General features: G+C 36.4%; 3 protein-coding genes across 10 annotated transcripts; all 3 read left to right on the top strand.

The window, feature by feature from the left end:
• Window positions 1-41,856: 41,856 nt before the first annotated feature.
• LOC115989249 lies at window positions 41,857-64,333 on the top strand. 8 transcript variants are annotated; one of them, XR_004091868.1, is made up of 4 exons: window positions 41,857-42,034; window positions 42,133-42,263; window positions 52,873-53,101; window positions 53,254-53,616. XR_004091868.1 is itself a non-coding variant. In XM_031112927.1 (4 exons), the coding sequence occupies exons 1-4, from the start codon at window positions 41,949-41,951 to the stop codon at window positions 53,565-53,567; spliced, it is 390 nt and encodes a 129-aa protein (XP_030968787.1). In that variant the 5' UTR covers window positions 41,861-41,948; the 3' UTR covers window positions 53,568-53,616. The 8 variants fall into 8 exon arrangements, 6 of the variants coding, with proteins under 6 accessions (XP_030968778.1, XP_030968787.1, XP_030968795.1 ...); XM_031112927.1 differs by lacking the exon at window positions 52,873-53,101 and having other exon boundaries at window positions 41,861-42,034; window positions 53,254-53,349; window positions 53,491-53,616; XR_004091856.1 differs by having other exon boundaries at window positions 41,864-42,034; window positions 42,133-42,268.
• Window positions 59,982-61,931, top strand: LOC115989238 (pentatricopeptide repeat-containing protein At2g27800, mitochondrial). The gene has a single exon (XM_031112909.1). The coding sequence runs from the start codon at window positions 60,351-60,353 to the stop codon at window positions 61,665-61,667; it is 1,317 nt and encodes a 438-aa protein (XP_030968769.1). The 5' UTR covers window positions 59,982-60,350; the 3' UTR covers window positions 61,668-61,931.
• Window positions 64,334-68,984: 4,651 nt separating the features above from the next.
• On the top strand, window positions 68,985-71,753 carry LOC115989227 (elongation factor 1-alpha-like). Its single transcript, XM_031112899.1, has 3 exons — window positions 68,985-69,100; window positions 69,933-70,395; window positions 70,498-71,753. Exons 2-3 carry the CDS (start codon window positions 69,934-69,936, stop codon window positions 71,377-71,379), a joined length of 1,344 nt encoding a protein of 447 aa, XP_030968759.1. The 5' UTR covers window positions 68,985-69,100; window position 69,933; the 3' UTR covers window positions 71,380-71,753.
• The last annotated feature ends 336 nt before the right edge of the window (window positions 71,754-72,089 follow it).

The raw sequence follows: 72,089 nt of genomic DNA, 5'->3' as shown, positions 1-72,089 counted from the left end.
TATCCATCTCACTTTTGGCATTCAAAATTCAAGAGCTAGTCTGAGGAAAGTTTCTTCCCTCTCGTAAGTTGTTCCTAGTCACTTCTTCCCTCTTTCTTCACTTCAATCCTTCCCGTCTTTCTTTTTATTCAGTGTCTGTTCTCTCCTCAGCCCACTTAATTTTATTTCATCTACCTATGCCCTTCCTCACCCCTCTCAAATGGGTAGATTTGACTACTTAGTAGACTCCCCCAAGGGTATAGAGAGCTTTAAAGCTCAATACCAAATCCCACCAGAAGTGTTCATTAGGTACTGCAAATAGGGAGAGTGGCACACCGATAGGCAGGAGGGAGAAGTTGTGATCCCCATGATTGCCTTCATAGAGGGAGGGATGAGAATCCCTATGGGTAGAGTTACTAGGGACTACCTTATAGCTCATAGGCTTTCCCCTACTCAGTGTGCCCCCAATATATTTAGGATCTTAGGGAGCATAGATGCCCTTAATGAAAAGATGGGCTTGAACTTCACCCACCACGATGTTAATTGGATTTACAACCGTCACCACTTATCGAGGTAGGGGTATTATCTAAAAACTAGGTACATTGAGGTTAGGCTTATATCGTGCCTCCCCGATTCCACCAAAGGCATGAACAAGGATTACTTGGTTGTCTTCGAGGAGTGGCGATGGCATCCACTGCCCGACAAGAAAAGGGACACCAGGTGGGGCTCCTAAGTCTAGGTCTTTTTGTTCTAATGATAATACCCCTGTTTATCACCAATGTCTCCCGTGCTCCCTCTTTTCTTTATTTTTTACTTGTAATTTAATTTTCTTTGGCTTGCATTGCTTGAACTAACAAGGCTCTTCTGTTTTTGATATTTTTGCAAACAAGTATTCTGCCATCCCAAACTTGAATCTCATCAATCAGCCAGATTTGAATAGAATACTCAAGTCTGAGATATTCGTTCATCACGACGAACAACTAAGGGTGGCGTACTTAATCCTAGGCTACATTCTAATCTCGTCCAGCTTCTAGGCACCTAAATGTTTGATCAAGGCAAGGGACCCACACTTGCACCGAATTAACGTCGCGGTCTCCGGCTTCCTTGTCATCGATCCCATCCTAGAGGGCATGCAACATGTAGAGCTGCCACTCCTATGCACTGCCGAGGAAGTAGCCACACCGTCCTCTAGCCATCAAAGAGGAGGAAGAAATAGTTGACATTTCTAAATCCGAAGACGATTTTGAAATCTTCAGCCATCGCTAGTCCTCAGAAGCCCCAGTCGAGGACTTTAGTCATCTTCCCTCCGCCCAAGTGAACCATACCCCAGAAGCTCCACATATTCTAGACACGATGGTGCTACAACGTAGGTTGAGTACGAGCCTCCAAGAGCTGATGGAATCCCAAGCCAAAGGCAACACACCCGAGGAGGCTCAACCAAAAACCTTTGCCCTTCCCCCTGCCCAAACTTCCCAACTTGACCTCGTTGACAAAAAGAGGAAGTGAGACCAAAAGGGAAAAGTGGTGATGGATGAGAGAAGAAAATCTCCATCCAAGAAAGCCGAGGCTTAAAGGGGGAGCAAACAGCCCAGGGTCACGCAAACCAGATCTTCCAGTGAGGGAGCCATTACAACAAGGAGGGGTGACCAATAAATGGAAGTTCCAGCCTGGACCCCCTCCATAGTGCTAGATGGAGTTTCTCTTCCGAGTGATGCGTCCATAAGAGACTTCCAGTAAGGCAAGGCTGGGTACATAGCCAATGCTGTGGAGAAGGCCCTACTGCTTCCCTCTGACATGGACTACCTCAAGCTAATAAGGAAGCATGAAGTGTTCCTTAGCCTAAAGAGAGACCTCGCAATGGTAAGTCCTTCACCCAACCCTTTTATATATATATATATATATTCAAACTTTACAACCCTCTTCCCTTTTCTTCCTTTTTTTTTTTATTATGTTTCTTTTTTGGCAGGCTATTCAAGCCATATATAGGGCCAAGGAGATGGTAAACTTCTCCCACCGGCAAATGAAGGAAGAGGAATTATGTTTCTTTCCCATAGACGGTGCCAATTGTAAGGACCCAATTTGAATCACAAGCCCAAAAGTCAAAAGGATCATGGCCCAAAGAGCTTAATACAATAAATTTGTAGAGAGTGGGTCAGAAAACTAGACTCTAATGAATTGGACAACAATTATGGTGGGTTTAGATGACTTGAAAGCAAAGATAAACAAGTTTTATCTAAAGAAAATCATCCTCGACACAATCCGAGGAGATGCCTTCTTATATATATATTTCTTTTGAATTTGGTTACAAGTCTAGTTCCTATTGTTACAATATTTTTCCTTTCTTTTTCTCCGATCCTCTTCCCTTAGGGTCTCCTTTCGATTTTATACTATCTTCTTTCTTTCATCTCCACACTCCACGTGTAGATTAGATCGCTGGTGTTGATCATTGTCCCATCAGCACCTTCCTAAAGTCTTTGGGAGTAGCTGTAAGGCTGAAAATTACTGTTCAGGTATCACTTCCACATTAATGCGGTCAGAAAGTTAGCTGCAAAACATTTAATACAGTAGTGACAGCTTTCTCTTAAATATTTCATAGCTTCCCTTTGTCCTGTGCTTTCATGATGTGTATTCTTATCAATAGGGTATCCCAAAATGTTACTCTGGATGGCAGATCACACCTTTTGACCTCTGCTTTGCTTAGTCGAGGTGGCATTCCTCCTCGGCCCACCTTCCCTAACTTTCTCAATCATAACTTGCTCGTGGAGTTCTGATTCTTACGTCTTTACAATTGTTTATCTATCTTTGGACTACTAAGCGTCCACAGACAAAACTCACGGCCCAATATATACTCTTGGCCCCTTTATCCCTACAAATCCCATTCCCACCCCCATAAGAGCCGTTTGGTACATGTATTTAAACACATGTTTTCAGTTTTTAAACAATATTATACGTATTTTCATATACTTTTTCACCCATATATATTTTCAAAAAATACAAACAATGTTACTAGAATAACGTTACCAAACGGCCTTATCTTTTAAATCCACTTTTCTACCCTCCAATGATTTCATAGTGCCCTTTGGCCTCTTGTGGTGATGAAAGGTGGGTGATTAAGACAGGTGGACCATCTCACAATTATTTAGGTTGTAAAATTGACAAGGAATTGAAGCCCTCGCTGGTCAGACCAAGTCCAGAAAAGACGTGTTTTTTTACCATTAGCCTTTCGAAACAAGTATATGTAGCTTGACGTTCCAAAAATTGCCTTTTATTTATTTTTTTTATTTATCAAAATGGCAGTGTGAGTGTGGCACTCTTAAGTCTTAAGTCTCGGAATTCTACTCAATTGAATTCATTTGCTTCAATTAGACATTGGATAGATAAATTTCACAAATATATACTCTCTCTATCTATGGTAGTTTCGACCTATCTTGAGTCTTGACCAGGCCAATTTATCTAAATTTCACTAAGTTTTGATTGCAGCTTTAACTTTTCATGTGTAAATGTATCTATCATCTTAAAATACAATGAAATTTATTCGACTTGACTGTGCATGAACCAAAATTGGGTTTAAAATGAATAAGATATCACAAAATCAAGAAAACAACTCAAAACAAATAAGATGTGGTTGGAAAGTAAATCAAACAATATATATACATATATATATATATATTTTTTTTAAGGTCTTTCAAGAGATTCCAAAAGACTAATCCAAACTCAAGGAAATTTGAGAGAGACAGAGAGAGTATTGTCCAAAAAATGTATAGGTAATTACCATCTAACTCTAGTAATTCCCAAAATGAGATTTACCAATTTTGTGCTCAATATACTTTATAATCAATAAAACACACAAATCATCTCTTGCAATGGCATGAACATGGCTCATTGATCAAGCTTGACCTTGAGTAGGGATGGAACTAGCACTAGGAGTTAAGGGTGAGAAATTTTTTTAAAAAAAAATCATTATAAAATTTAAAATAAGTATCTATTTAGTATTAACAAACCACCAACAAAGATAAAGACACAAAATCATTGTTTCTTAATATATTACAATGCAATTATTTATGAAAAGGGAACTTGGCGTACGCATTTGATGCTTGCATCTACTACTAGGTAAGGGCAAAATTATTTTGTTAAAAAAGTTTTAAGGTCCAAGTAAAATTGGTTGATTAATTTTTTTGGGCTTGTTAATTTTGTTTTAAATTTTAGATCAATGATTTTTTATGGCCTTTAAAAGGATCAATGATATTGTTAAGGGAGGCAATTGTAATTTTATTATATGAAATTGCTAAAATTAATACTTATATATATATACTAGTATTTTTTTTATAATAAAAAAAATGGGGGACGGGTGCATTGCCCCCTGAGTTCATGAATAGCTACGTCTCTAAGCTTGAGGGAAATCTCCAAATAAATAATATGAACGAAGATAACATGAAAGAAAAAATAGACACAATCACAAAAACACTAAGAATTTTTGTGGTTCAACAATAGCATACGTCCACAGGTATTAGTGGATACATTCACTATATCAAAGAGTGATTACGTTGTGTTGTGTTTATACACACACACACACCAAAAAAAAAAAAAAAAACTCACAAATGATAGAGGTGATGTAGAGGCATCCTCACAAAACCCAAAACTCTAATACACACAAATAGTTTTGTTCTGCAAATACATATAACAAAGAACAAATTCTCTTTAGGGCTCTCACAAAGTAATTCTAAGTCTCTTCCCATGTGTGATAACCCTTGGAAAAAGGCACACTTATATATTTATGGGTGAGTTTGGTTCAGTTTTTTGAAAAAGTGTTTTTTGATAAAAGTGGAGTTTTCAAAAAGTGCATAATGAAAAAGTGTTTTTTCAAAAAGCTGAGTGTTTAGTAAAAGCTGTTAAAAAGTGCTTTTTGAAAAAGCTGAGTGTTTGGCTAGAACTTATAAAAGTGGTAGTTTGGGGGATAAATTACCAAAAAGGACAATGTCTATATAAGGGAGTTTATTTCATACTTAAATCAACTACTTCATATACTTACTAAAAAATAATAATAATAATATATTATTGGTATTATTTTAATAATGTTTGGGCAATTTTTCCTTTTTAGTGTCATAATTATTTGTTATTACCATTAATGATTTCTTATCAATATTAATTAAATCTAAATAATTTTCATCATTATGAAGCACAAAATGAAAATGTAAAAAGATGATAAAATACACACCAATAATCCAATTTTAAATTGTACTACATAAAAATGTAAAAAGATATAAAATACATACCAATAACCCAAGTTTAAATTGTACAACATAAAAATGTAAAAAGATAATAAAATACATACCAATAACCAAAGTTTAAATTGTACTACATAATATTATAAAAAAAAGACAACTACTAATTATTATCCCCCCAAATCGAATTAGCAATGGAATCACGAAGAACCACCATCACAGGGTCTGTTAAAGAACCTGAGTTCTGCTCATAACTACTACCTGCTTCACTATTAGTGTTCTCTTCTAGAAATTAAATCTCGATTCTGTCAGCTATTCCAGTTGCTGCAACATCCCTAAACATTCTATCAAGTTGTTCTAGATTCTGTGGACCTTTCTGTCGAAATTTTGTAGTTTTGGGTATTTCCTACAAAATGTAATCGTCATTTCACTCATATTACAATAATATGAAAAAAAAATATCTCCAACTAACTACATATTAATAAAATACTCAACTCACCTTCAACTTTCGATCCCACCAATCATCACTAGCATTAACTTTGCCTTCACTGCATCCCAACCTAAACCTATGTCATGACTCTTCAATTGTTCCCACACTCCGCAATCAATTTTTAATACATCCCACCTACTTTTTATTTGGTCCTTATCATAGTTTAGACCGGTCTAATCACAAAATTTGGTCACCAAAATGGTCCAAACTTTGGGACTAAAGGCAGCACCTTTTGTTCTATTCCCGGCTTCAATCTATTCCACACAAAGGTTACAAAGAGTAGTTGTCCAACTTGGATCTCCCCATAATGCTCTACCCTTTTTTGCCCCATCAAAAGCAGACGCACCCCACATCAGCAGCCCACGCACACCCTGCAGCACCTTACCACGCAGCAATACACGCATGCCTCATCAGCACCACACGCACTCCCCATCAGCACCCCACACACATATACACCTACACACTCCTAACATTAAGATGTGACACACTAACATGTATTTGTATCCTTAGTATAAAAACATATAGGCTCCATGGCACATCTTTGACACATATTCAAATTGCAGAATTTCACAATGCTACTCACACCACCAGTAAATACAGATTCCATTATATGTTAAGGGTCACATAAAAAACATTTTATAGACATATTTGATTGGAGGATACATATATGGGAAACTGATTGTATACAATATGTTAAGAGGACTAGAATAAACATTCCATTGTATTATTGTATACAATCAGTTTCGCATAATGCTTCTCTGTTTTCTACAAAGTATGGAGGATGCATAGCTAGAAACTATGTAAAAAAGTAAAGTTGGACCCTCTGGAATTCCAAAGGAAAATTAAGGCTGCTATGGCATGTTTTGTCCAAAGAAAAGAAAAGAAAGATTAACAAAGAAAGCTTGAAAGTATATCAGATAAAAGTGCTTACCAACTGTGAATTTAGTTAGCTGCTTAGGATTTTGTCTATGGTAACTTATTAGACAATTCAATCAACATCTTTGCCCCTAGTTAAACCCAACTTAAATACCCAACATCTGTACTGCCCCACAGGAACTAAAACACCCAATTCCAATTCCAAAGAATTCAAACCTGAAACGAAAACTAAAATATCCAATTCCAAAGAAGACCCAAATCATGCTAAACTTAAAAAATCAAATCTCAATCCAAAGTGACTTGAACAAAGAAAGGGGGGTTGGAACTAAAATACCCAATTCCGATTTTTTGTCAGATATCACATAACTTAGAAAGACAGAGCATCCACAAAAGAAAAAAAATTACAAAGCATGTACCCACAAATTTTTTCAATACCCGGCAAGAGAACAAATAGATTATTAGCAAGAACAAAGCATGCAAGTTCTAATTTTTTTTTTTTTTTTTGTTAGGTAAAAGAAAAAAATTAATTAATTAATTAATTAAATTTCATATTAGTGTTGGTACCAGGTGGTTTTTGGTAGCAGATCAGTGTTGCTTGGTGTTTTGTTGATCAAAACTCTACCTTCAAAATGTATTTCTCAGATCAAATTAGACATAAATAAAATTTAAAAAGAAAATACAGAAAAATGCGCGTTGCAGAAGACGAAGAAAGAAGAAGAAGAAGAAGAAGATGAGAGGCGTGACAAGGCAAGAGAGACTTTTACCACAGAGAGGTTGTAGCAGCACGGAGATGGCAGAGCAAAGAGAAGAGATGAGAGGTGTGAGTGAGCTTTAGGGCAAAGGGCAGAGCAAAGTGAAGAGATGAGAGGTGTGAGTGAGCATTAACATGATTTATTGAAGGGTAATTTGGTAATTGCTCGAAGAGTCCAACGGATAGCTGAGAACGCGCATGGACTTTTTCTAAAATGGACCTCCAAAGCTCCATAATGGCTTGCATGTTCTCAGCCTTGGCCCAAAACGCAATTTTTTCCAAAAAGTTGCGTTTTATGCTGAACCAAATGGGCTTTCCACTCCAGCTTTCTTCAAAACAGGCTTTTTGGGTTGAAAACGTTGAAACAAACAGGCACTATGTCAAGGTCATCTAGGTCAAAAACAAAGTTCCAATGCAATTCAAACTGAGCAAATAAAGCGTAACCGGATTATAATGGGAATTAATCCCATGTGATGCATGTATGGTCATAATAAACACCGAATTCAAGCCACTTGAATTTGATCAAGCCTTACAAACGAAATTTTCAAACCATCAAATACAAATTCTTAACATATCTCCACCCCAAAGAGACTTCTCTCAACTCTCAAGCCACAAATTCATTTAGTTCCAAAACCCCAGTAAATTAATGTCTTTTAATTTGTGTGGTGTGGCTTGGTGACGGCTTCATATTCTTGGGTATGAAGCTTTGCCCTAATATGTATGTATGTATGTAATTTTTTTTTTTTTGGATTGGTTTCCTTTGTTCCTTTTTTTTTTTTTTTGAAAATTTTTCTCAAAGTCCTAAGTATTCACAATCAAACTAAGTATCTTGAGCTTCCACTATTTACAACACATATGTGATAATAAAATATTTTTAAATTGGATTTTCTTTTCTAAGGGTTTGTTTAACAACTCCATTAGGAATGAACTTCACGGATTTTTATAAATTCAAAATGAATTTTGTAATTTTATGAGCATGTTTTTCGTTTTTTTTTTTTTTCTTCTATATACAATATATATATATATATATATATATATATTTGTGAAATGCCATCTGCATTTCTCATTATCTGAAGCCAAAATGAGATCTCAAAACTGAGAATTCTCATTTTGTATTCTTGTTCTAAATTTTGCTACAAATTGTCGGACATGCTTCTTACACCAATCACAAGGCCAATGACTTCTTTTCTAGCCCTTTTTTTTTCTTTCACTTCAACTTATATTCTCTTTACTCGGTGTTCAACCTCTATCTGCTCATCCTTCATGGAATCCCAGGTTTTGACATGCTTACTCTAGAATTTATTAGTAGACTCAGCAAATTGCTTTGGATCTGGAATAACATTCTCAAATAACAACTAACAAGCATACTAAGTCAACGAGAGTAAATTTTAGTCTTTGATGTTTGAATTCCAAAGAAATTTGATGGCAAATTATAAATTTTACCCATTCACGCATTGGTTGGGATGTTGCTCCCTAAGATTAAAATGCGAAGTAGTCAAGGACCATGTAACAATAGAGGACTTAAAAATAGTACATATTACGTCCAAAATATTGAATGTTGCCATGCCCATGACAAAAGGATGAGTTTGAGTTTAAAATTACTTAAAGACGACAAAGTTTCAATATGCTTAAGATGAGGAACTAATGTTCTTTCGCTTATATATTTTGCACCGAAACAAATTTCTCAATGAAAATTGTTTCATTGGAAAGTAGACATGTAGGACTTCAAAATTGACATAAATATGACTTAATTTGTATTTGAAACAAGTGAGATATTTTAGTGTAAAGTTGACATTGAATGCTAAATCCAAATACACTAGAGCACAAAAATTGTAGGATTTGGAGTCCAAATTCTGATAGGATAAGGATTCTTGATAGGGTTTAACCCTACTTTGGGCATCTATATAAGCCATTTATTGCATAACTTTTAGAGGCAAGAAATAAGATTGTAGAGGTAGAAAGTAGAAACCCTAAGGTATTTAAAGAGAAAACCCTAACTTCCACCCATTAAAGATTCTATTGGTGTTCTATGTGAAGCCGCTTCACAAGACTACTACAATCAAGTTGTTGCAATGGTGTATTAGTCATGGATAGGATATATGTGCATCATTGAAAAGTCCAACTAGGTTGGAGCTATTTGTGGTCACGTGAGTAAGTCTTATTGTAAATAGCAATAATAGGATTGGGTTATATTCTTGTATTTTTGTACTTCCATTCTACTATAGTGAATTCTTCATGTTGGTGGTAAGTTTCGAAACACCCATTGGGTTTTTCCATCATGATTTAGTTGATTGCATATAATTACACTATTATATTAGTTTTGGGAGGCAATATCACATCAATTTCATGCTTAGTGACACGTAAATATGTGAGTTTGAAAGATTTCTCAAAAATATACTTATTACGTGTATTTTTCTCTTGAAGAAGATCAAAACCAGTCAACTAATCATATAGACATGCAATTAAGAAAATCAAAGGGTGAAGATCAATTGGAGCATGGTTTTTGAAGCATTAAATAAGTCAAAAACATTTGGAAATAACGGTTTAATAAATTCAATTTATTTTCTTTTTGCTTCTCATTAACCAAACAAAGCTTCAAAAAATAAAATAAAAAAAGTAAAGAGAGAGAGAGAGAGATAGGGGTTTAGGAAAAGGGGTACCTGAAAGAGATTGTTGAGGGAGTGCAAAAGGCAGTACTGTAATCTTTGCCTCTAATGATAGATTTGGGAATTCTCTGTCGCCATCTTCAATTTCTCACACACTGAGAATCACCAAACAGAAGACGAATTCTAGGGTTTTAGCTTTGCTTGCATAGACATAGAAACCGAGATCAATGCTTTTTTTAGGCTCTAAACTTTTCCTTTTCCCCCCCCCCCCCCCCCCCCCCGAAAATGGGTCTTTTTTAGCAATTTGGTTCCAATTTGGTGCTCTTCCAGATTTTTGCCCTTTTTTTTCCTTCAAGTTTCAACGTCTGGAAGACAATCATCGTTTTCAGCATATGTTTGTCGTTTTGGGGTAAATATAAAACTTACCGGTTAAGCAGCATTTAAAAAAAAATTAAAAAATGTTGGGTAAATTGCAGATTACACCCCTGAAGTTTGGTTCCGTTAGCAATTCACCCCCTACAGTTAATTTCTGCTGTTAAGTGACATATCATCATGTTGATGGGTTTTATTTTTGCCAAATCAACCCCAAAACTACATTATTTTAAGCCTAAACTTAAAACAAAATTCTCTAGCCTAAACGACATAGTTTAAGCCAAATTCCTACTAAAATCTAAAAACAAAAACCATGAACAAGGTTGAAACCCACAAACTGTTAAACCTCATGAAATCAAAACGATCATCTCGTGTAATCCAAGGCGGCAGCAAAGGCAGCGACGAATCTCCTTTTTAAAATCAACCAGAGTCGATGAATGAGGCTCCTTTGGTTCATCATCATTTACAGTACTCACGAGTTTGCTCTTCTTCTTGTCCATGTTTCTGCCACCCCACTCGATGCTTTCTTTTAGTGTTCCTCACTCTTTAAGCAGCTTTAGCACACCTGATAACCCTTTCCCAACAGCAACTTCATGGATAGTTTCATTTGGCACTATCTCCTCCTTGTCCTCATCAACAGTGTGCTCAATCTTACTGACATCTATAACTTCGGTCCATCCACCAGCCTCATCTTTTACTTCTTCATCGGAAGCTCTTGGCTCTTCATCTTCTTGCATAAAAACGTCTTCATTTTCAAGCCTACAGGCTTCTGAAAGAGCACAAAAGTACAAGTTATTTATATTTTTATAAAACCATTGGAGGAATTGAAAACCTGTAGCAAACTAAGACATGAAATTGTATTTTAATAGGGTACAAATGGAAGCTCAAGGAAATCGATAGGCATAAGATCAGGGCAACTTCCAAAGAAAAATGGTCATAATTAAACTTGAATTTGACCAGATAAAAGGATGGATATCAACTGACTACAAGATATTGAATGGCCAGAAATAGTAAAGCAGTCAAAAATATTAAATATGAAGAAATCTCAATTCAACTAGGGCAGAAGCAGCTCAAATTTCAATTCTATGCAAACACATGAACAAATGTAAAAAGAAAAATACCTTTATCAAGCTTGAGAACCGAGACAAACTCCTCCATCTCTATAAAGACAACCTTGTTTTCTTGCGACTCTCTAGTTGTGGGGTTTAGACAACCTTGGCTTGGGTTCGTGGGGCTTGGGTTCGGGTTGGTGTAAAATAACATGAGCAGTCAAAGCTAGGGAGGTGGCCACCGCTGCCGCCTGGGATCACGCCAGATGATCGTTTTGGGTTTGTGAGATTTGGCCGTTTGTGGGTCTCAACTCTCAACCTTGTTCATGGTTTTTGTTTTTCTATTTTAGGAACTTGGCTTAAACTGTGTCGTTTACGCTAGAGAATTTTGTTTTAAGTTTAGGCCTAAAACGACATACTTTTTGAGCTGATTTGACAAAAATAAAACACATCAGCATAATGATGTGTCACTTAACAGTAGAAATTAACCATGGGGTGTGAATTGCTAACGGAACCAAACTTTAGGGTGTAAAATCAAGTTTTTGAAATTTTGGGGTGTAAAATCCAGTCAACCCCAAACTTCAAGGGTGTAATTTGTAATTTACCCAAAAATGTTTTATCCAACTGGATATGACAAATCCAAGTATCCAACAACATTTTCTATATAAAAAAGATGTTTTATTCAACCGGATATTATAAATCCAAAATTTTAAAAACTAGTAAGGTCAAATAACTGAAAAAATGTCAAATAACCAAAAAAGCTCCTGTTTGCCAATTGTTGACCCCTTTTTCTTTTTCTTTTTTGGACCGGTTATAAAGGTTTTTGTCAGATTGAATTGGTGCTTGGTTCTCAATTGAACCAACCGGTCCAATTCAGTTTGTAAAACCATGGATAAATCAGTCAATTCACAATTGTATGGTTGATAGATAATGGATTCTTACAAAAAAAAGATGATTAAAAGGAATATGGTTTGGTATTTGCCACTAATCATCTGATGCCAAAGTTAATGAATATTACTACTTCTTTCTTTTTTGGTGTTGGTGATCAATGTGCATACCTTGATCCTAGTTTTCCAAAAAAAAAATTTGAATAAATACTTTATTTCCAATAAGAAACAAAGGAAAAAGACTTTTAATAAGTGAAGGCCTATAACCATCTTTATCTAAAGCCTGAGCTAACAATGATAACAAGTTAAGGATGGGAACTAACCCACTATAGTTCTTTTATAAATAGTTTTGATGAAACCAAATGAAGCTATGTTTTCCTAAATCTTTGTTGTTGAGATAAATTTGGGATAACAACTGCAACTGATGGTAAGGTGCTAGGAACATTATTAGTATTTTTCACATATATTAGCTTATTGACTTTTGGGTGAGTTAAGTTGAAGTCGTACTCACTTGTTATAGGTTTTTCTTAAGCTAGACTGACAATGGTAAGTTCATAATCCAGTTAAGTAGATATCTGTTAATTCAAGGAAGTATACACCCAAAACAGAGTGTATTTTTCCCTGTTAAACCCATTCACAAGGTTATGTTGTCTTGGAGGATATATATTTTCATACTTTCAATGTGGCAGTTACTACTTCAGTATATGGCCAATCAGTCACCTTTAGTTTAGTTATAGTTGTCATAGAGGCTTTTCTGGCCTCTTCTCCTGACACAATCATGTTAATTGGTTTGGTTGGGTTATCATTGAACAGTTAAGATTTTGGGTAGTTGTTTTGCTTAACTGAATAGGCATATAAGTGCATTTGAACATGGGATTCTATTCTAAACAGAATGATTCAAATTTCTTAAGAAATTCATAGATCTATCTAATCGTGACAAGATCTATTCTATTGATGATCAAACTTCAAATAACTTGAATTCAAGATAGCTATTGAAAATCTTAGTGAAAGACTAAATTAGTTATCTTACTCAAATGTTATGTTTCCAATGGATCTTCAATTACATATTTGATGTCATGGCTTGTAAGATTCTAATGAAATAGATGATCACAAGGTGCAACTGATCAACTTAAGCACCTACATAACCAGCAAAGTCAGCATAAAAAGTATGCCAACTTGGTTGCCTATTTACAGCAATTCAATTTCGGCATAAGGCATAAAGCAAGTATCTTAAATAAAGTGGTTAATGGTCTAAATCGAAGACAGGCCTTGCTTTGCCATATGCAAGCTGTGGTACCTGGCTTTGATGTGTTCAAGGAACATCACATGGGTGACAACAACTTGCAGCCTATTTTAGATGCAATCAAGCAAGGCAACTATGCAGCATAGCTTGGTCTCTATGAAAAGGAAGGCTATGTTCAAAGGAGTGCAATTTTGTGTTCCTAATTGTTCATTGAGGGATCAATTGTTGTCGTTGACAAATTTAGCAAGATGACTCACTTTATCCCTAGAAAATCAAATGATGCTTCACATGTGGCTAATCTCTTCTCTAGGGATGTCTACAAGTTGCATGGACTACCCCATTCCATTGTTTCAGATAGGGACACTAAGTTTCTCAGCCATTTTTGGAGGACATTGTGGAAGAGAATGCAAACTAGCCTTGACTATAGCACAGCTTTTCATTCTCAAACTGATGGGTAGACAGAAGTGGTAAATCAAAGTTTGGGGAACCTTCTACGATGCCTAGTTAGGGATCATCCAAAAGAGTGGGAGGTGATTCTGCCCATAGCAGAATTTGCTTTCAATATTTCTGTCAATAGAAGTTCAAGTTACAGCCTTTTTGAAATTGTGTATGGCAAAAATTTTAGCAGTGTGACTAACTTGGTAGCTTTACCAATGCCCAAGAAAGTTCATCCAAAGGCTAAAGATATGGCAGATGTTATGCAGCAAGTGCATCAACAAGTGAAGAACAAGCTAGAAGCAACCAATGTGAAGTACAAAGCAACTACTGATTTCTAAAGATAGAAGACCAGAAGGATAGTATGCTAAGCTGAGACAAAGGAAGTATAGTCCTTGCGGGGTTTTGCAGAGAAACAATCACAATGATTATGAGATTGAGCTACCTTCCCACTTGTCTATCTCTAATATTTTCAATGTGCAACACCTTACTCCTTAATTACCTTGATCCAAAGGAGGCCAAGTGCTTTCTAAGGACATCCTGATGCAGGAGCATCTTCTAAGCTGTTTTAAGATTCCTTTGTTTGAGTTCTAGCTAGCAGCCTTAATTGTTGTAAATAGTTTATTACAGATATCTTTGTGTCCAAACAAAAGCCTTAAGGCAGTTAGCTTATATGGCAATCATTCTTATCTAAATTGGTTAGTCTTGTTAATGAGTTAGTTACTTGTGTTAGATGTAACCAGTGTTAGTTTGACACTCGGCATGATACTAATGGTTGTTAGTTGTAGAACAGATTGTATAAGTACTCTTGTACTCTCATTTTGTAACCAATTTTTTTGAGAATTAGTGATTTTAAGCCTTTGTGTGCTTTTCTTTGGAACTTAATGTTCTTCTAGAGGTTCCAAACCACCTACTAAATGTTCTAAGCAACTCTCATTGCTAAACGAACCCAAAACAATTCAACCTCCACACATTCCCTGCATCAATTTGGTATAAGAGCTTGAGATCCTTAGGATTCAAGTTCGTTTGCATTTTGTTTCTTCATTTTGTGTCCAAGAACCTATCAAGATTCAGTCTTGATTGCTTTTCATAGCCTAAAATACCTCTCTTACCAAAACCAAAGCCTTCATATGTGCTAGCAATTAGTTTGTAGCAACAAGAAACCATGGTTTTTGAGAAGACAAGGAAGGATAAGGGCAAGATGCAAGCTGTTCTTGTAGTAGAGGAAGATGATATTGCAGCCAATAGACCAAGGTGTAGAAGGGTTCAAAATGGCTTAGAAGCTGGAGGGAATTATTGAGGAGGCAACTACAAACCTTGACTGAATAATTGAGAAGAGATAGGAAAATACAACATCAATACTACTAGAATGATCCTGTTGGAAGTGTAGTTTTAAATGAGGACGATTATGAACAACCTTTTGCTCATATTCCTAGGTGGAGATGAGAGGTATGGCCACATTCTTATGATGGTCCAACCAAGGGAACCAAAACAGAATTGCGATTCAATCTTTGAAATTGAATTCCCTGAATTTGATGGAGGTTTGAATCATGAGGAGTTTGTGGATCGGCTTAACCAAGTTGAGGAGAGGTTTTTATCGGACTAAATTGGTGCTCGATTCTCAATTGAACCAACCGGTCCAATTCGTAAAACCATGGATAAATCAATCAATTCACAATTGCATGTTTGATAGATAATTGATTCTTACAAAAAAAGATCTTTAAAAGGAATATGGTGTGGTGTTGACCACTAATCATCTGATGCCATAGTTAATGAATATTACTACTTCTTTATTTTTTGGTTTTCTAAAAAGAAATAGGTTATTTTTTGGTGATCAATGTGCATACCTTGATCCTGGCTTTCCAATTTTTTTTCTTGAATAAATACTGTGGGGGCTGGTTAATCAATAAATATTAAAACTGTGTTAACTAGGCCTATGGCCCATCCGAGGATGTTAAACCATCCGAGAAGGCCCATATAAGATTATAAGGGGAACCAAATGAAAAGAGGAGTAGATATCACATGAAATGGGTCCAGTATGCATCCGAGGACAAAATCTTTCTCGGCAATATGTGTCCGAGGATGACCTGGAGGCCATATTGTTACAAACACACTTCAAAGCTACATTACCACTAAAGGTGGGACATGGGACCAAGGGTAAGAAAGAAAAGATAAACAAATATCTTTGACAACTGCTACCTCCGCATTAATTGCCTCTCAACTAACTCTTTGGCCGCATTAATGTGGAGGTGATGCCTGAACAGTGATAAAGCAGTCTTACAGCTGCTGGTTGAAGGTTCTAGGAAGTGTTAGATGGGACAGGAAGGGATCCCCCGAATCCGGCCTACCCGTGTGTGGTAAAGATGACACCAAGAGGGCAGTATATAACATGAAAGAATGCATTAAGAGAAGAGATCGGAACATCTGAACAATTGATGCCTAGAAGAAAATCTCATGAAATAAAGAACTTAGCTTGCTTCATTGATAAATTGATCGTGATATTTATGTTAATCCATCTGGAAACGTTAAGCTTAATCGTTTTTCTTTTAAAGTTAATCTAGTTCTTTGACATCCACGCTCTACAAATTTATTGTTTGGGCATTTAGCTTTCGAACCCAATACGAGTTTGGGATCATTACAAATTCAGTCCTTACAAATACTTTATTCCCAATAAGAAACAGGAGAAAAAATAATAATAAGTCAAGGCCTGTAACCATCTCTATCTAAAGCCTGCGTTTACAATGACGACAAGTTAAAGATGGAAACTAACCCATTCTAGTCCTTTTATAAAGAGCTTCGAGGACACCAAATGGAGGTTTGTGTTTCTAAATCTTTGTTGTTGAGATAAATTTAGGATAACAAGTGCAATTGATGGTAAGGTTCTAGAAATGTTATTAGTATTTGTCACATATTAACTTATTGGTTTTTGGGTAAGTTGAGTTGAGGTCATACTCACTTGTTCTAGGTTTTCTTAAGCTAGACTGACAATGGTAAGTTCATAATCAAGTTGAGTGGATATCTATTAAATCGAGGAAGCGTACACCCAAAATAGGGTGTATTTTTCCTTGATAAAACCATTCTCAAGTTTATGTTGTCTTGGAGGATATATATTTTCATACTTTCAATGCATGTGACAGTTACTACTTCAGTATATGGCCAATTAGTCGCCTTCAGTTTAGTTATAGTTGTCATAGGGGCTTTTTAGCTTTCCTGGCCTCCCCTCTTGACACAATCATGTTAGTTGGTTTGGTTGGGTTATCACTAAACGGTTAAGATTTTGGGTAGTTGTTTTGCTTAACTGAATAGGCATAAAAGTGCCTTTGAACGTGGGATGGAATTCTGAACAAAACGATTCAAATTTCTTAAGAAATTCATAGATCTATCTAATCATGACAAGATCTATTCTATGGATGATCAAACTTCGAATAACTTGAATTCAAAATAGCTATTCAAAATCTTAGTGAAATATTGGATTAGTTATCTTACTCACAAGTCACGTTTCCAATGGATCTTCAATTACATATTCAATGTCATGGCATGTAAGATTCTAAACTTAGTGAAACATATGATCACACAAGGTGCAACTGATCAAATCACATGCTTTCTAAAAGGAAACAAATTATGTTCATGTCACCTTTAACAAAATAATTAAAGATTTTCTTAGTTAAGTTGCTTTCACTACCTTCTTAAAAAAAAATATGGTGGTGGATTTACTTCAAAACTGTACTATGATTCAAAGCTTGAGGAGGTTCGAATCCCCAATTATCTTCAACTATCCACATACCTTCAACCAAAATGTAATGGAGGTGTCATGTTGTCAGGTTTCAAAATTGTGCTTATAGGGTTTATTTGGTGAAGGGAAGAGAGGTTTTCCCTTATGAATCTCATGGCTCTAAGGGTATGTATTTTTAGAGATTAAAGAGGGCTCTTTAATGTACTCTCAAATTCAACTCTTTGGTCCTCTCGAATTGGTCAATTTCCTCTCTATTTTATGAGTTAGGGTTTCTTAGACTTTCAAATCTCTTATGAGTCTCCCTCTTAATATTCTTTGACTCATATTTATCACCTAAAACGACAAGATAAAGAAATATAAATACATAAATAAGCAAATTTCTACATCTGGACACTAAAGTATCAAATATAGGCTATGAGTGCCAATAGACACTTCACCTTTTACTTAAAGTGTCGATTGGCACTTTGACTATGTGCCTATTTTTTCTCTTATCCAATGTTGTTACGATGTTATTATTATTTTGGGGATAATTACAAGTTTTAAGCCATTTTATGATCTGATTAACCTTTTGATTAATTAGGTTTTCTAACTATCAATTAGTTATTCATTTAAAAAAAATAAATAAATAACTAATTAAAATTCGTAACTATATATATATATATATATCCATTACTTTTATTTCATGCTCTAAGGGACATCCTTTTGAACCAATGGTTGTTTGACATTTTACTAAATATAATAAATTCTTTTCAAAACCAATCATAATTATTCAATCTTTATTGTATGATATCAATCTATTTTAAAAAATCTTTCTCAGCTGTTAAAAATGGGCTGTGACTGCTTAGGCTATTGGAATGTGAAAGTTCAAAAACGTGTACAAAACACCTTTGAACGTTTAGACCCCAAAATACAACTTAACCAATCCAAGCAATATGTCAAACAACTAGTGTGCGGAAACTTAACATATGCTATAATATGAAATTGGTTAAAAACTATCTAAGCCATAACAAAATAAAACCACAGCAGATAATGAAAAGGCAAAGATAGAGATGAAGGAAGATGCAAACACAAAGACAACACGCGATGTGTTATCAAAGAGGAAACTGAAGCCCTCGGCGTAAAACCTCTCCGCCGCCCTCCAAGCGGTAAACAATCCACTAGAAAATACAGTTGGGATACAAGGACAGCAATAGACCCTCCAAGCCTAATCTACCCAGTGCACCTAAGCCCTCCAAGCTTCTTGCTCCAACGAGGTTGCGCCGAACCTTTTTCTTTTCTAGCTTCCGGATTCCGCTACTAGACCGTAGCATCAACCAATAAAGATTGGTTCCTTCCTAACTGCTTCCCAGAAATCCAAACAGCAGTCTCACACTGATGATGATGGTGAGAACCTGGTTTGGTATAATGCCTCTCAAGGATTTGACAATGGAGAGGAAGAGAGTTGAGGAATTTGAAGAGTCTCTAAGGTATAGATTGTGTGTGAATCAATCTTGTTTTTCTTTAGGGTTTCTCTCTCAAAATTCTCTCTAGAAGCTCTCCTTCAATCGTGGGTAATAGGGGTATTTATACTGGAGTGGGAGAGGAATGTGAAACGTCAGGTTTTACAAAACAGGGGTGGCTCGCGGCTTGACCTCGCGGCTTGACCAAGTCGCGAGATCCAGTCGCGAGATAACCGTATGGCCAGTTGTCCTGTTTTGTCCTGTAGTGCTCCAGCTAGCATGACTGTTCATCTTCCAGCATGCTTGGCACGTGTGCTGCGTCTGGCGGCTTGCAGCCGCGAGTCACCCGCGAGTCCCAGCCGCGAGTCTCTGTTTTCTTGCACACTCTTGAGCAAACTTCACTCTATCTCACTCACTACCCTTACATCAAACCCACCTAAATACAGGGTTACTAAATATTGAATTACAAGCAAATTTGGCACGGAATAAAACCAATTAGATGATTGAATAAATTCAACCTTACAGAATGCTCGATTTTATTTTGAAGAGGTTCCAAGTACATCCCAAGTCTATACATGATGGGGCTCTTGGTTTACTGGAGGAGTATTAGAGGCTGGTTGCTGCACAAACACGTTCTTAATGGTGTTTTCCTTTCGCTGTTTTCTGCTACATGTTTATGTATGGCCTTGGGCACTTATTTCCTTATGGCTGTTTCTTTCTTTGTTTTTGGAATCGCAGTTTCCCTGGGATGGTGTTCTCAGGGTGCTGTTTCTTTTGTTTGTATACTTCTTATATCTTTATCTCAAAAAAAAAAAAAGAAAAAAAAAAAAAAAGAAAAAGAAAGAAGAAGCTTGGTTTCGCATGATCTTCTAATCCGATGCTCTTATCTTGTGATAAATGACAATTAGATCATATATTAAGGATTCATGTCGATTTTCATATTGGATCCTTAATTAGTCTTCCAATAGCATAAATGACATTTTTACCCTCAAATTGGTAAAATAGCCTTTTTGTTCTCAATCTTAATCCGTTGAAAAATACATGTCTATAGTAGGAAACTAACACAAATCCTACCTACAAAAGCTGATGAGGAAAATCAACGAATGTACTGTATGTTATGAGGAGCATGTGAACTTTACATTAATTAATTGGGGAATAGTTACAGGGTACTGCTGTTTTTACTATACATAACATGCATTAAAACTAGTTATTGAAACTTCCAACACTAGTTTTTATTCAAAAGAAACTTTCAACAGTTGTTTTAGATACTTTTTTGAGTTCTAAGCGTTTAATTCATCTTCATCCAATTCAAATGGCCGTGTTCCAAAATAAAAGAGAGAAGGGTAGAATCAAGGTCAAATCTTGTATGGGACACTGGAGTTTTAGGAGGTTTATGTGGTACAATAAAATTGCATAGCTAACTTTTGGCTGCTGCCAAAGAAAACGATGGAAGAAAAGAGAGGGATCTGCATATGGGTCATAGCTTATACATACATCAAAAATTACATATGGCAATAGCCATGCCATACAATTCCCACTACACGAAAGAAGCAGTTAAGCCCCCCAAAAAAAAAAAAATAATAATAATAATAATAAAGGTGCATAATAAAATTTAAACACGATAGGATACGAAACCCTAACCTTTGCTGTCATATTAAATCTCAAATTCCATAGATGGATTCTTACAGATGAAAGGTTTCTTAAGCGGAAGAAATGATGCCGGTGCCCATAGCCCCAGTACTTGGGTTGGAAATGAGCAACGGCCCCATCTCTTCTGCATAGGGAACCTTTTAATGCTGCCATTTTTGAAATGTGAACTACTATAGAGATAGGACTCTCTTTAATCTAATATTGTATTTGTAGATGGCGAAAAGGTTTGTAATCATTCTTTTTTGAAGGAAAAAATAAATAAAAAGAAGAAGAAGAAAAAAAAACGTGTGTACTTGTTTAAACAGACTGTCTCCAGCCAATTCATGCTGCTGATTGATTTTGAAACCTCAAGAAAATGTTGTTTAAGCATTCACCGCATGATTTTGTTTTTTGCGTCAAAAAGTGAGGGGTGATAATATATAAACCATAAAGAGCAAATAGTACAGACAACAAAAAGTCATCAGGACTCAAACTTTATAGACCATTTTATGCTTTTTTATTACACCTACGAGCTTCAAAACAGAATGAGACATGTTTCTCAAAAAAAAAAAAAAAAAAAAAAAAAAAAAACACAGAAGGAGACATATTGCAATTATTACAAAGAGAAATTTATTTTAAGAGTTTAAAGATCTCCAAACCCTAGAAAAATTCACAACCAATAAAAGACAGAATTAAACCAAAAGCGTTACTAATTACTTCAAGACTCAACTTAATTACAGGCACAGCTAGCTCACAGGAACTCCAATTAACCATAAACTAGAACAACAGGAACTAACACGTACAGTTCATCAACTAAACCACATAAACACAGGACAGGATTAACACAATAAACTGCAACACTCAAACTTAGGCCCTAAACACATCATAATCCTGGCGAGGTGAAAACTCGATGATTTTGTTGCATATATATATATATATATATATATATATATATGGCCAGTTTCTAAAGGTCATTTCAATTTTCAGATGCGTCATGCGTCATGCGTCAGCTGGTAATTAATGTGACAAGAGCAGCTGCTACGTACGTCGTGCCATTTTAGAATTGATTGCACATGTTACATGAATTCACCGAAGGCTTCATCGATGGTGCATAAAACGATCGAAGTTCAACATTTGTCACGTGTCAATCAAAAAAAAAAAAACATTTGTCACGTGTAATACTTCTTGGTTTTATGTAATTTCAAGGAGAGGCCAGTAATTATAAATTTATAATTAGGTTCCCTTACATTTCTTTTAGTACATTTCTTCAAGGGCTACGTGTCAAATCTAATTTATAATTAGGTTCCCTTACATTTCTTTTAGTACAAATTTGTTTTTACTTAACCAAAGGCAAATAATTTTTGCTTTAGACTAAGTATTTTTCATTTCTCTATCATTAATTCTGAAGGATAATGACTTGTCATAAGCATCCGTTAATTTTTTTTTGGAAGGATTTTGATATAATTTGATTGGATATGAGTAAAAAGTGTAGGGACAAATTAAAAATGAGTAAAACTAAAATGGGTTTTGTTTCTTATAAAAAAAAAAAAAGGTTTTGTTTCTATTATCTATACCCAAACTTTGATGGATTAACTTGTTATGACCCGTAATTTTCACATACGAAAACATAATTAAAAAAATACCCTTAAATGTATTTTTTAACATCATTTTTTTTATCCTTTCCTTCAATACAAGTAAAAATAAATAAAGAAAATACTCAAAAATAAAAGTAAGATAATACGTAAATATTTAAGCTTATAATTCTATAAAGATATTTAGTTTTAATAGCCCACCAATCCAATAATTTCACAATAGAAAAGAAAATATGTACACTTGCCATATATGAAACATGAAATACAGTAAAATCATCTAAAAATTAACTAAATATACATAATTTTGAGAGAAAAATATAACATGCTAAAAGTGAATTCAAAAGTAAATAATTACAAAGAAAATGTGTAATGCACTTTTTTTTTTTTTTTTTTGAGAAACAAATGTGTAATGCACTTAATTACCAAAAACCATTTTATGTTAGTAGTAGATTACTAAAATTATTTAATATTTTAAGAATTGCACGTCAAGTTGACGTGTGATTTATGTAGTTTTGTTAAATTTTATAACATAAATTTGACAAATGAGTTTGGTCTGAGTTGACCCAATTGGATCACATGGATCAAAATTCAAATTAAAACCAATTATTATTCCTATTATAAATATTTATTTAAAAAACCTTTATTTTTCTAGACAGATCAAATGACAACGAGTCTAATTTTGTTAGGTATAAGAAAGGGATATAAATTTGACAAATGGGTTTGGTCTGAGTTGACCCAACTGGTCAAAATTCAAATTAAAACGAACTATTATTCCTATTATTACCAAAAAAAAAAAAAACCCTCTGTTTTTCTAGACAGATTAAATGACTACAAGTCTAATTTTGTCAATGACGGGTCCAGGAATTTTGTTAAATAGGTCATTAAGAAACTTAAATTAAAATTTTTTTAATAAAATTAAAGAGAATTTGAATATATCAAGTTATCGACCAAAAAAGAAAAGTTTTACAATTTCCTTCTACAAGTTTTGAAATTTTGAATTGTTACATGATAGTTCATTATGAGTATTGTGGGGCCAGGGGGTTTGTAACCCCAGCCCATTTCATGTTAAGGCCCAAGGCCCGTGTCGAGGAGACATAAGGCCGAGGATGCATCATGAGAGTCATGGATGGCCTAAGGAAATGGCCGAGGAAGAGCTCCTGCTCGGCATGCCGTAAATGCCCCTAAAAGGAAGAGCGACCACAGTGCGGAATAGCACAATTAAAAGGCTGCCAACACTGCAATAAAGCATTCTGCACCTGACAGAGCCATGCTCTTAAACTTTTACAACCACCCCCAACCACTCTGGGTATGGGCTGATGGGACAAGTATCAGTCTTGGAAAAGTCGATCCTACACATGGACGAAGGATAAGGAACACAGGCTAGTATAAAAAGAGGAACAAGCAATCCGGGAGAGGAGGCTGGAAAAAAATGCCAAAAACCAGAGCCTCCCAGCCCGCCTCCAAGAGAAAGACTCCTAGAGCGAACACGATTTAATTATGTATGAACACCACGAAAAACCACTGTCTTGTGACCAAGGCCTAGCCTTTCAAACCCACGCTCTACAAATGATATTGTTTGGACCTTTTTACGTGCGAACTCAACATTATTATGGGTCGTTACAAATCGTGTCCTTACAAGTATTTATTACCAATGTGGGTAGTTATGACCATTTTATTTTGTTAAGTTTGTCTAACATTTTTATTTTTATGTAGTTGTTATTATCTATTAATTTGTCATTGTTTTTATAAAAATATTTTAAACTAAGTGAATAAACTTAACTCATTGGCTCTGTATTAATCATTGACGTACACAACCACACTCATTCATATATAAAATAATACATTACGTGTCTACTTAACTAATTAAATGCTTGAACAACCACTAACTTTACAATTTTTCTTCTTGAATTTTTCTGACTTTATAACAAAAAGTTATTATAACATGATAACAATATACACACATGTAATAAACCCTCTCTATTTCCTAATTATTAAATTATATAAAGTTATATTATATTTATATTGTACACACAAATATCCACACACATCATTATTCACACAAATAACATTATAACAAAAAGCAATGCACACAATTAATATTAGATACACTCATACACATATAATATAAATTTATAATAAAGAGTGACGCTTACAGTTTACAAACACTTACTCATACTCTTAGAGTTGGAAATACTTGTAGTAAGGGTGTATAAGATTTAAATTAGGGTATGCAAAAATATTTTTAAAAATAAATTAAAGTATTAAATTAACAAAAAAAATTATAAATATATATATAATTTTTTTTTTTTTTTTGAAGTCAGGGGTTCATTTGAACCCCCTAAACAAAGGGTAGAACCGCCCTTGAATTTTGTTAGGTATAAGAAAGGGATATGATAATGGCTTCAATTAGAGAGGCACTGACCACAAGGAGTGTGGCTTGATTATAAGAGTTTTTGTTCCAACACTCAGAGAGGAGAGGTTCGAGTGATAACCCCAACAAAACTCGTGTGGTACACGTGATATTATCTATTGCCGTCATGTAACGTGGGGTCGATGAGTTCATGTAGAAGACCCACTTTTTTATTTAGCAAAAAAAAAAATTTGATAGACACTGGTTAGAAGTGAACTTACACTATGTTTAACAAAATACTAAAACAGAGGAGGGGAAAAAAAAGCCGCAGGGGAGAGATGAAAAAAAAAAAAAACTTTTCCTTCATAGTGTTTGGTCCCATGTACAAGTCTCTTTTTTTCTTATTTCCATCCAATTTGTAAGGAAATAAAAATGGTGAAATCCACGGAAATCTATTTCCTCCATTTTCTTTTTCCCCCAGCCCAAGTTGGTGACTTTTCCTTGTAGCCGACACATTGTTTTGTTTTTCATGGTTCTGTCATACAAGAAAAGTGATTCTCATTGAAGGCACGAATGCCGTGGCCCGTGCGGAACTAGCCCCGATAATAAAAAAGAACAGAGACACGAGACTAAGGGTCTGTTTGGATAGAACTTATTTTGCTAAAATTGAAAACTGAAAACTGAGAACACTGTAGCAAAATAATTTTTAAATGTGTGAATAGTATTGTGGGACCCATTTTTAATGAAAAAGTTGATGAAAAATGTAATTTGTGGGACTTATAAACAGTGCATAAGTGCACTGTTCACTACTGACTTTAGTCAAAAGATGCGGCTGAAGAAAAAAAAAAAAAAAAAAACGCATGGCCAGAAAACGCAACGCAGAAACGTGGATCCAAACTGCCACTAAGATTGATGCTATGTTTTTTTCTGTGTTTTTTTAGTAAAAGATTGATGCGATGTTGGAAGTTGACATCTCACTTAACATACACTCTTGTTGCTGGAAAATAATGAAGGGACCCAATTTAAGAGCCATAATCTCACTCTGCTTTGAAAGGCTCAAGACAACCATTATTCTGAGATTACAAGATTTGCCCCTCATTAAACTATCTCATGCAACAAATTATGATTGATTAACTTTCACTTCTACATATGGAGAGTCATTTTTTCTCCACTACAATTTCATAGTCTACCATGTTATAATTGTGACACAAAATATTGATATTCCAAATTTTATCACCAACTAGTTAATTGCTAAGAGCAATTGCATCAATAGATGCAAAATAGAAAAAAGTGGCAAGTTTTACACAATTTTGCTAAAAAACTATCCATATCAGACTTTGTATATCACTGTACACATTTATTTTTGCTACAGTAATCGTGTATATTTACACAGTTACTATAGCTTTGTATTTTATTTTTTTAATATTTCTCTCTCTTCACCTCTCTCGTCAGATTCTCTCTCTTCCCTTACTCTATTCCTTTGTCAAACTCATCCTAAATCTAAAACTGTATTTTATTTTTTTAATATTTCTCTCTCTTCACCTCTCTCGTCAGATTCTCTCTCTTCCCTTACTCTATTCCTTTGTCAAACTCATCCTAAATCTAAAACCCAAACTCATCAATTTACCCATATACAAACCCATAAAGAATCATCAAAACCCATATTGCAAAGAAGAAGAAGAAGCGAAGAAGAAGCATAAAAAGAAATAGAAGACGAAAAAGATGAAGTGATGAAGAAGAAGGGAAGAAGAAGGAGACGAAGAAGAAGAAGTAGCAAAGAAAATGAGAAGCAAAAGAAGAAGAAGAAGAAGATGATGATGATGAAACGAAGAAATTTCAGATCTAAGAAAGAAAAGAGAAACACTAAATGAAAATAATAATAATAATAATAATAAGATTATTTAAATGAAGTAGTGTGTATAGTAGATAATCTGATGTGAGAGTTTTGTAAAAGTGATTGTGTAAAATAAATAAATAAAAAGTAGGTTCTTTTTGTAAAATAGACTGAAATTTGTAGAAGAGCTAATGTGAATACTTTAACAACTCTAAGGCTTTGTTTTCTAAAATCTATAATTTGTTCGTATACACTTCAATTTGGCACTAAAAGCATACCCTAAGCCTTGTGTTATCAATTTATTCATAAGAAAAATCTAGGAAATACAATTTTTTGTGTCATAGTTCTAATGTAGTAGTAGAAAAAAAATTTTGTGATTTTATGTAAAAGTGACAAGCAATCAGTCACTTTTTACCGTATAGGATAGTTATGAGAAAAAAAAAGTTGGGAAAATTTGTGATATTAGAATAACCATTTATTCATGGCTCCAATGATATGCAGTCCTCAAAGAAACTTCTGAATCCTGTAAGGACCCAATTTGAATCCCAAGCCCAAGAGTCAAAAGAATCTTGGCCCAAAGAGTCCAATACAATGAATTTGTAGAGAGTGGGTCAGAAAACTAGACTCTAATGAATTGGACAACAATTATGGTGGGTTTAGATAACCTGAAAGCAAAATAAACAGATTTTATCTAAAGAAAATTGTCCTCGGCACAATCCAAGGAGATGCATTCTTATATATATATATATATATATATATATATATATCTCTCTTTTGAATTTGGTTACAAGTCTAATTTTTGTTGTTACAATGTTTTTCCTTTCTTTTTCTCCGATCCTCTTCCCTCAGGGCCTCCTTTCTATTTTATACTATCTTCTTTCTTTCATCTCCACCCTTCACATGTAGATTAAGTCGCTGGTGTTGATTAGGGGTGTACAAAAGCATACCCTCACCAATCAAGTAGTTGCCGCCAGCCACTCAGCCCAATCTGCAGCAAGCCATCTGTAATCCCCTCTCCTCTCTCACATTTCGCCCTTAAGGCTTAAGTTCTTAAGAATCTCTCTCTATATGTTTGATTCCAAACTAAGCTTATAGTGTTACACTATTACTTCAAGTTCAAGTCCCACTCTCACATCCATCATGTATTCATGTCTAGTTGTCTGCCAATTAAAATTTAAATAACATTTATGGCATTTTTTTTTCATGTTACACTGTTGGACTTTTTCTTTAAATAACTAAAGTTTTAATAGCATCCATAGTTCTGGATAGTATAAAGTTTATGGTGTTAATTTTTTTTCGTGTTACACTGTTGGACTTTTTCTTTAAATAACTAAAGTTTTAATAGCATCCATAGTTCTGCCTAGTATAAAGTTTATAGTGCTACACTGCTTGAAAGTCCAATTTTTTTTTTTATATTAAAAAAAATAGTTTTTTTTAATGTTTCAAATTGACCAAACCGATTATATCAACCGCAAATAACTGCACCGCTAAAGGCCAAAAAACCGACACTATGCGATATGCATCAGTTCCAATTATGAGAAAACCAATCCCTAGCAGTTCGGTAATAAATTTAGGAAAAAACTGAGCCGACCGAACCACGCACACCCCTAATTGATCTTTGTCCTATCAGCACATTCTTGAAGTCTTTGGGAGTAGCTGTAAGGTTGAAAATTACGGTTTAGGTATCACTTCCATATTAATGCGGATAGAGAGTTAGCTGCAGAGCATTTAATGCAGTGGTGATAGCTTTCTCTTAGATACTTCATAGCTTCCCTTTGTCCTGTGCTTTCATGATGTGTATTCTTATCAATAGGATATACCAAAACGTTACTTTGGATGGCAGACCACACCTTTTGACCTCTGCTTTGCTTAGCCGAGGAGGCATTCCTCCTCGGCCCACCTTCCCCAACCTTCTCAGTCATAACTTGCTCATGAAGTTCTGATTCTTACATCTTCACTATTGTTTATCTGTCCTCAGACTACTAAGCATCCTCAGACAAGGCCCACGGATCAATAAATACTTTTGGGCCCTTTATCCCTACAATAGCCCCTCAAAATTTCCTTCTTTTGCTCCCCGAAAAAGAAAGGGATTTTGATACTTCAATCCTAATTCTGCTCTTCCCTCACATCATTCCTGTCTATGTAGGTGTCTTTTCAATTGCCTAGAAGCACGCTCATGATGCTTCGACATTCGAAACGCAACTGTAATTAATTCTCGTGGCTCCATGTTTCCCACGTTCTACGGTACGATGGGGATCGAGTTGCTGGGGATTTTATGGGAATGTGAGCGGGAGTTTTCCTGCTCGCTCTTCTCTCTCATATATATACTGCTAAAACACTTTATCCATCTCACTTTTCACATTCAAAATTCAAGAGCTAGTCCTAGGAGCATTTCTTCTCTCTCGTTAGTTGTTCCTAGTCACTTCTTCCTTCTTTCTTCACTTCGGTCCTTCCCGTCTTTCTTTTTATCCAATGACTGTTCTCTCCTCAGCCCACTTAATTTTGTTTTGTCTACCTATTCCCTTCCTTACCCCTCTCAAATGGCTTGCCTACTTAGTAGACTCCCCCAAGGGTATAGAGAGCTTTAAAGCTCAATACCAAATCCCACCAGGAGTGTCCATTAGGTATTGCAAACAGGGAGGGTGGCATACCAATAGGCAGGAGGGAGAAGTTGTGATCCCCATGATTGCCTTCATAGAGGGAGGAATGAGAATCTCTATGGGTAGAGTTACTAAGAATTACCTTATAGCTCATAAGCTTTCCCCTACTCAGTGCACCCCCAATATGTTTAGGATCTTAGGGAGCATAGATGCCCTCAATGAAAAGATGGGCTTGAACCTCACCCACCACGACATTAATTGGATTTACAACCGTCACCACTTATCGAGGCAGGGGTATTATCTAAAAACTAAGTACCCTAAGGTTAAGCTTATATCGTGCCTCCCCAATTCCACCAAAGGCATGAACAAGGATTACCTGATTGTCTCCGGGGAGTGGTACGATGGCCTTCACTGCCCAACAAGAAAAGGGACACCAGGTGGGGCTCCTAAGTCTAGGTCTTTTTGTTCTAATGATAATACACCCGTTTATCACCAGTGTCTCCCGTGCTCCCTCTTTTCTTTATTTTTTACTTGTAATTTAATTTTCTTTGACTTGCGCTGCTTGTACTAACAAGGCTCTTCTATTTTTGATGTTTTTGCAGACAAGTATTCAGCCATCCCAAACTTGAATCTCACCAATCAGCCAGATTTGAATAGAATACTCAAGTCTGAGATATTCATTCATATCAACGGATAACTAAGGGTGGCGCACTTAATCCTAGGCTACATTCCAATCTCGTCCAGCTTCTAGGCACCTAAATGTGTGATCAAGGCGAGGGACCCACGCCTGCACCAAATTAACGTCGCGGTCTTCGGCTTCCTTGTCACCGATCCCATCCTAGAGGGCATGCAATAGGTAGAGCTGCCACTCCTACACACTACCGAGGAAGTAGCCATATCGTCTTAACTAGCCATAAAGGAGGAGGAAGAAATAGTTGACATTTCTGAATCCGAAGATGATTTTGAAATCTTCAGCCATCGCTAGCCCTTAGAAGCCCTAACCGAGGACTTCAGTCATCTTCCCTCCGCCTAGGTGAGCCATACCCCAAAAGCTCCTCATATTTCAGACACAATGGTGCTACAGCGCAAGTTGAGTACGAGCCTCCAAGAGCTGATGGAATCCCAGGCCAGAGGCAACGTGCCCGAGAAGGCGGTTCAACCTAAAACCTCTGCCCTTCCCCCTGCCTATACTTCCCAACTTGACCTCACTGACAAAAAGAGGAAGCGGGACCAAAAGGGAAAAGAGGTGATGGATGAGAGAAGAAAATCTCCATCTAAGGAAGCTGAGGCTCAGAGGGGGAGCAAACAGCCCAGGGTCATGCAAACTAGATCTTCCAGTGAGGGAGCCATTACAACAAGGAGGCGTGACCAACAAATGGAAGTCCCAGCCTGGACCCCCTCCATAGTGCTGAATGGAGCTTCTCTTTCGAGTGATGTGTCCATAAGAGACTTCCAACAGGGCAAGGCTGGTTGGGTACATAGCTAATGCTGTGGAGAAGGCCCTGCTGCTTCCCTCTGACATGGCCGACTTCAAGTCGATAAGGAAGCATGAAATGTTCTTCAGCCTGAAGAGAGACCTCGCAATGGTAAGTCCTTCACCCAACCCCCCCCCCCCCTTTTATTTTTTTTTTTATTCAAACTTTACAACCCTCTTCCCTTTTCTTCCATATATATATATATATATATATATATTTTTTTTAATTATGTTTCTTTTTTGGCAGGTTGTTCAAGCCATAAATAGGGCCAAGGAGATGGTAAACTTCTCCCGCTGGTAAATGAAGGAAGAGGAATTATGTTTCTTTCTCACAGACGGTGCCAATTGTAAAGACCCAATTTGAATCCCAAGGCCAAAAGTCAAAAGGATCTTAGCACAAAGAGCTCAATACAATGACTTTTAGAGAGTGGGTCAGAAAACTAGACTCTAATGAATTGGACAACAATTATGGTGGGTTTAGATGACTTGAAAGCAAAGATAAACAGCTTTTATCCAAAGAAAATCGTGCTCGACACAATCTGAGGAGATGCGTTCTTATATATATCTCTTTTGAATTTAGTTACAAGTCTAGTTTCTGTTGTTACAATATTGTTCCTTTCTTTTTCTCCGATCCTCTTTCCTCAGGGTCTCCTTTCTATTTTATACTATCTTCTTTCTTTAATCTCCACACTCCACGTGTAGATTAGGTCGCTAGTGTTGATCCTTGTCCCATTAGCACCTTCCTAAAGTATTTGAGAGTAGCTGTAAGGCCGAAAATTACTGTTCAGGTATCACTTCCACATTAATGCGGTCAGAGAGTTAGCTGCAGAGTATTTAATGCGGTGGTGACAGCTTTCTCTTAGATATTTCATAACTTCCCTTTGTCCTGTGCTTTCATGATGTGTATTCTTATTAATAGGGTATCCTAGAACGTTACTCTAGATGGCAAACCACACCTTCTGACCTCTGCTTTGCTTAGTCAAGGAGGCATTCCTCCTCGGCCCACCTTCCCCAACTTTCTCAGTCATAGCTTGCTCGTGGAGTTCTAATTCTTACGTCTTTACCATTGCTTATCTATCCTTGGACTATTAAGCATCCTCGAACAAAACTCATGGCCCAATATATACTCTTGGGTCTTTTATCCCTACAAATCCCATTCCCACCCCCCTAGGAGCCATTTGGTACATGTGTTTAAACACATGTTTTCTGTTTTTAAACAATATTATATGTATTTCCATATACTTTTTCGTCCACGTGTATTTTAAAAAAAATATAAAAAACATTACTAGAATAACGCTACCAAACAACCCTATCTTTTAAATCCACTTTTCTACCATCCAATGATTTCATAGTGCCCTTTGGTCTCTTGTGGTGATGAAAGGTGGGTGATTAAGACAGGTGGACCATCTCACAATTATTTAGGTTGTAAAATTGACAAGGAATTGAAGCCCTCGCTGGTCAGACCAAGTCCAGAAAAGACGTAGTGTATTTTTACCATTAGCCTTTCGAAACAATTATATGTAGCTTGACGTTCCAAAAATTGGCTTTTTATTTTTATTTTTTATTTTTATCAAAATGGCAGTGTTGGTGTGGCACTCTTAAGTCTTAAGTCTCGGAATTCAACTCAATTGAATTCATTTGCTTCAATTAGACATTGGATAGATAAATTTCACAAATATATATCTATCTATGGTAGTTTCGACCTATCTTGACCAGGCCAATTTGTCTAAATTTCACTAAGTTTTGATTGCAGCTTTAACTTTTCATGTGTAAATGTATCTATCATCTTAAAATACTATGAAACTTATTCGACTTGACTGTGCATGAACCAAAATTGGGTTTAAAATGAATAAGATATCACAAAATCAAGAAAACAACTCAATACTTAGCATTTTTCTGTTGAATGTTGAAAAGTGTGACCTTAATTTAACTAAAGTAAAATCGAGGTCAATGGGATCAAATCAAAACAAATAAGATGTGGTTGGAAAGTAAATCAAACAATATATATATATATATATATATATATATATATATATATATTTTTTTTTTAAGGTCTTTCAAGAGATTCCAAAAGACTAATCCAAACTCAAGAAAATTTGAGAGAGACAGAGAGAGTATTGTCCAAAAAATGTATAGGTAATTACCATCTAACTCTAGTAATTCCCAAAATGAGACTTACCAATTTTGTGCTCAATATACTTTATAATCAATAAAACACACAAATCATCTCTTGCAATGGCATGAACATGGCTCATTGATCAAGCTTGACCTTGAGTAGGGATGGAATTAGCACTTGGAGTTAAGGCCGAGAAGTAAAAAAAAAAAAAAAAAATCATTATAAAATTTAAAATAAGTATCTATTTAGTATTAACAAACCACCAACAAAGACAAAGACACAAAATCATTGTTTCTTAATATATTACAATGCAATTATTTATGAAAAGGGAACTTGGCGTATGCCTTTGATGCTTGCATCTACTACAAGGTAAGGGCAAAATTATTTTGTTAAAAAAGTTTTATGGTCCAAGTAAAATTGGTTGATTAGACTTAATTTTTTTTGTTTTGCTATTGGTAATTCTTGTTATTGGGCTAATTTTTTTGGGCTTGTTAATTTTGTTTTAAATTTTAGATCAATGATTTTTTATGGCCTTTAAAAGGATCAATGATATTGTTAAGGGAGGCAATTGTAATTTTATTATACTAAATTGCTAAAATTAATACCTATATATATACTAGTATTTTTTATAATAAAAAAAATGGGGGACGGGTGCATTGCCCCCTTAGTTCATGAATAGCTACGTCTCTTAGCTTGAGGGAAATCTCCAAATAAATAATATGAACGAAGATAACATGAAAGAAAAAATAGACACAATCACAAAAACACTAAGAATTTTTGTGGTTCAATAATAGCATACATCCACAGGTATTAGTGGATACATTCACTATATCAAAGAGAGATTACGTTGTGTTTATACACACCAAAAAAAAAACACTCACAAATGATAGAGGTGATGTAGAGGCATCCTCGCAAAACCCAAAACTCTAATACACACAAATATTTTTGTTTTGCAAATACATATAACAAAGAACAAATTCTCTTTAGGGCTCTCACAAAGTAATTCTAAGTCTCTTGCCATGTGTGATAACCCTTGGAAAAAGGCACACTTATATATTTATGGGTGAGTTTGGTTCAACTTTTTGAAAAAGTGATTTTTGATAAAAGTAGAGTTTTCAAAAAGTGCATAATGAAAAAGTGTTTTTTCAAAAAGTTGAGTGTTTGGTAAAAACTGTTTTGAAAAAACTGAGTGTTTGGCTAGCACTTATAAAAGTGGCAGTTTGAGGGATAAATTACCAAAAATGACAATGTATATATAAGGGAGTTTATTTCATACTTAAATCAACTACTTCATATACTTACTAAATAATAATAATATATATTATCGGTATTATTTTAATAATGTTTAGGTAATTTTTCTTTTTTAGTGTAATAATTATTTGTTATTACCATTAATGACTTCTTATCAATATTAATTAAATCTAAATAATTTTCATCATCATGAAGCACAAAATGAAAATGTAAAAAGATGATAAAATACACACCAATAATCCAAGTTTAAATTATACTACATAAAAATGTAAAAAGATATAAAATACATACCAATAACCCAAGTTTAAATTGTACAACATAAAAATGTAAAAAGATGATAAAATACATACCAATAACCCAAGTTTAAATTGTACTACATGATATTATAAAAAATATTAAAAAAAGAAAAAGAAAAAAGACAACTATTAATTATTATCCCCCAAATGGAGTTAACAATGGAATCACGAAGAACCACCATTGCAGGGTCTGTTAAAGATCCTGAGTTCTACTCATAACTACTACCTACTTCACTATTAATGTTCTCTTCTAGAAATTGAATCTCGATTCTGTCAGCTACTCCAGTTGCTGCAACATCCCTAAACATTCTATCAAGTTGTTCAAGATTCTATGGACCTTTCTGCCGAAATTTTGTAGCTTTGGGTATTTCCTACAAAATGTAATTGTCATTTCACTCATGTTACAATAATATAAAAAAAAACTATCTCCAACTAACTACATATTAATAAAATACTCAACTCACCTTCAACTTCCGGTCCCACCAATCATCACTAGCATCAATTCATCCCTTCACTGCATCCCAACCTAAACCTATGTCAAGACTCTTCAATTGTTCCAACACTCTCCAATAAACTTTTAATACATCCCACCTACTTTTTAATTGGTATTTATCATAATTTAGACTGGTCTCATCACAAAATTTGGTCACCAAAATGGTCCAAACTTTGGGACTAAAGGCAACACCTTTTGTTCTATTCCCGGCTTCAATCTGTTCCACACAAAGGTTACCAAAAGTAGTTGTCCAACTTGGATCTCCCCATAATGCTATACCCTTTTTTGCCTCGAATTTGGAAGTGGTCTTTTTACCCATCTATAGAGTTAAGCAACCATAAGAAATGCAAAAAACAGAATTCATAATATTCCAATCTAGTGAACTAGTTACAAACATGATCTAATAAATCCACAATCTAGTGAACTAGCAACCATAATGTTACAAACATGATCTAATGTTACAACCATAATGTTCCAATCTAGTGAACTAGCATCCACAATCTAGTGAACTAGCATCCACAATCTAGTGAACTGGCAACAATCTAGTGAACTAGTTACAAACATGATCTAATAAATTCATAATATTCCAATCTAGTGAACTAGCAACCATAATCTAGTGTTTTTACCCATTTATAGGCATGCGTGTGTTGCTGCATGGTGAGGTGCTGCAGGGTGTGTAGTTGCCCCATTAGCTGCACACACATGCCCCATCAGTAGCAAACGCACCCCACATCAGCAGCCCACGCACACCCTATAGCACCTCACCATGCAGCAACACACGCATGCCTCATCAGCACCACATGCACTCCCCATCAGCACCCCACACACATATACACCTACACACTCCAAACATTAAGATGTGACACACTAACATGTATTTGCATCCTCATTATAAAAACATATAGGCTCCATGGCACATCTTTGACACAAATTCGAATTGCAGAATTTCACAATGCCACTCACACCACTTGTAAATACAGATTCCATTATATGTTAAGGGTTACATAAAAAACATTTCATAGACATATTTAACTGGAGGATGCATATATGGGAAACTGATTGTATACAATATGTTAAAAGGACTAGAATAAACATTCCATTGTATTATTGTATACAATCTGTTTCACATAATACTTCTTTGTTTTCTACAAAGTATGAAGGATGCATAGCTAGAAACTATGTAAAAAAGTAAAGTTGGACCCTCTGGAATTCCAAAGGAAAATTAAGGCTGCTATGGCAAGTTTTGCCCAAAGAAAAGAAAAGAAAGATTAATAAAGAAAGCTTGAAAGTATATCAGATAAAAGTGCCTACCAACTGTGAATTTATAGCTACTTAGGATTTTGTCTATGGTAACTTATTAGACAATTCAATCAGCATCTTTGCCCCTAATTAAACCCAACTGAAATACCCAACATCTTTATTACCCCACAGGAACTAAAATACCCAATTCCAAATCCAAATAAGTCAAACTTGAAACGAAAACTAAAATACCCAATTCCAAAGAAGACCCAAATCGTGCTAAACTTAAAAAATCAGATCTTAATCCAAAGTGACTTGAACAGAGAAAGGGGGGTTGGAACTAAAATACCCAATTTCGATTTTTTGTCAAATATCACATTACTTAGAAAGACAGAGCATCCACAAAAGAAAAAAAATTACAAAGCATGTACCCACAAATTTTTTCAGTACCCGGCAAGAGAACAAATAGATCATTAGCAAGAACAAAGCATGCAAGATCTGAATTTTTTTTTTTTTGATAGGTAAAAAAAAAAAATTCCAGATCAGTGTTGGTACCTGGTGGTTTTTGGTAGCAGATCAGTGTTGCTTAGTGTTTTGTTGATCAAAGCTCTACCATCAAAATGTATTTCTCAGATCATATTAGACTTAAATAAAATTAAAAAAAAAAAAAAAAATATATATATATATATATATATATAGAAAAATGCGTGTTGAAGAAGACGAAGAAAGAAGAAGAAGAGGAAGAAGATGAGAGGCATGACAAGGCAAGAGAGACTTTTACCATGGAGAGGCTTGTAGTAGCATGGAGAGGGTAGAGCAGAGAGAAGAGATGAGATGCGTGAGTGAGCTTTAGGGCAAAGGGCAGAGCAAAGAGATGTGATGAGAGGAATGAGGGACATGCGTGAGAACTGAGGAAATTAACATGATTTATTGAAGGGTAATTTGGTAATTGCCCAAAGAGTCCAACGGATAGCTGAGAACGTGCTTGGAATTTTTCTAAAATGGACCTCCAGAGCTCCATAATGGCTTGCGCGTTCTCAGCCTTGGCCCAAAACGCAACTTTTTCCAAAAAAGTTGCGTTTTATGCTAAACCAAACGGGCTTTTCACTCCAGCTTTCTTCAAAACGGACTTTTTGGGTTGAAAACGTTAAAACAAACAGGCACTATGTCAAGGTCATCTAGGTCAAAAACAAAGTTCCAATGCAATTCAAACTCAGCAAATAAAGCGTAATCGGATTATAATTGGAATTAATCCCATGTGATGCATGTATGGTCATAATAAACACCGAATTCAAGCCACTTGAATTTGATAAAGCCTTACAAACGAAATTTACAAACCATTAAATACAAATTCTTAACATACTTCCACCCCAAAGAGACTTCTCTCAACTCTCAAGCCACAAATTCATTAAGTTCCAAAACCCCAATAAATTAATGTCTTTTAATTTGTGTGGTGTGGCTTGGTGATGCGGCTTCATATTCTTGGGTATGAAGCTTTGCTCTAGTATGTATGTATGTATGTAATTTTTTTTTTTTTTTTTTGGATTGGTTTCCTTTGTTCCTATTATTTTTTTTGAAAATTTTTCTCAAAGTCCTAAGTATTCACAATCAAACTAAGTATCTTGAGCTTCCACTATTTTCAACACATATGTGATAATAAAATATTTTTAAATTGGATTTTCTTTTCTAAAGGTTTGTTTAACGACTCCATTAGGAATGAACTTCACGGATTTTTATAAATTCAAAATGAATTTTGTAATGTTATGAGCATGTTTTTCGTTTTTTTTTTTCTTCTATATATATATATATATATATATATATATATATTTATTTATTTATTTGTGAAATGCCATCTGCATTTCTCATTATCTGAAGCCAAAATGAGATCTCAAAACTGAGAATTCTCATTTTGTATTCTTATTCTAAATTTTGCTACAAATTGTCGGACATGCTTCTTACACCAATCACAAGGCCAATGACTTCTTTTCTTGCCCTTTTTTTTTCTTTCACTTCAACTTATATTCTCTTTACTCGGTGTTCAACCTCTATCTGCTCATCCTTCATGGAATCCCAGGTTTTGACATGCTTACTCTAGAATTTATTAGTAGACTCAGCAAATTGCTTTGGATCTGGAATAGCATTCTCAAATAACAACTAACAAGCATACTAAGTCAACGAGAGTAAATTTAGTCTTTGATGTTTGAATTCCAAAGAAATTTGATGGCAAATTATAAATTTTACCCATTTACGCATTGGTTGGGATGTTGCTCCTCTAAGATTAAAATGCGAAGTAGTCAAGGACCATGTAACAATAGAGGACATAAAAATAGTACATATTACGTCCAAAATATTGAATGTTGCCATGCCCATGACAAAAGGATGAGTTTGGGTTTAAAATTACTTAAAGACGACAAAGTTTCAACATGCTTAAGATGAGGAACTAATGTTCTTTCGCTTATATATTTTGCACCGAAACAAATTTCTCAATGAAAATTGTTTCATTGGAAAGTAGACATGTAGGACTTCAAAATTGACACAAATATGACTTAATTTGTATTTGAAACAAGTGAGATATTTTAGTGTAAAGTTGACATTGAATGCTAAATCCAAATACAACACTAGAGCACAAAAATTGTAGGATTTGGAGTCCAAATTCTAATAGGATAAGGATTCTTGATAGGGTTTAACCCTTCTTTGGGCATCTATATAAGCCATTTATTACATAACTTTTTGAGGCAAGAAATAAGATTGTAGAGGTAGAAAGTAGAAACCCTAAGGTATTTAAAGAGAAAACCCTAACTTCCACCCATTAAAGATTCTATTGGTGTTCTATGTGAAGCCGCTTCACAAGACTACTACAATCAAGTTGTTGCAATGGTGTATTAGTCATGGATAGGATATATGTGCATCATTGAAAAGTCCAACTAGGTTGGAGCTATGTGTGGTCACGTGAGTAAGTATTATTGTAAATAGCAATAATAGGACTGGGTTATATTCTTGTATTTTTGTACTTCCATTCTACTATAGTGAATTCTTCATGTTGGTGGTAAGTTTCGAAACACCCATTGGGTTTTTCCGTCATGATTTTGTTGATTGCATAAAATTACACTATTATATTAGTTTTGGTAGGCAATATCACATCAATTTCATGTTTAGTGACACATAAATATGTGAGTTTGAAAGATTTCTAAAAAATATACTCATTTCGTGTATTTTTCTCTTGTAGAAGATCAAAACCAGTCAACTAATCATATAGACATGCAGTTAAGAAAATCCAAGGGTAAAGATCAATTGGAGCATGGTTTTTGAAGCATTAAATAAGTCAAAAACATGTGAGAATAAAAAAAGGGAAGAAAGAAATTTGTTCAAGCAAAAATTGGAAAATTCCTGAAATGGAAACATCTTGCACTGTTTTAATATTTTTGCCATAAATCCTTGCACAAATGTTCGATTGACTTGATTCATGCAATCACAGAAAGAAGAGTCAAAGATCTACAACTTTGTAGTTTACCACAAATTCATAAAAAAAAGAAAAAAAAAAGGTTTTGGAGGTCAAAAGTGGTCTAGAAGTTTACAGTGGATAAAATCAAGGGATTCACATCTAAAATTTGAGGGATTTTCTCTTTTTCTTTTGGTGGAGGCTAAGGTTATAGGGGAGGAAAAATCTAGAACGTTTTTCATCTTTTGTTTTATATTTTTATATGTTTAGCATTGTTTTTTTAGATTTCTTTTACATAACTATGTATGGCTAAATTTCTAGCTAGGGTTAGAAGTGAAATCTAATATTTTTATCATATGATTTTGGGATTATCTATGTGCTTTCTATGGATTGATGATTGAATTTTGAGATTGATTTACTATTTGGAATCATTGCATGTTGACAAGTTCTAAAGATCTAATATGATATATAAATATATATATATATATATATATATCGAATGCTTGAACTTCTTGATTCCTTATGATTTGAGAATATATAGAGTGCTTAGTCTCCCCTGTAACATGTCAATTGAATTATTAATTACTTAGCCACGGGCTTGTTATCATGCTTTCCTTTAGTGTGCATGGCATGGGTGTTCCTCGAAGAAGGCAATATAGTGATTAGTGATTAGTAAGGTGTCGTGGCTTTGTGATGTTAATTTTATATAGAGAACTAAATACCATTGTTCAAGGATACAATTTTTTTTTTTTTTTGGTTTGAAAAGGACTTTTAACTTTATCTTAGATATAAGACAATGCATGATTAAGTAAAGTTGTAATCTAACTTTTAATTTTATATTTTGGTGTAAGTAGAGATTGTTTGGTGTATAGTTATGTGGGAGATTAAGTAACTAATGTTAATAATCTACCGCGTGTGATATTGATTTAAAAAAAATTAAGGGTAAAGTACAATAATTACCCTTAAAGTTTGGGCTAATGACAATTAAGTTCAAGATATTTCCCATTTATTAGTCAAGTGGTCAAAACAAAGAGTTAGAGTAATAAACGGCATTACGTGCCATGTGTGTTTAGGGACTACATTGATCAGTTTTGAAATTTCTTGGGCGTGGTTGATATTAATCCAAAACTCAGGAGTAATTACTACATTTTACCCAAAGATTAAAGTCTCAAGGTATTAGAGGAAATTAATATCATTGATGATCTACCATATTTACAATATTTTTTTCCCAAACAAAGGGTTTCAATTTGTTTAGGTTTTTATTGGTCTAGTATTTCAGGTGTTTTGTTATATATGAAAAAAAAAATGCTAAAGTTGTTACAAATTTTGTTAAAAAAATATTTACAAATTGATGTATTAATAATGTGATTAGTGAACTTCAACAGCATAATTAATGAATGTTCAAATTACTATTTTGTGATTATTGACAAATCAATTTGTAAACCTATGTTGTCTAAAAAAAATTGTAAACCTATGGTAAAATTTATAATCTCCATAGCATTACACAATCATTTAAAAATTTACTATAATTATAATAAAATTTAGGGCATTTTTATAAGAGTTATGTTAATGGGTGTCTTTAGGGTAATTGTTAATAAACTAAATTAGAAATGTTTTGATACCACTTTTATGGAAAATATAAAAAGCTATCAAAAAATTAATTGTTTTTTCATTTTCCCATAAATTGTTTTTAAATTAATGTCATTAGAGTATCCGTTAACATTTCCTTTTTTATAATTAGGAGTTGGACCATTTTTATGAAGGGATAGAGAGTATAGAGTTCTTGTAGTTGAGGCCTTGGTCCGGCTTGCAAATTTTACAATTAGTTAACTTGTGTAATTGTGAGTGGTTAATGAAAAGTGGTAGATTTATAAGAATAAAAAGTGTTTATCACTCGTAATCATAATAAATAAATAGTGAAATTGAGCTTATGATAAGAAATGTCTATGGAATTACTCCCTCTCAAATAATTATGATTCTCTAAAATCTATTTGCTTTTCTCAAAAAATAATTTGCTTTAAATGTTTAGATGAGAAATTATACGGTTCTTGTAGTGGACCACGTCATTTGTTCACTATTCTACTAAAAAATTTCTACTTGCTTCAAATTGCTAAGTCAACAATCAATTTCTAACTCAAACAATTATGAGTCTCTAAAATCTATTCGCTTTTTTCTTCTCAAAAAATAATTCGCTTTAAATGTTTCGATGAGAAATTATACAGTTTTTGTGGAGGATTACATCATTTGTCTATCATTCTACAAACTTTCGTTTGTTTAAAATTGTTAAGTCAGCAATTAGTTTCTATTTATAAAAAAAAAAAAAAAAAAAAAAAAAAAAAAAATTCTGATTCAATAATTTTAAACATGTATAAATCTTTTAATAAAATGATAAACAAGTGACATAGTTCACCTTTCACAGTTTCGAGAGAGACTGAGAGCAACCCAACACATCTCCGACTCCAACATTAATTCCCAAAGTAATAAAGATACCATCAAAAGCCAAATCTTTACTCTTTTCTGTCATTCTACTCAACCCTCCAAAGGGGAAAAAAAATGCAATCCTTGTTAAACCTCCATTGCTCCTATGGCCTTCCTCTCTGTGTTTCAGGGATTGCCCATCACCTCACTCTCTCTAAAGAGTATGCTTTTCTTTTTTTTTTTCTCTATAACTCTCTCTCTCTCTCTCTCTCTCTTAGTATACTATGATTTACATCTTTCTTTTTCTTTGGTGGTGCAGGATGGCAGATCATGATCGCAGAAGGGAGGCCATAAAAAGGCAGAGATCACAAGCCAGAAAAGAACTGCATGCAAATCAAGATTTGGGTACTCGGGGAAACCATGAGAGAGTGTTTGGAGAGATCAATGAAGGTGAGGTAGGTAGAGATCTTGCTTGTGTATTTAATGATCTGTCCCACACTAACTCGCCTTGTACAGCAAAAGCTGCTTAACTTTACTGAAACTACTACCTTTTTTTTCTACTTGCCATTAGAATTGCAATTTGCAGCCATGTTTGGACTTTGGACATGCTGTCTGCTTTATTTGCTTGTTTATATTTCTCTATTATTTTTTCCTTTTTTTCCTTGGTGGGCTTAATTTGTTTGTTAGTTTATGTTTGATTTGGTGTCTCTCTCTCTCTCTCTGCCACTTCTCCTTATTAGTTTTCTGTGATCGATCTTGCTTTGATCTGCTCTTTCTTTGTTATTTATCTTTTGGATTAATTCTCTGTTCATGCACCATAATAACAGTTTAGACAGAGAGACCGTAGAAGTAAAATTGAAATTCTGATTTGAGGTTCATTCCATTTTTGCATTACAAAAATTTGATCTTGAACCTCTGGAATCATTGTGAAAAGAACTAAAATAAATATCCCATAAAAAAAAAATAAAAAGAACTAAATTAAATGAGTCTTTTGGGTTAATATTGTAAAATTTAAAGTTTATTTGCGTTATACCAACTGTTCAAAGATAATTGGGAATCTGAGGAGAGAGATTGAATTTCGGCAATGGCATTGCCGAAATTCAGCCAAAAAGTAGGAGAGAGAATGAAGAAAGAGGAGAGAGAAAATCTTTGAATTTCGGCAATGGCATTGTCGAAATTCCACTGCCCAATTTTCCCAGTCCTGTGCGTCCGAGTGTGCCCGAGTGTGGAGTGCTCTTAAAATAAAAAAAAGCAATGACGGCAATGTCATTGCCGAAATAGGGGAATAAATTTTTTTTTTTTAACAATTGTGATAATGACATTGCCGAAAATGAAAAAAAAAAAGTGGTTTCGAAATCTCTAGAAGAGTAAAAAACAGATTTCATGTCTACAATATTTTTACAATAAATCACATATAATTAGTTATTATTAGTTAAAAAAATTGGTGACAACTAATTGTGGCAATGGCATTGCCAAAATAGGAAAAAAAAATTGTGGCAATATCATTGCCGAAATAGTGAAAAAAATAAAAATGACAAATAACTTGAAACAATTACATTGTCGAAATAGGGAGAAAAAAATTGGAAATACCATTGCCCAAAAAATATTTTCCCCTATTTCGGCAACATTACCGTAAATGGAAAAAAGAAAAAAAAAGAAAACGGCAATGGGATTGCCGAAATAGGGGGGAAAAATTTTTCCCCCTATTTCGGCAATACCGTTGCCGTAATTGTGAAAATTTTTTTTTTTTTTTTTTTTTTTTTTTCATTTACGGCAATGTTGCCAAAATAGGGGAAAATATTTTTTGGGCAATGGTATTTTCAATTTTTTTCTCCCTATTTCGGCAATGTAATTGTTTCAAGTAGTTTGTCATTTTTATTTTTTTACTATTTCGGAAATGATATTGCCACAATTTTTTTTTCCTATTTCGGCAATGCCATTGCCACAATTAGTTGTCACCAATTTTTTTAACTAATAATAACTAATTATATGTGATTTATTGTAAAAATATTGTAGACATGAAATCTGTTTTTTACTCTTCTAGAGATTTCGAAACCACTTTTTTTTTTCCATTTTCGGCAATGCCATTATCACAATTGCTAAAAAAAAAAATTATTCCCCTATTTTGACAATGACATTGCTGTCATTGCTATTTTTTATTTTAAGAGCACTCCACACTCGGGCACACTCGGACGCACAGGATCGGGAAAATTGGGCAATGGAATTTCGGCAATACCATTGCCGAAATTCAAAGATTTTCTCTCTCCTCTTTCTCCATTCTCTCTCCTACTTTTTGGCTGAATTTCGGCAATTCCATTGCCGAAATTCAGTCTCTCTCCTCAGATTCCCAATTATCTTTAAACAGTTGGTATAACGCAAATAAACTTTGAATTTTACAATATTAACCCAAAAGACTCAAATGTTAAATACTGTTATTGGAACTGTCAGGCTATTACAGAATGAATTATGATCTAAATTTAGCAGTAGTCATAAAATATGAAATCTGTGTATCCATATATTTTCATGATTACGTTTCCCACGCTTGTGTCGGACTTACCCCTTTTTAATGGTCGTTTTGTGATATAAGGTACTACTATATCGAGGATTTAAAAAAAAAAAGTTTTTGTGCGTGTTTAAAATTTTTAGGCTCCCTTCTTATCAAAAAAAAAAAAAAAAAAAAAAAAAAGGTTCCCTGAGATTCAGTAAAAATTGGTTATAGACCAAATTTACCTGATCAATTAGAACAAAACAAGGGGGAGAGTAAACAAAGATAAAATTTGGAATTGTAAATGATAAAAAGTTCATTAATCATTTATTTTTAAAAATATTTCATAAAAAATGGTCAAAAAAATTAATAATTAATAAAATTGATCACATTAATAAGGGTGCACATTAAACCATCCATTTTTAGGAATATTTTTTTAAAAATAAAAAAAGTGTTTATACTTTTTCAATTCGAAATTTTTTTGGAAAATTATGGAAAAATTTTTAAAAAAAATGAAAATTATTGTATTAGCAAAATCCTTTATAAATAATAAAGTCGCGTACTCATAAAATATACCCTGTTATTGCTGTCGTCCTCATAAAAAATAATAGTAATAATAATAATACCCTGTTGTCCTTGATGTGACTTGTGAAATTGATTGATCAATCAGCATATCAACTAGTGTTTGATAGGAGTAAAGTAAGGATGTCCAGTAGCATTGAAGCCTGGTAGAAAAATATTGTAAAAGGCCACTAAAGCTCTGGCATCCGGGTGATGCATATGGTTTCTATTTTCCAAAGTTATTTTATCCATCTCATTAATTTATTTTATAATACACTTTTACGATGTTTACTTTTTTATCATATTAATTTATTTTATAATACACTCTGCTTCCTAGTTTTTATTTTTTAAACATTTCATTTTAATTTTTTTTATTATTTATTCCTATTTTTTTCTTTCTTTCTCACTCTTTCGGTATCATACTTCTACAAGAACCACCACAAATTTACCGAACCACCAAAAAAAAAAAAAAAAACCCAACAACCACACCATCCCACTACCAGCAACAACAACAAAAACCCAACAACTCCACCTACCACTACTGCACTACACACACTTGACACCACCACCACCACCAACAACCCACAAATCCACCATCAACACCACCAGTAAACCCACCACAAAAAAAAAGAAAAGAAGCAACCCACAATCCCTACCATCGCGAGCAAAACCCAGACCCACAGCAAGCAAAACCTAGAAACGATCCAGCCAAACTCCAGCCACCACCGAACCACCCGTCCACCTCAGAAACACCAACCCACAACCTGACCAATCCACCGCCGAGCCCACGCCTCCACCACTACAATACCCACAACTCACCAGTAAACCACAACCCACAAACCGTAAACCGAAACCCACTGGTCAAACCACCATTGCACCACCTGAGAGAGAGAAGTGAGAACGAAGACAGAAAGAAGCACGGAACAGATAGAGAGAGATGGATGAAAAGAGGGAGAGAGTGATGAGAGAGAAAATGAGTAATGAGAGAGAGAATATATATTAAACAAAGGGAAAAACAAGTTTGTATCACTGTAGCAGGTTGCAAAAAAAAGTTTAGGTGCTTTTATACCCGGCTGAAGCTTCTTTTTTGGGGTTTGGTAGGTAAAACCGTAAAATAGCAACTTGGGGGGTTTACACCCCCCAATGCTAGTGCTTAACAAAAATTCTTATTCTCAGTTGGGCACAGTTTAAGCAAAAATCTTTCTTGGTTGAGATTTATGTATGTGTCTTCCTTCCATGACAAAGTTGATACGAGAAAGGGGAGTTTATTAAAAAGAAAGCCAATAAATTAGCGGAGAGAGAGAGCGAGTGCCAAGGTTCATCTTGGAATGCACATGAGAGTGCTCAATCGTAAGTGCTTGCGGTTGAGCATCTTCAAATGCATATAGGACAAGGGTCAAGGTTCTTGCTTTTTAGAGAGAGAGACTCAAACACATACATTTAGATAAATAAATAAAAAATTGAAGACAAGTTGACATATAGTGGCCAAAGCACATGTGGGAGATGTCTAATGATTTCATCACAAAACACACGTTGTAACATATCCATTCATAGGGCAGCACGGTCGCCCATATGTCCAATCTGGTTTGATGAACCACGAAAAAGGACCATCTGAGCTGGAAAAAGATGTGCAAGTCCAAACTCTTTGGAGGCATGGGATTTCGGAATCTCCATGCCTTCAACTTAGCCCTATTAGCCAAGCAAGGGTGACAGATCCTCTCAAATCCCAACTCCTTAGTGGCACGGGTTTATAAAGTAAGGTACTTTTCCCATGATGATGTCCTAAACTCTAAAAAAGGCAACAACCCAAGTTATGCGTGGAGGAGCATTCATAATAGCTTGGATTTATAAGGAAGGGCATTTGATGGAGGGTGGGAAATGGCAAAAGGATCCACATTTGGGAGGATAGGTGGCTGCCAACACTGTCCACCCACAAGGTAATCTCCTCCCCCCCCCCCCCCCCAACAAAAAAAAAAACATTTTGACAACTTCCCAATGGTTTCCTCTCTCATTGATGATGACACTAAATGGTGGAAACCAGACCTAGTGAAGTCCTTGTTCCTCCCATTTGAAGCCGCCACCATTCTTAGAATTCTTATCAGCTTTAGCCTTCTGGAGGATAGCCTAATCTGGTTGGGGAACAAAAATGGTTCGTTTATTGTAAAAAGTGCTGATTATATTGCTGCCAAGTTGGTTGAACAAGGTGAACTTGAGGAAGGCACTTCTAACAGCTCGGCCTTGCCACTTTGGAGGAAAATATGGCAACTCAAGGTCCCTCATAAGGTGAAGATTTTTGCCTAGCGTGCCTACATGAATGGTCTTTCTACTTTGTATAACCTCCGATGCAGAGGCTTGAACTCAGCTGGCTTTTGTTCTTTGTGCGATAAGTGGATGGAAATCACTACTCATGCTCTTATACACTGTGCACATGCTAAGGACACTTGGGCTTTGTGGCTGGACTACCCTATAGACTTAGTTGCTGCAGAATTGGATATTTTAGACATTGCGGGTCAGATTTTTGAGAAAGGAACCTCCAGGGACCTAGACACCTTCTTCATGACTGCTTGGTCCATTTGGGGTAATAGGAACCAAGCTATTCACAATGATGTAGGTATCACTTCGATGCAAGTGTGGGATTATGCTAGAAGAGCTTTACTTGACTTCAATAATGCCTTTTCTCAGTCCACCTTAACCCCCCCTACCCCCCATCACAAGTGGACAGCCCCTCCCTCAAGCTTCTTTAAGATTAATGTGGATGGCGCTACCTCGGCAAATGGAGGGAACTCTTGTATTGGTGTTACCATCAGAGACAGCACAAGTACCCCAATTGAAGCTCTGAGCAAACCCCTCTCATCGGATTTCTCTACCGAGGTGACTGAAGCCTATGTCCTCCTCCAAGGTGTCCTCTTCGCATCAGAAATGCAGGTATCATGCGTCATTTTTGAGTCAAATGCCTTATCAGTAATCCAAGCCCTTTCCTCGGACTGCTCAGGTAGCGAGTTCGGTCATATCATTCATGACGTCAAGTCTTCTTTGAATTCCTTCTCCTGCTATTCATTCAAGCACTTGAAAAGGATTGGCAACAGAGCAGCACATGGCCAAGGAAGCAAAGCTCTCGGGGCTAACTCAGATTTGGAAGGGTGTCACCCCCCCTCCCATCCAGCAAATTATTAGAGAGGATATGTTTTAAGCTTATCTGAATGTATTTTCTTGTTTCCCTTGCTCTGTTGTACCTCATTTTCTAGTTGGAATGTTATTTTTCCAAGTTTCTCATCAAAAAAAAAAAAAAAAAAAAAAAAGGACCCCATCCCTGCATCTGATTATTATAATGGGCCATTAATGAGGTAGATTACAAATTCTTCCATCGCCGTCTACACTAGTTAGTCTAGTTCACTGTGATGACTGCCCCATTCTGACCACATTTTGATAAAACTATAGTCATCACTCGCTACAGCCCCATATAGAACAAGCCCATCCTGAGCTTTAATGCTACAAACCCTCCTCTAAAAGTCCTATAAAGAGTGAGAAATTTGGGTGCAACTTTGATAAAACAAGTCCACATTAGCAACCCGTTTTCAATTTCATCCTTGTTTGAGTTTTTCTTTAATGCAAGTTTGTTTTCCGCCCCAAAAAAAAAATTCCACATTAGCCCACTCCTGCTCGGCTCCCATACCGCTGGTATTGTTTTCTCCTAAGCTGAGTGGCAAACTTCACATATTCTATTTGAGATCACTTTTCATTTTAACAAATTAATCTTTTGTTGGTAGGATAGGTTTACACTAAAGATTCCTAAACTCAAATCATATGAACTCTTACTAATGCCCAAAATGCACAAATCCGAAGTATCAAATATATACCCAAAAGGGTTTGCATCATCGCGTAGGCATAGGTGCATCTGAAGCTCAGCCAGATTTTTGTTGGATGGTTTCTGTTTTAGTTGTTGGCTTATATGTTCTTTTGTTCAGGAGTTTGTGGGGTCATGGGTTGTGGTTTGTGTTTGCTTTCAGCTTGTAGTGGCTGGTCTGTAACTATTTCGTTTGTAGTGTTTGGTCTGTAAACTCTGTTTTCTGTTTATCTAATAAAGCCTTTCTTATGCAAAATATATATATATATACCCAAAAGGGTTCTTCAAAAGAATATATCCAAGCTAATTACAAATTCATTCAATATAAGAAATTTTAAAGTAGGAAAGCATCTTATGGCCAACTTACTCTCTGTCGGGGATGCATTTGCGACAAGGGCAAAAAATGTAAAATTATCTCAAATCTCCCCTTGGGTTCCTCTAGAAATGTTTATTTGTGGAGAATCAAGCCCGAAATTCCAAATGTGTAATGAACAAAAGACTAATAATACTTTAACAAGAGAAAAATCAAAATGCCATAATTGAAATACAAGAAAATGCAAAAAAAGTACACATGTCCAAAATTTCGACCCACAGTCAGCAAGAAGAGGAAATTAAAATGCCATAATTGAAATACAAGAAAATGCAAAAAAAGTACACATGTCCAAAATTTCGATCCACAGTCAGCAAGAAGAGGAAATTAAAAGAGGTTGTGAGGAAGAGAAGGAAGGTTCTCCTGTACCTATATTTCCACCCCTTGTTTTTAGAATTGTGAAAATGTTAGCTAGCTAGATGGATTTTTGCTCTAAAGTTTCAGCTATATGGGTAAAATGTGATTCATTGGGTTTTTAGCTAAAGAGAGACTCTTGTATTGAGCTTGGGGTGTTGCTCTCAGAGTAAAATGTCTTCCTCTTATTTTAAGCTAAAGGGATAGTTTTATAGCAGCCTTTAAGTGTCCTTAAGGACTAGTTTTTAGGCTAAAATATGAGGCTATAGCCTATAGACCTCCAAGGTGCTAAATTGATGTTTGGTTCAGATTTGCTTTAGTTTGGTAAAAGAGTTAGCTTGCTTTATGCATAATTTGAGGAAAAAATTGACTAAACCCTCATTGGCTCCCCCTTTTCAGTTGTTTCATACCATTGAGAGGCTTACCTAAGTGAGAGCTAGCAGCTGGAGTTGGCCAATGAGAGCCAACTATTTTAAAGGGAAAAATGGGTTCGATTAGAAACTTTGGGCCACAGTCAGCTAGAGCATAAAAGCTCTTTTGGGGTGGAAATTTTAGGTATAAGACCTCTTCCATAAGACTGAGGTGCTACTAGTGTCACTTGCTTACTTAGTAACACGCATAGGCTGGGTTCATACAAAAAGTTTGAAAGAAACCGACCCATATTCTACAAATCACACTTCCTCAATTTCCCTAATATGTCGCATGGGCTTGGGCCATGCTTAAAAGAATAAAATATAATATAATATAGTACATGAACATAATGAAGTTGAGCTCGATTGAGTTAGGCTTGTATAAAATGTGTTGTAAAAATAGGTATCAACATTAGCCCCCGAGCACGCATGGCGCTTGCGGCATGTGTGTAAGTAGTTGATGCTTCCCGTTGCTTGTTGATGTTGCGGGATTGGGAATTATCATACCCAAAACGCTCCATTTTTTGTTGAGAAAATATGGGTTGAAGAAGCCCATTTGTAGAAATGTCGGGGATCATGAAGCCCACTTGTAGAAGCACTGCGGTCATGAAGCTCAAGAAATTTGAGTTGTAACCAAATGATAGGTTCAATCCGGAATGCTCCTTTTCTTCCATGCCCATACGTAGCTTCAATTTCTTTGTAGGATGGTTTAAGCGCCTTTAATTTCATGACGCTTTCTCACTTCTTTTTTGGCTTTCTATGATTGTATTTTAGGAATAACATTCCCAATATAAATCTTAGATGAGTGGACCTAGGCCGTGTGTCTTGAAGTTTTACTCCCTTAATGCGTGAAGAAGTGTACCTTTGAAATATTTCAAAGCTTGAATGTGGGCATGGACCAAAATGATTGTCGATTGTTAATCTTTGCATAACTTGGATGCCAAAGGAGATTATGCTGGCAATGTTTGTGTATAGGCGGGTGGGTTGATTTAGACCAAAGCCCACGAGAAATAATTAAGGCCTTGAGTCTTGGCCCATGTGTTTGATGCCAATATAAGGCGGGTCCCCTAACTAGGCCTTACTTTAGTTTTCCTTTTCAACTTGCCTCTTTTCTTTTCTTTTACCATTTGCATTAGGTTGTCCTTATTTCACTTAAGCTTTAGCCAATACACCATATCACGCCACTTTGCTTTAGACCCATTTCATCACTTTGCTTTACATTTCTCTTTTTCTTTTTGTTTATTGATATCACTCTTTCAAATGTTAGCTTTATTCTGCCTCTTGCCCATTTCTTTCATTAGATTGCTTTAGTTGCTTTTCTCTTCTATTTCTCAAGAGAGTCAAGACCACTTTACATTTTGCTTCTTTCAAGACGCCACCTTCAAAATAATATGTCAAAGACCCATAAGAGCAGCGTGGGGATCTTTGCTGGTGACGAGAAATCAGAAATAATCTAAAAATCAGCTTGGTACCATCCATTGTTCTAATAGTTGGGATTTAGGTGAGCCAAAGTGCCTCTGCTGTAGAAGAGAGAAACCCGATGGTAAAAAGCAAGGAGCTTTGCCAGAGACGACTAAAGGAGGTTCACGGCAGCCCACTGTCCATGTCTGTAGGTTTGTTGGTACCAATGATGGGGAAATGGTGTAGACAGTAAAAAGGGAAGAACCTTCATTGCTAAGGAGCAATTTTTTTTTTTTTTGGTAAGAGAATGATGCCGAATGCGGTGACTAGGTGTTAAATCTGTTCTTTATGTAGGTTTGATAAAGTCGGGTGCGACACCCACCTCGGTGAGCTAATTTTGTTTCTGCTAATCTTTTGCATATACTTGGTGATGTGTTGAATAAATTGTGTCGTTAATTGTATAGGATGGATATTCTTTGGGAAAAATCACAAACTAACCGTGAGGAACCAACTTATGTGGTTGAGCCATTGCTCTCATCGAAGCTGAAGCTCATGTCGGAGTCGATTCTCATTGATTCTGATTGTCGCAAAGCATGGAAATCAGTTTGTAGTGTGACTATACTTGACTTTGAGTTGGCCATTGTGTTGGAAGTAAATTGTCTCCGTTGTTTGTGTAAATTTGAATGAGCAAATTGGGTCCATATAAGGAGATGATGATGAATGAGACATTGGTGATGCTTCAATTTTTTAGTTGCTTTATTGTTGGCCAATTTGGTGAGATTGTGTTTGCCAAGATTAGTTCCAATGAAGTCATAGCCATGAGTGATACTATTGGCCACCTTGGGATAGCTATGTGAGATGGAATTGAGCGAAGATATCACTAGGTGATGTAATATAGGGGTGTGACATAGCTGTTGTATGTGCTGGCAGTCGCCAGTATTGTGTTCTTGTGGCAAATGCAAATAAAAATGCATAGCCACAAATTGTTGTTGCTTCATGTTTGTTGTAATGACGAGGAAAGCGTTGGCGAAGCCAAAATTGATAATTCCATAGAGTGTCTACTCTTTGATCATAGTGCTGCCCATTTATAATAGCCCTCACATTTTGGGCCTTCCTAGGGCAAAAGAGACCATGATGGCATGAGATGACGCCTTGTAAAATAATCATTTTGTACACTAAAAGTGATGAATGGCATAACTTGTAAGCAAGTGGGAGGTTCTTCTTTGCTGCGTGGTTATAAAATATGTTGTTCAATGAAACATCATTGTGCCAAGATGCTTTCGGTTGTGGTGATGTCCTAGCCACTATTCCTTCTATATAATTGTCAACAGACTGAAGATAGCGCATAGATAGCAGCTCTGTTTGTCTGAGGATGAAGCCACAATTTCTTTGGCAACATAAAATCTATTGTGGGAAGTCAACACTTGCTGCCACCCCTTCTTGTCATGCTAATAGGAGTTGCTGAGTGGGTGTGATACTTTTCCGTTTTACATAGAATAAATGTACTTTGGGAGACTACACCATTTTTTAGCAGGAACTTGTAACTCACTTGATTATTCACATATCTTCTTCGTTTTCTTTTCTTGATTGAATATAATAGTGTATTAAGCACATTGTACTATGGTATCTTGTAGGATAACTTTGGCTTAGGCAATTGTTGTGCCGTCATTGGGACTTTCATTCACGAGGTCAATCTCATTGCCAATGTATCATTTTCTAAGGTTGAAGTTGCCGCAGACAGCAATATAGAGCTGCAATAGATGTACTATGGTTGCTGTTGGTAACTTTGAACCATTTTTGGTCCATCTCTTGTTTGCCGCTTTGAAGTAAAGAAGAGAGTGATTGCAAGCTGATGTCCTGAAGGTGGTGATGTTAGATAAGGACTATGACAGCTTTGACTTTTTCCTTCACCTTCTTTCTTTTTTCTTTTTTTTTTATTATTATTTTTTTTTATTTGACTGTTTCGTATTGAGCTTCAAGCTTTGGATGTTTGAACTGGTTGTAATGTGTAATAGGGGCTGCCACCTTGGACAACAACAGGGGCTGCCACGAAGGAGGTGGTGAAAACTACCACAAAATGACCACCAGAGGGCAAAAAGGCCCACAAAAAGGTAGAGAGAAGCTCACACTTGTGCAAAGCTCACAACGAAACCCAGAAGAGTTCCAATTCACTATATGTATCTTTGTATCAATTCTCATTTTGATGATTCAATCCTTTGAGGAAGTACTGAAAGGTTTTTTTTGGTAAATAGGTATTGAAAGGTTAGTTGTTTACCATGTATGCGGATGTGCTTATTGTTCTTGCATTACTGCAGCCACGACAATGTAGAGAATTTGGAGTGTAAATCTGGCCCGCGACAGCATTGTTAATGCTCTAGTCCATTTATTTGAATAGAAAATCTTATATAAAAATAGTTTTTTGTGATTTGTTATGTCTAATAGTATTTTTTTAAAAGTTAAAAAAAAATTATTTTTTTAATTTTTTTTTATTTAATTAAGCTTTGGTGTGAAACAGAGTTGTTTTTTATAAAAATATAGTGAAAAACAATTTTATCTCATTCCAAATTAAAAAAAAAAAAAACAAAAAAACAAATGGATAGTTTTTTAACTCATTTTAAAGATTTTTTTTTTTTAAAGAATTTTAAGATTGTTATTGTGGGGCCCAATAATTTATGGGTCAGGCCCACTTGTTCATGGGAAGTCCAAAGGCCCAAGCCGAAAAAGGTTATGGCCCGAGCTCAAAAATATAAGGCAAAAAATGGCCCAGAGATGCAGCCGAGGACAGTTTAGTCCTCGACAGACCCCAAAGCTCCATTGAGAAGAGGGGTAAAAAAAAAAAAAAAAAGAGGTATAGGAACAAATTTGTAAGGAGATCTAAAATATCTTGGGAAAGTTATCCTTACTACCCTTCCCAGATAAGACTCTGCACTTAACAGAGCCGTATTCTTCAGCTTTATCAACCATCCCCAACAATTCTGGGATTAGACTGATGGGACAAATATCAATCTTGTAAAAGTTAACCTTACACGTGGACGAAGGACAGCGAACGTAGGCTAGTATAAAAGAAAAAGTAAGTGAATCTGAGAGGGGGCCTTCATCCCACCTCCAAAAAAAAGACTCCATGGGTGAAAACACCCTAACAACACATGCACATCAGATAAAAAAACCCACCGTTGGGTAACCGGGGTAAGACCTTAATGATCCTCGGATCAAGTCCGAGGAGTCCAACCCCATAGGATGCGACGCTGAAGGGCTTAAATGTTCAAACCCAACTCCTTTTTCTACATGAATTCCTCTAAAATCAAGACCGGAACATCGCCTTATGACCAAAGGCAAGCTTTTCAAGCCCACTCTCTACAAATCATATTGTGAGGGATCTTTCATGTGCGAGCCCAACATCCTTATTGGGCCTCAAAAGAACCGTGTCCCTACAATTGGCACCGTCTGTGGGAAAAGCTTGCACGTTGGCGCAGGTGGCGGTGAAGTTAACTCTCTAGCAAGCAGAGATTCGCGGGGTTTCCTCCATCTCTAGCGACCTGCAGCTGTTGCTCTGACGTAAACTTCCGCTAGGGGCTACGCCTTGCAATGCCAATGGCGCGGGCAGCTCTAGGGGCTTTTGGCCTCAAACCAGCTCTCCCCGCCCTGGTCCAGGGGCTTATGTTGGAAACCAAGTAAAAAAAAAAAAAAAAATTACAAGTTTTGGACAGAACCAAGGCCTTGCATGGTCCTCGGACTCAAGCCTATGGAGAAACCAAGTACAAAAAAGAAATCTTACAAGTTTTGGATAGAACCAAGGCCTTGCATGGTTCTCGGACTCAAGCCTATGGGGAAACCAAGTACAAAAAAGAAATCTCACAAGTTTTGGACAGAACCAAGGCCTTGCATGGTCCTCGGACTCAAGCCTATGGGGAAACCAAGTACAAAAAAGAAATCTCACAAGTTTTGGACAGAACCAAGGCCTTGCATGGTCCTCGGACTCAAGCCTATGGGGAAACCAAGTACAAAAAGAAATCTCACAAGTTTTTGACAGAACCAAGGCCTTGCATGGTCCTCGGACTCAAGCCTATGGGGAAACCAAGTACAAAAAAGAAATCTCATAAGTTTTGGACAGAACCAAGGCCTTGCATGGTCCTCGGACTCAAGCCTATGGGGAAACCAAGTACAAAAAAGAAATCTCACAAGTTTTGGATAGAACCAAGGCCTTGCATGGTCCTCGGACTCAAGCCTAGGGGGAAACCAAGTACAAAAAAGAAATCTTACAAGTTTTGGACAGAACCAAGGCCTTGCATGGTCCTCGGACCCAAGCCCATGGGGAAACCAAGTACTTAGAAAGATTACGTTACATGAACCTTAGAATATATCCGAGGAGAACTACTCGTTGACAGCAGGGTTAATCCCTGTACTGAATGAATTCCCCAATTTACCCTCGGATCCCCAATACCAAAGGGATTGATGCAACCCAGAGCAATATGCTGCCAAAAACACGATTGAGGTCTCTCACTGCTCAGTCGACTCCTCGGAAGGATTATTTAGAGATTATCATTCTCGGACGGTATTCTCGCACTTATCACAGAATATTCAATTGTTACCTCGGTTAGTTTCCTAAGTTTAACTTACTATGAATTATCGTCGTAATGCCTGGTAGTGTTGGTAAATCAGAATTAGTTGGATTATGTTTCAAGGTCTCCCGCTCTAAGTATCATTGAAGAAACACACACATGGAGCACACCCTTTCACAAAGTAGTGTTGCAAAAAGAATAGTACTCAAAACAAGTAAATAAATTTCCCTCTTTACTGAAACAAAGAAATAGTACAACGTACAATGAAAAGCTGGAATCAGCTTATGTCAAAGCTCACTACATAATTGAAAAGGAAGATACAAGAGAATAAGATAAAGCCGAGGAGGTAGCACAGAGGAGAGGTTGGCTATTGCTTCAAGACCTTGTTCTTCCTCAATGCTTTTGCATGCCCATAACTCAGGCAGCAAAAGAACCCAGCTTGGGGCCTGCACCGTCGAAGAAAAGGCGCAGAGAGAGCCTAGCTTCAGGCTAGCGTAGCTGAAGAAAAGGCGCATGAAACCCAACTTGAGCCTCACACCGCTGAAGGAAAGGTGCAGAGAGCCGGAAGTTGAGGAGCCTTCACCAAAAATTTGCCTGCAACAAGGCAGAGGTGCTGATGGCGGAGAATCTTTCTTCTGACACACCAAAATTCTGACATGAACAGAACCTGCTTCGGATTTTGACTAAAAGAGGGAGAAACACCCTTTCCCCTCTGTCGAAACGGAATATTCCCTTGAATTTATGCCTCCTTTGCTCGTACCTCACTATTTTGAGTCTCAGAAGGACACGGCACCTTTATGGCGGAGAGAGTTCCTTTTCCCCAACCCTCGCCTCAAACATGATGTACTAAGGGAGGAAACTGAAGGATTTGTGTATAGGCAAAGTAACTTTCTCTCCTATTTATTTAAAAAGATAAGGTGGTGGCATTTAATTCACGCAGCGTCCCAAGGAACGCTACAGACAAAATGTCTCCGGCTCGATTTCCAACGCCATCTGCAACCCTGAGATTAAAGGAGTCTCGTGAAGGCGCACCTCAAACACTGGGACGCCAAAAAGTACCGCGTGACCAAAGACTACGGAAATACCTCTTAATTTGTGGGCCCAGTAAATTCGCGGCCCAGGCCCGTTCTGCATGGGGGCCCAGGGACAGAACCAAGGCCTTGCATGGTCCTCGGATTCAAGCCTATAGGGAAACCAAGTAAAAAAAATAAATTACAAGTTTTGGACAGAACCAAGGCCTTGCATGGTCCTCGGACTCAAACCTATGGGGAAACCAAGTACAAAAAAGAAATCTTACAAGTTTTGGACAGAACCAAGGCCTTGCATGGTCCTCGGACTCAAGCCTATGGGGAAACCAAGTAAAAAAAAAAAGAAGAGAAAAATTACAAGTTTTGGACAGAACCAAGTCCTTGCATGATCCTCGGACTCAAGCCTATGGGGAAACCAAGTAAAAAAAAAAAAAAATTACAAGTTTTGGACAGAACCAAGGCCTTGCATGGTCCTCGGACTCAAGCCTATGGGGAAACCAAGTACAAAAAAGAAATCTTACAAGTTTTGGACAGAACCAAGGCCTTGCATGGTCCTCGGACTCAAGCCTATGGGGAAACCAAGTAAAAAAAAAAAGAGAAAAATTACAAGTTTTGTACAGAACCAAGGCCTTGCATGGTCCTCGGACTCAAGCCTATGGGGAAACCAACTACTCGGATAGGGAAAGTCCCCGGCTCAAATACTGTAAAATGTTAAGGCCAATAAGAGTGTTAGGATGATGGTGGGGCGCTCCACTATTCGGTAGCCTAAGGGGGCTGTTCATTTTTGCGGGTGATATGTCTTCGAATGATTACTTCCTACACCGCATAGAGCATCCAGTTCTAATCTCGGCATTGTTTCGGGCAAGTATCGTTATTCACAGGTACGCATTGCTATGTCAAGCAATTCTGTTAAAGTTATGGTGACATCTTTTTATTAGCAAGTATTTTGGCCTTAGTTGTCATCGATTCAAATGCTATATTATTGTGCCGAGCAGCGTTTGCAAATTTGTAAAAACATAGAGACAGAACATGCGAAGTAAAATAACAATAATTTTTATTAATATGAAAAATTATTATAACGTACAAAGAGGGGCTCAAACAAGCCTATATAAAAGGTGAGCTGCCGAAGCAACACTAACATCCGCAGTACAGATAAGTAAACAGTCAGGTGTCTTTTAAACTCGTCTTCAAAGTCTCTCCAATCTCTGCCTCAGTATTGCTCATATTGAGAGAAGAACCTTCTTTGGAAAAAGATGAAGGAGAAGGAAGAAGAAGATGAAGGAGAAGGAAGAAGAGGATGGAGGAGATGAATGAGGAAGATGGAGGAGATGAATGAGGAAGATGGAGGACATGAGTAAAAGAAGGAGGAGAAGAAGAGGGAAGAGATGAAAAAAAAGAGAAAGGAGCAAAAGAGGGAGAAGGAAAAGCACCAGGATGGATCTGGTGGTGGAAAGAAGAAAAAAGGGAGGTAAAGGGAGGCGCCAGTGAACGAAGAGAGGAAGAAGCAGGGGCATTTAGACCCTGCCCCAGTCCTGACTCCTAACACACTGTCGCCATGTTAGATATGCTCATGAGGGAGCGAGTGGTACTGATAATGTGTGTCCTCGGCTCAGTCACGCCGAAAGTGTGGCGTGACGAGTCCCTGCTTCGGATTTTGGCTGAAAGGAAGGCGAGATAAGTCTTGAGTCTCCGCCATCCCTGCCCTGACCGAGCCATTTCGAGCTTCGTTAGGACATGGTGTTTCTGGGAGGGGAACAGTTTTTTCATTGCTTATTACTATGGTGAGTGTATTTCAGGTTAAGGTATAACCGGAGAGTAAAAGTAAACTCCGGAAGGAATCTAAGGGTTTCAAATTTTGGGGGGATTAAAGGGATTCATCTGTAGGAGAAACAACTCTTGTTTCTCCTCTTTATATAGGGGACAAAGAGGAGAGTACTTAATGTGTTCAGATCTCCAAGGGAATCTGCAAACAAGAATACGCCCGTTTCGTTCCCCCACGCCATCAATAACCGTTACATCTGGGATGTCTCGTAAAGGGAAGATATTAAAGACGCGCTTCGGATAACCAAACGGCATAGGCGCATCGTGAAGAAATTAAGAGGAGCATCTTGTAGACCGTTACACTTCCGGGCAGGTGAAGAATCGCCAGCGTCAGTCAAAGGCTGAATTAAGTGAGTCATAATAAAGGCTTGGTATTACCAAAACCCCCCACTCCAACCAGGATGTTGGACAGCAGGGTTTTGAGGGGCTATTGTGGGGCCCAATAATTTATGGGCCAGGCCCACTTGCTCATGGGGAGTCCAAAGGCCCAAGCCGAAAAAGGTTATGGCCCAAGCTCAAAAATATAAGGTAAAAAATGGCCCAGAGATGCAGCCGAGGACAGTTTAGTCCTCGACAGACCCCAAAGCTCCATTGAGAAGAGGGGTAAAAAAAAAAAAAAAAAAGAGGTATAGGAACAAATTTATAAGGAGATCTAAAATATCTTGGGAAAGTTATCCTTACTACCCTTCCCAGATAAGACTCTGCACCTAACAGAGCCGTATTCTTCAGCTTTATCAACCATCCCCAACAATTCTGGGATTAGACTGATGGGACAAATATCAGTCTTGTAAAGGTTGACCCTACACGTGGACGAAGGACAGCGAACGCAGGCTAGTATAAAAGAAAAAGTAAGTGAATCTGAGAGGGGGCCTCCATCCCACCTCCAAAAAAAGACTCCATGGGTGAAAACACCCTAACAACACATGCACATCAGATAAAAAAACCCACCGTTGGGTAACCGGGGTAAGACCTTAATGATCCTCGGATCAAGTCCGAGGAGTCCAACCCCATAAGATGCGACGCTGAAGGGCTTAAATGTTCAAACCCAACTCCTTTTTCTACATGAATTCCTCTAAAATCAAGACCGGAACATCGCCTTATGACCAAAGGCAAGTTTTTCAAGCCCACTCTCTACAAATCATATTGTGAGGGATCTTTCATGTGCGAGCTCAACATCCTTATTGGGCCTCAAAAGAACCGTGTCCCTACAGTTATTGAATATAATAAAATGAAGTAGTTTTCTCAAAAATGTCAACTCATTTTTCAGGTTCATAAAAAAATAAAGTCAACTCATTTTTCAGAGAAACATTATCAGATAGACCCATCAAGAAAATTATCAAATAGGCCTCCATTTCAAAATAATTAACGGCATAACACCAGTCACGTGACTACCCGAGCACACTCTAGCACCACCGCCGCCAAAACACCGGTCACTGCACCCCCTTCCAAACCATCTCAACGAGCTGAGCAAACCACCAACTCCCTTCTCTCTCTCCGTTTAGGTTTCGGCTCAAATTTTACAGTTCCAGTTCTCATTTGTCCTTACATTCCAAGTAACGCTGCCGCCGCCATTGATTAGGTATTTTATTTCTTCAATTCGCAGTTGCTTCCTTTCTCAGATCATCTCTGTAATATGGATTTTCGAACTGTATTAAATTGAAAATTTGTGCAATAACTCATGTACTATTTCCAGTTTTTGATAGTATGTGTTCTACACGTAGAAATTGCTTGAAATTTATTTTCTCAACCAGAAATTCGACCAATCCGAAAAGCCCCACAAACCCATTTCCCCATTTTTTTGCAAACTCAAGAAGCTTCTCTAAGTATGCAATTCCCATTAGTCTCATCACTTTGAAGCATATGTGCTTTTTGAATCATACCCAAGTTAGCCCATGTCCCCAACTACCTTCAAAGCAAATTCTGTGCCTTTCATTGTATTCTTTATACTCTACTAAAGCCCCGTCGAGATCTTTTCGAAGGAGAGAGAGTAAGAGGTCAAAATTGAATTCAAAACCCACACTTGATGAAGCCCAATTTCAACGTGCAGTGTCCCAACTTCCGCCGAGATTCACTGCCGAAGAGCTTTGCAATGTCATAACCTTTATAGAGGATCCTATAGTGTGTTTGGAGCTATTCAATTGGGCGTCGCAACAACATAGATTTAGACATGATGTTTGCACTTATCATGTTACAATAAAGAAGCTTGGTGCAGCAAGAATGTATGAAGAAATGGATGATGTTGTAAACCAAGTGCTTGCTGTTCAATGTGTTGGTTCAGAGGCTCTTTACAATACCATTATCTATTTTTTCACAGAGGCCCGGAGGCTGACTCGAGCTGTCAATATTTTTAATCACATGAAAAATAGCAGAAATTTGGATTGTAGGCCTTCAATTAGAACCTATAATCTTCTTTTCGCAGCGTTTTTGAGTCGAGGAAATAATTCTTATATAAACCACATGTATATGGAGACTATTAGGTGCTTGTTTAGACAGATGGTCAATGATGGGATTCAACCTGATATTTTTACTTTGAACTCTATGATAAAGGGCTATGTACTTTCTCTTCATGTTAATGATGCTCTAAGGGTATTTCATCAGATGGATGTGGTGTATAAGTGTTTGCCCAACTCGTTTTCGTATGATTATTTGATCCATGGGTTGTGTGCACAAGGCCGAACAAACAATGCCAAGCAGTTGTGTGATGAGATGAAGCAAAAAGGCTTTATTCCTAGTAATAAATCGTACAACTCGCTTGTGAATGCATTGGCTCTAGGTGGAGAGGTTGACGAGGCAGTGAGGTACCTGTGGGAGATGATTGAAAAGCGGAGGTCAGCTGATTTTATTACTTGCAGGACTGTCTTGGATGAGATCTGCAGACAAGGAAAGGTTGGAGAGGCCATGAGGTTGTTGAAGGAGCTTCAAGAAAAAGACATTGTGGATGGGTATACTTACAGGAAGCTTCTATATGTGCTTGAAGATGACTTTGGAAATTCAACTGATAAAAATCAGTTTGGGTACTGAGTATTGGAGATATTTCATCATTATATAAGGTTTATCTTACTTCTTTGAATCAAGAGTTGGCTCTCTGTAATTGCTTTGAGATTATCTTTGAACAAGTCTGCTAGTATTAGATGTGCAGTGTAAGAGGTTGTGTGTGGCTAAGCTGCTGGTGCAGAACTTTGTTAAATCCTCCCTCTTGCATAAATGCAAATGGAAAATTGGGAACTAAAAGCCAAAAGCACAATCTTCAGTTTATTTATTTAAGGTTAGATAATTTGTTTTCCACTCCAGTATCTTCAGTGTAAATTTATACTGTCTATTAACTATTATTGTCATTTGTCAAAGTATCTTCTTCTTCTTCTTCTTTTTTAAATAAGTGACTGTCTCAAAGTTTCTTGTTTAAATTACAAAATTTTCATGGCTGTAGTTGAGTCAACTCAAGCATATGATTCAAATGTTATGGATGTTGAAGAAAATTTCTTTCAATAATGGGAATGTCTTAGGCTACCCATCGTTATTTTGTGCTGCTACAATATGGCACATACTATATTTGTTTCATCACTATGTTCATTCAAGTTGAAATAATTTCATACTGATAATAATACTAAATTAGGTGCAACTGATCATCCACCTTGGCTACTTGAATGAAGATCTAAAAGTGTGATTGTCAAAGTAGGGGAATTAAAAGAAAGCATTTTTTAAAAAATAAAAAATTTATGAATAAGACTTTTTTTTTTTTTTGTCATACAAGTTATGGATCTTGTATCCTGATTCATTGAAGCCAAATATCGTCTTACAGCACATAAAATTTTTAGTTTATGTCTAAAAGTTGATATACAGCCACACCTACAAGTCTCGCGAGGTTACTTTAGCTCATAATTTCAGCCATGTTAGCTTTTGCACTTACGGCTTTTGGAGTAATTTGGGTGATAGTAAGCAAGGTGATTGATTTGTTGACTATCTAGACTGGGTTGGGGTGTTTGGACACCACAACAATAGGGTTGTGTGGTAAGCTACTATACATTGCATTATGTGGAGTCGTGGACCATATGGAGAGAGAGAAATTGCCAAACTCTTCAGAATGAGGAACAATCAAGATATTAAGAATGGTGTTTTGAGTTCTTTGTTTAAATATCTTACTTTGATTGGGAGGGGGTGCCATGTAGTTCCATTGCTGATCTAATAAGTGTCTGTTTGTAATTCTTTAAGGGTGCTAGCGTTTGACCTATCCTTCCTTCTAATAAGTTATTCTCATACATATATATATATATATATATATTAAAAAAAAAAAAAAAAACTTGGAGACTTTTTTTGAATTCAAGATGAATGATAAATTTCAATCTATACCATATTTTGCAGTATATGCAGGTTTTATATTATGTACAAAAAGCTTGTGGCCATATGTTTTGAGTTTCCGAAGCTTTTTATTACCTGTATCCATGTCAATGCTACTTGATGCATATGGTTCTTTACAAATAGGATCTACTCTATATGAACACATATTATAGCATTTTATAGTTCTCATTAACTTGGGCATATATCATAACATCCTTAGTTCTGTTGGTTTTGATATTTGGTTAATAAAATAAGCATAGGTGCTTCCTATATGGCCATCCTTCAGAAGAGCTAATTATTTTTTCTTAAGGTTTTCCCTTTTCTTTCATCTTTTATTTTTAAATTGCTATTCATCAAGGAGGGATTCATTTTAACTGCTTCTTTCCTTTATAATTTTAGGAAGAGTCAGTCTCTTTGCCCTCTTTAGTTAGGTACATACTGGATTATGCCCTTTGTCAGGGCACCTACTCAATATCTTATAGAAATGAGTTTCCTGTTGATTTGTATATAAAAGATATTGCACTTGGTATTCATGCTGCATTTAGATCTCCTGCACGATTCATGGTACCCTTAACTCTCCCATCTTTCAGAAATTTCTACAGATTTGCTTCTTCTGCTCATTCTTGAATGCTAAGGAAGATGTAATCACCCTTGAAATGCTGTATAAGTTCTGCTTATGGTTAGAGAAACTACCACTAAAACATTGACAATCATATTAGAACTTAAAAGTCAAGACAGATGGCTGGTGACATTTTACAGTCAAAAAACTATGTGCGCTATTCTGGTGATACCACCTGATTCATGCTTTGCGGAATTTAATCATATGGGCCTCTTTTCTTCTCTCTTAATTTGTTTGTCTTTGTTTGGTATATTATTTTTTCATATGAATTGACTCTTTTACCATGTGCATCTTTTTGTTACATTCTATTGCCCTTATTTCTATGCATCGTGTAGGGTGGGGTGGTCTGCATGGCTGGGTGACCACTGCAAGATGCATTTATGCAGATTGATATACATCGGGGATCATGGGGGCATATGTTAATGTTTTTTCACTTGTGGAACTCAGCAGCAAGCAGGGTGCTGATGGATGGCTGCCATGTCTTTGGTCCTGTCCACACAATTAATACTACAGTCTACATTTTTTTTTGATGAACGGATACAACAGTCTACAAAAAGAGTGAATGTCACTCCACACAAATATTTTTGAGCAATGTGTGAGGCACAAACAATTTCACATTTTACTTTGGTGATAAGTTGTAATGGTGCAACATCATTTCAACAGGATTACTGACATCACTTTTATTGAACACTGATCACAAAACACAAAACGTCAAGCTTTAAAAAAGTTTACGAAACTTTTTTGTGTATTTAAACGGTGAATGTCTTGTTTTTGGAGCAGCCATGCAGTGCGACCATTAATGGCTGTCCTGCAAGTTGCCAGCTCTTAACTTTAGAAAGTGTTTTTCAAGGGCGTGAATCCTTTTATTATTATTTTTATTTGAACCAGTACCATGCTGCCAAAGATGACCATTTGATCCAAAAGTTTTCAACAATGTTAGGGATACAACTTTTTTCTATTTTTCACAAATTTCCAAGGGAATTAATTGTGATCGGAGAAACATCGCTTTTATGTGATTTAGGCTTGTGGTTTGTGGTGGTTTGGAAATTGTTAATTGGGTGGTTTGTGTGAGTGACATGCAAGAAAATATTTGCCAAATAGGAAAATGGTGGAAGAGTTAATAGAGAAACAACGCTCTGTTTGTTTTGACATTAACGGTCCGTTTGGGTTGAGAGAGAGGAACAGGGAATAGAGTAGAGTAGATGTAACACAAAATTAACTTATTTTTAGCCAACTCTATTTTACTCCCCCCTCCATCCAAACAGGCCATAATATTTTCTAAAAAAAGAGTTATTTTCCAAAAACTATTTTATAGAAACCTATCTCACTTTCCTATATTTGATAGCAGTTTTTAGGAAACTATTTCATTTTCCTATATTTGGTAGCATCCTTAAAAATAAGATAGAGTTTTTTTCAATAGTTTTTATATTGTTTCTTAACTTCCTTTATTTAACATGACTTAAGATTTTTTTTTTTTTTTTTTTTTTCCGAAAAATTTTAGTGAAAAACTTTAGTGGAAAACACTCTCTAAAAAATAAAATATATTTTCAATCAAAATAAACGAAGCATAAATGTGAAGTTTGGTGTAAGTAGGGGTGGTAATGTATTACATGGCATGATACGAATTTTTGCGGGTTAATGTTTAGAGTAAATGAGTTCATGTCAAAATGACAAAGTTTAACTACAAAATTAGTTGTAGTCTTAGGCAACATGTGAATTTTGATAAATCCACTATTGGATTACATCTTCTTCTTATATCCTCCATGTTTGCAAAATTTCTAGAAAATTAAAGATCAATTGCTATGTTATCAATAAATTGTTTAAATTGTAAGTTTTTGTAGTTTAAAATTATGCATAAAATATAAACATATAAATCATATAGTAAATACTATCCGATTGACACAAAATTTGACATATGTATTAAGAGTATAAAGAATATGCAATTCAACGGTTAGAATTTCAAAATAAGCGGTAATGTTTATTTTATTGGGTAAGGTTGCAGCCTAAATGGGTTGACATACTTTAATATGATTAATAAATGAGTCAATTCTATGTTGACTTGCTTAACTTTAATGATTTGATTAATATAGATAAATGTTATATTTATCTTGCACAAATTTGAATTCTAAATATAATTGAGTAATTAAAATAATATTGGTTATATTGATAAATTATTCATTAAAACTCCAAAGTCCTTAACCCTTTTACCCACAAAAAAAAAAAAAAAAAAACTCTATTTTCACTTTATTTTTCTTAGATTGTCTATTAAATAGGTTATCTTGTGTCAACCCACTTAATATACAAGTTGTGTTAGGGTTGAAGGATATTGACACGATTATTAAATGAGTTATATTAAGGTTAAGCAAAAAAAGGTTAGCGAACAGGTTGAAACTGATTTTGCCACAGTTAATTTCCCCTACTCAGAGTGCTTTTGTACCTGGACGCCTTATCACTGATAATGTGCTGGTTGCCTATGAGACATTGCATGCCATGCATAGTCGAAAGAAGGGGAAGAAGGGGGCATTAACTCTTAAACTGGATGTAAGTAAGGCCTATGATAGGGTGGAGTGGGGTTTCTTTAAAGGCATGATGCTTAAATTGGGGTTTCCAGAGATTTGGGTTGATAGGGTCATGAGTTGTGTCACTACACCCTCCTTTTCTGTCCGAATAAATGGGAAAGCTTATGGGAATATCACTCCTTCTAGGAGTATTCATCAAGGAGATCCGCTATCCCCTTATCTGTTTCTGTTATGTGCTGAAGGTTTTACTTCACTTCTTGCTAGAAAAGAGCTTGAAGGACGACTACATGGGGTGGCTTTATGTCGAAATGCGTCGTCTATCTCTAATTTGCTCTTTGCTGATGATTCTTTGATTTTTTGTCAAGCTAATAACGATGAAGTGCAGGTGGTGTCTGATACCCTACAGTTGTATGCTGAAGCCTCGGGCCAATGTATAAATCTTGAGAAGTCTTCTGCTTATTTCAGTAGTAATGTGTCTGTGGAGCAGAAAACATGGATCATTGACAAATTAAAGGTTAAGGAAGTGGTGAGGTTTGATAATTATCTGGGGCTGCCTACTTTGATAGGACGAAGAAAATATAAGACTTTTGCTTTCCTGAAGGAGAGGGTTTGGAGGAAATTGCAAGGTTGGAAGGGGAAAATGCTTTCTAAGGCTGGCAAGGAAGTTCTTATAAAAGCAGTGGCTCAATCCATTCCCACGTATACCATGGGGGTGTTTCAGTTGCCGGGGAAATTATGTGATGAGTTGGACTCTATGTGTGCTAGATTTTGGTGGGGCCAAGTTGGGGAGGAAAGGAAAATTCACTGGAAAAGTTGGAGTTTTTTAACGCAGCCAAAGAAAGAGGGCGGAATGGGCTTCAGAGATTTAAAATCATTTAATTTAGCTATGCTAGCAAAACAGGGTTGGAGGTTGTTACAGGATAAAGGCTCTTTGTTGTACAGGTATTTTAAAGCCAAATATTTTCCGCGGTGTGATTTTCTTGATGCTACGGATTGCCAAAATAGCTCTTATGTTTGGAAAAGTTTGTTAGCGGCTCAACCAATATTGAAGAAAGGGTGTTATTGGAGAGTAGGAAATGGGGCTTCAATTCGTGTGCTTAAAGATTGCTGGCTACCAAACCATCCAACAAAAAAAATATTGTTTCCACCAGAGGAGGAAATTTGGGAATGTAGAGTATCTGATTTAGTTGATTGGCAGACTCATTAGTGGGATAGAGAAAGAATAATGGCCATGTTTCACCAGTTTGATGCGGAAGCGATACTTCAAGTTCCTTTAAGTAGGCGGGTTGCTCAGGATGGGTTGGTTTGGTCTTTTACAAAAAGAGGCAGATATACTGTCCGGTCTGGGTATTTTGTGGCAAAACAATTAAGGAAGGATGAGTTAAATGCTGGGGAGTCTTCAGAGCACAGAGCACTTGGGTTCCTTTGGTCACGTCTGTGGAAAGCAGCTGTTCCAAGCAAGATAAAGATTTTTTCATAGAGGGCTTGTCTTAATATTCTGCCCACACAAGATAATCTTATTCGAAGAAGGGTGATGGAGAATGCACATTGTTGTCTTTGTCATCAAGAAACTGAAACGGTTCTGCATGTTCTTTGGAGTTGTGGAGCGGCGCAAGATGTTTGGGCTGGGAGCTTGGGTAGACTTCATAAATCTGGTACAGCACAGAACGATTTTTTGCAGTTGGTCACAGGTCTTCTGGTGAAGCTTTTCGAGGAGGAATGAAATCTGTTCTGGATTACTTGTTGGCTGATATGGCACCAGAGGAATACGGTTATTCATGGAGGGGTTTTCCAGCATCCCTCAAGATCAGCCCAACGTGCAGTTGACTATTTGAAGGAGTATACAGTTGCACAAGACTCTTTGCATGTGCCTATCCCGAATCATGGTCTAGTACAGCAGACATGGCAGCCTCCACCAGAAACGTTTTTCAAGCTGAACTTCGACGATGCTTGTTTTGATGAAGGTGCTGCATCAGGTTATGGGGCAGTGATTAGGAATGAAAAGGGTGACGTCATGGCTGCTTTAGTGGTACGAGGGGGAGCTGTGCATGACAGTGAGGAGGTGGAAGTGATGGCATGCCGTAAAGCGCTTGAGTTTGCCATTGATGCGGGTTTCACAGAGATAGTACTGGAAGGCGATAATGCTTTGGTGATGAAGATGATTACTCAGGCCCAACCAGACCTATCACGACTTGGCTTAATCTACGAAGACATCTGGTGTTTGGCTGCAGGTTTCAGGTCCATCTCTTATAATTGTATTAGGCGTAGTGTTAATGGTGTTGCTCATTCTTTGGCTAGGTTTGCTAGATTACTTGACAATGAAATTGTTTGGCTGGAGGAGGATCCTCCACCTGCTGTGGATGCTTTGTATTTGGATTCTTCTTTTCTAAATTAATGATATTGGTTCTGGTTTCAAAAAAAAAAAAAAAACTATCATTATCTCAACATGACATGAAAATGACCTGCTAATACTAATTGCTACCCTAAAAGTGTGTATATATATAATTGGAAAAAATTATATATATATATATATATATTTTCCCAATTTAGCTTAAAACTATCTGGAGGGTGTATGATTCAAATTTTATCTTGAGATTGGTGTAAAATGCTCTTATATACATGGGGTAATCTATGTGGGCATTTGCGGTAACTAAAGGCGCAAGGAATATGCTAATTCGATGCCAGCGCTGCTGACTGCTGAGTGTGCAACAACACGATATGCACATTAGGGCACCATTCTTATGCCAACGTGGCAATATCGATACGCAACCGTTAGATCATCCCAAACCCCAATCCAACGGCAGAGAGAGAAACCCTAGCACAACCAAAGCAAAAAAAGGTCTTTAAAAACAAAGATAACCCTCATTTCTTCCCCTCTCCACACTCTTTCTCTGCCTCTCTCTCTCGCTCTTCACATTGAGCTCTTTCGAAAGTGCGGCGAGAGAGTCTATCCATCTAAGAAGCGAGTTTCATATCATCAGGTTCAGATCTTTGTCACTCTTATCTCTCTCTTTTTACAGTTCTTCTCAGCTCTGATTCTAATGTTGTTATTATATTTGATGATATCTAGTTTGTCTTTGTTTTGTTTGGATCTGAATGAATATATAATAAGATTCTGTTGGCTTTAGATGTTACGCTATCTCTGAATATGTTTCTCATCTGTTTAACTGTTGTTTTGTCTTCCTAGATTTGCTTTCTGGGTTCTGTTTGGTTTTGTCTCTCTTAGCTTTTTTGTTTTTTCCAGAGCTTATGCGGCTTGTAATTTGTGACAACGTTGTTTACTATGTCTGTCATATATGTATTATTGTGGTTTATTGGTAAGATCTGCTTAGGTTTGATTACGATGAAGACCTTAGGTGTAAGGTCAATGAGTTGTGTAGTATACCATAAAATCATGTTATTATTTTGAGTTTGTTAATGGGATCTTGATCTGGTGGCTGGTGTGTTTTAAGTTCTTTTGACCTACTCAATTATATGATAATGACCTGGTGCATGTGTATTCAATTGTCTTTGAACTTGTTGATTGAAGAAACCTGATGATAGTTTATGGTTGTGGCATGTTTTGTTAATATCAATATTTACTGGAATGGTATAATTGTTGAATTTCATTGTGTCTGCCAGGGATAAGTTTGCTTAATTCATATTTTTTGGTCCCATGTGTTACCAATACATCTTTTAACCCTTTGAAAGGGCTATGTCTGATATGCGTTTGAATTGGGACCTATTGTAATCAATTACCGGTTTCTGATTGTAATCAGTTTGAATTCATGGTGAATGCTGACTTGTGATGATTGTTTATTATTTTTATTGCAGAATGGGTAAAGAGAAGGTTCACATCAACATTGTGGTCATTGGCCATGTTGACTCTGGAAAGTCGACCACCACTGGACACTTGATCTACAAGCTTGGAGGTATTGACAAGCGTGTTATTGAGAGGTTTGAGAAGGAGGCTGCTGAGATGAACAAGAGGTCGTTCAAGTATGCCTGGGTGTTGGACAAGCTCAAGGCTGAGCGTGAGCGTGGTATTACCATTGATATTGCCTTGTGGAAGTTTGAGACCACCAGATACTACTGCACAGTCATTGATGCTCCTGGACATCGTGACTTTATTAAGAACATGATTACTGGTACCTCACAGGCTGACTGTGCCGTCCTCATTATTGACTCCACCACTGGAGGTTTTGAAGCTGGTATTTCTAAGGATGGTCAGACCCGTGAGCATGCCTTGCTTGCATTTACCCTTGGTGTTAAGCAGATGATTTGCTGCTGTAACAAGGTACATTTTCTTCATTATTTGTAGATTTGATGTCATTCTCATTTATTATGTTTTGAGGTTGCATATTTAACTAATGTTAACTTTGCAAACTCTTGTGTCTAGATGGATGCCACAACCCCAAAGTACTCTAAGGCCAGGTACGATGAAATTATTAAGGAAGTCTCATCCTATTTGAAGAAGGTTGGTTACAACCCTGACAAGATCCCCTTTGTCCCCATTTCTGGTTTTGAGGGTGACAACATGATTGAGAGGTCTACCAACCTTGACTGGTACAAGGGCCCTACTCTACTCGAGGCTCTTGACCAGATTTCTGAGCCCAAGAGGCCCTCAGACAAGCCCCTCCGTCTTCCACTTCAGGATGTCTACAAGATTGGTGGTATTGGAACTGTCCCAGTTGGAAGAGTTGAGACTGGTATCATCAAGCCTGGTATGGTTGTGACATTTGGCCCTACTGGATTGACAACTGAAGTTAAGTCTGTGGAGATGCACCATGAAGCTCTCCTGGAGGCCCTTCCCGGTGACAATGTTGGCTTCAACGTGAAGAATGTTGCTGTGAAGGATCTCAAGCGTGGTTTTGTTGCTTCCAACTCCAAGGATGATCCTGCCAGGGAGGCTGCTAACTTCACCTCCCAGGTCATCATCATGAACCACCCTGGTCAGATTGGCAATGGCTATGCTCCTGTCCTTGACTGTCACACCTCCCACATTGCTGTTAAGTTTGCTGAGCTTGTGACCAAGATTGACAGGCGATCTGGTAAGGAGATTGAGAAGGAGCCAAAGTTTTTGAAGAACGGAGATGCTGGGATGGTGAAGATGATTCCCACCAAGCCCATGGTTGTTGAGACTTTCTCTGAGTACCCACCTCTTGGTCGTTTTGCTGTGAGGGACATGCGTCAGACCGTGGCTGTTGGTGTCATCAAGAGTGTCGAGAAGAAGGATCCTTCTGGTGCCAAGGTCACCAAGTCCGCTGCAAAGAAAAAGTGAAATGTGCTTTTGAGGTTTATCTTAGTCAGACTAGTTTTGTCTATTTATGGTGCTACTGGTTTTCAATTTTGTTTTGGTCGTTCTTGCAGTTTTGAGGACAGCTTTATTAGTTTCCATCACAGTCCTCTAGCCTTGCTTCTGAGGATGGTGGAGGGGTTGAGCAATCAGATTTCTTCTGGTTGCTTGACAAGCTGTGGTGGAAACTCTGTTTTACAAATTATGTTTTAAGTTTTTTATCTCAATGAGATGAGTCGTGATTTAAGTTTTATGTCTCAGTGAGATGAGTCGGGTAGTTGATTATTGATGAAGAACTTCACTTTAATGTCAAGTACTCTGGTTTTTAAGTTCATTATTTAAACTTGCTGGTTCTTATCTTTCTTATCTATTGCTTTTTGAGGTCAAACTTGGTCACCTTGAATTCACGGTTTGGTTTCATGGTGCTGTTATTAAACTTCTAGACCCCCCCCTCCTTTAAAGGAGGGTAACTGGAATGGTTCTGCTCCCTCTCTTTCCCGATAGACTCTTACTATGCTTAATCGTAAGGGAATAATGGATCTCACTTTGTTTGAGAATTCGTTAGGGAATAAAAATAATAGATTCGATTGTAAGAGGATGGAAACGCTAAGTAAAATTTCTATCTATTTTGCGAAAAAAATCATACCATCTATTGCTAATCATTATCCTCACTTTTTTTATTTATTATTTATTAT

This window comes from Quercus lobata, chromosome 1 (assembly GCF_001633185.2).
Source record: "Quercus lobata isolate SW786 chromosome 1, ValleyOak3.0 Primary Assembly, whole genome shotgun sequence".
NCBI classification, from domain to species: Eukaryota; Viridiplantae; Streptophyta; class Magnoliopsida; order Fagales; family Fagaceae; genus Quercus; species Quercus lobata.
This window is presented reverse-complemented; position numbering and strand designations above follow the sequence as displayed.

Excerpts from the sequence above, each read along its gene's own strand:
- LOC115989238 (XM_031112909.1), top strand. The coding sequence starts at position 60,351 with ATGTGTTCTACACGTAGAAATTGCTTGAAATTTATTTTCTCAACCAGA.
- LOC115989249 (XM_031112918.1), top strand. The coding sequence starts at position 41,949 with ATGCAATCCTTGTTAAACCTCCATTGCTCCTATGGCCTTCCTCTCTGT. Across the intron at positions 42,035-42,132 it reads CACCTCACTCTCTCTAAAGA|GATGGCAGATCATGATCGCA; the intron begins GTATGCTTTTCT and ends TTGGTGGTGCAG. Across the intron at positions 42,264-53,253 it reads GTTTGGAGAGATCAATGAAG|GGGCTGCCACCTTGGACAAC; the intron begins GTGAGGTAGGTA and ends AATGTGTAATAG.
- LOC115989227 (XM_031112899.1), top strand. The coding sequence starts at position 69,934 with ATGGGTAAAGAGAAGGTTCACATCAACATTGTGGTCATTGGCCATGTT. Across the intron at positions 70,396-70,497 it reads TGATTTGCTGCTGTAACAAG|ATGGATGCCACAACCCCAAA; the intron begins GTACATTTTCTT and ends TCTTGTGTCTAG.